Source organism: Vicia villosa, linkage group LG6 (genome assembly GCF_029867415.1).
Source record: "Vicia villosa cultivar HV-30 ecotype Madison, WI linkage group LG6, Vvil1.0, whole genome shotgun sequence".
NCBI lineage: Eukaryota > Viridiplantae > Streptophyta > Magnoliopsida > Fabales > Fabaceae > Vicia > Vicia villosa.
In genome coordinates this window covers 117,133,912-117,206,000 of record NC_081185.1, presented here as the reverse complement: position 1 = coordinate 117,206,000, position 72,089 = coordinate 117,133,912, and the positions used below count along the sequence as shown (strand labels likewise).

The 72,089-nt window shown below is 33.0% G+C and overlaps 3 protein-coding genes and 2 pseudogenes across 3 annotated transcripts; 2 read left to right on the top strand and 3 right to left on the bottom strand.

Moving 5' to 3' along the window:
- Positions 1-3,952: 3,952 nt before the first annotated feature.
- On the top strand, positions 3,953-5,959 carry LOC131612182 (tyrosine-protein phosphatase DSP3-like). The gene is made up of 5 exons (XM_058883989.1): positions 3,953-4,369; positions 4,535-4,628; positions 5,043-5,100; positions 5,234-5,277; positions 5,389-5,959. The coding sequence occupies exons 1-5, from the start codon at positions 4,212-4,214 to the stop codon at positions 5,644-5,646; spliced, it is 612 nt and encodes a 203-aa protein (XP_058739972.1). The 5' UTR covers positions 3,953-4,211; the 3' UTR covers positions 5,647-5,959.
- A 29,046-nt stretch (positions 5,960-35,005) lies between these two features.
- LOC131609701 (protein METHYLENE BLUE SENSITIVITY 1-like) lies at positions 35,006-35,827 on the top strand. Its single transcript, XM_058881483.1, has one exon. The coding sequence runs from the start codon at positions 35,169-35,171 to the stop codon at positions 35,487-35,489; it is 321 nt and encodes a 106-aa protein (XP_058737466.1). The 5' UTR covers positions 35,006-35,168; the 3' UTR covers positions 35,490-35,827.
- Positions 35,828-46,146: 10,319 nt separating this feature from the next.
- LOC131614486 (uncharacterized) lies at positions 46,147-49,602 on the bottom strand. The gene is made up of 12 exons (XM_058886059.1): positions 49,358-49,602; positions 49,010-49,277; positions 48,811-48,920; positions 48,619-48,691; positions 48,450-48,540; positions 48,199-48,370; positions 47,951-48,108; positions 47,726-47,846; positions 47,474-47,644; positions 47,298-47,372; positions 47,216-47,224; positions 46,147-46,332 (listed from the first exon to the last, which is right to left on the bottom strand). Exons 1-12 carry the CDS (start codon positions 49,493-49,495, stop codon positions 46,147-46,149), a joined length of 1,572 nt encoding a protein of 523 aa, XP_058742042.1. The 5' UTR covers positions 49,496-49,602.
- Positions 49,603-51,698: 2,096 nt separating this feature from the next.
- Positions 51,699-53,832, bottom strand: LOC131614485 (auxin response factor 18-like; annotated as a pseudogene).
- A 2,688-nt stretch (positions 53,833-56,520) lies between these two features.
- On the bottom strand, positions 56,521-66,535 carry LOC131614484 (uncharacterized; annotated as a pseudogene).
- Between the last annotated feature and the right edge of the window lie 5,554 nt (positions 66,536-72,089).

The following is a 72,089-nucleotide window of genomic DNA, read 5'->3' as shown; positions in this document are numbered from 1 at the left end:
ATACATTTATTTATATTGTATGATATCTCACCCCTTATGTTTGAATGTTACCCCTATGTTAGTAACGTGCAGGTAATCAAGAATGCAGACAAGTTACCTTCAAGTAGTTCGAGTCAGTGTTATCGCTTTGTTACGTAACACTCGGGGGGATGACCGCTATTTTGATTTATCGTTGAATTTTATTTGACTATTGAAGTACTTGTTTAATGTTAATGATTGCAGTTGTTGAACCAAGATGTTTTGTTGGTACATTTGAATCATGAATATTTTCCTATGCTTAATAAAATATGTTTTGAAGACTATTTAGTTGTTATCGGGTCATCCTAATTTTGGAAGTGTTATGTATCTGTTATCGTTATGAGCAATTGTTTATATTACGAAGAAAATGTGACATTATGATTTTGATGAATTATTTTGAATGGTGATTTTCATACTCTAATTTTTATTATTATTCGACGGGGTAAATTGGGGTGTTACAAAAACTATCGAAAGGACAAAGAAGATAAGAAAGGTATGTAGTGTTATAATGGTGAAAAATGGGGTCATTTTACTAAACATTGTTGGTACAGAAAAGAAAATGGATCGACAAAAGGCAAGGACGAATGAGCGAACCTTGCACGCCAATATTCAGATGATTCTGAAAGTGGTATGGTAGTTATGACTGCAATCCCAAATAACCATGTCGAATCAAGATGTGGTTCCTTGACTCATGCTGCTCAAATCACATGGCTATTTAAACATGGAGTGGAAGGCAAAGTCGATGTAACTTTGTTTAAACAAATAGTTGAATCTCTGAGGTATATGTGAAACACTCGACCTGATATAGATTTCGTAGTCACATTATTAAGTAGATACATGAGTAAACCAAGGGTGTCACACATGAAGGCTGCAAGATGAATCCTAAGATACTTAAAAGGATCAATAAACTGTGGAATCTTATTTCGACAAGACTCTGAGAGCAAAGAAGCTACTATTACTTGATACTCAAATGCTGATTGATGTGGAGATAAGGAAGATTAAAGAAGCACAACTCGATATTTCTTTCAAGCATCTGGTGCCCCAATTTCATGGTGTTCAAATAAACAACTTGTGGTGGCATTATCATCGTGTGAAGCTGAATATATAGCAAGAGCCCATGCTGCATGTCAAGTAATTTGGATCAGATCAGTACTTGAAGAAATGGAGGTCAAAGTGAAGAAACCTCTTATGTTGCAAATTGACAACGAGTCAACTATAAACCTAGCGAAGAATCTAGTTCTGCATGGAAAAGTAAACATATCGAGGCTAGATTTCACTTCTTGAAGGAAAAGATAAATCGATGTAAACTTGAAGTAAGGCATTGCTCAAGCAAAACACAATTGGGTGACATTTACACCAAATGATTGAAGATCGACAGATTCTTAAATTTGAGAAAGAAATTAGGAATAGTTCATATCGATTATGATTAGCGTACGATCAAGAACTTGGATTATAGGGGGAGTATGTTGAGATATTATTGAGATTGATATATCAGTGAGATATTAGATATAATATCAAATATAATCTAATATAATAATATCAAATATAATCCAAGTTGTTTAAGCTCAAACCCAATTAGAGTTGTATATAAATAAATAGTCATAGTTTGTATCATTATTTGTACACACTATTACAATTCAAGTGGATATAAATTCGTATTTCTTTATTTTCTCTTTTTCTCTCCTATTATTAAAAGTCTCACACTAATAAATTGGTATATTTGTTATGGCTAAATAGCTTCCGAGTTTGTTTAAAGGTATTGTTTTCTTTCTCAGCAAGTTTAATGAAATTGATCTTATCTTCATTGTTGGGAATTTGAAATATAAACTCTTATTAGTTAATTTAGTGCCATCACAATGTATACGTATTTCATGAGAGACAAACAAGAAATAAAACACTCACTTCACTAAAGCATGTATGTGAACTTAATGACGTAGACAAACATGAACTCCACCGTAACAACAATAAAGCATCTAAAGTTGATTTATGGAACTTTTAAAAATCAGAGCATAACTAGTAAGTAGGGGTGGAAATATGACAAGTCAATAAAGAGGGTTTGTGGTTTAGTTACACATTTCTAAGTTAAGTCAGATTTTTTTTCAAATAAAAAAAAATTTAAACTTTTTATAGACCTATTTAACTACAAAGATTTAAACTTTTTATAGACCTATTTAACTACAAAGATTTAAACTTTTTATAGACCTATTTAACTACAAAGATTGCGCCACATACAGTTAAAAAAAGACTTTTAAATCTATCAAGTCAATTTATTTAAGTAAATATGAATAAATTTATTGTAATTATGTTATTATTTGTAATTTAAATTAAAATATAAAAATAAAACTTGATTATTTTTGAAAAAATTTATAAAAATAAATTGAAACTTTTTATGAACAATATTATAAGGAATTGTATTAAATTATTTTCATAAATTCTCTAAAACAAACAATATCACAATATTTATGCTAATAAGTAAATTCAAATGAATTAATAAAAATAAATATTTAGTCTCATTGATCTTTTAATTTGATGTTTGAATTAATTATTTACTAATGATCAAATAAAAGGTTGTGATTAAAATATGATTAAATATAATTAAAAAAATTAAATATAATTAAATATAATAAAATCATATTTAAACTTTCAACACATATTAAATACACGTGTTCCAAAAAAATATTTCTATAAATAGTTTACCTAATTTGTGCCCCATGTTAGATTTTTCATTAAAATATTTATAATAATTTCTCTTTCCTCTTAAAAGAGTCTAATTTATTTTATCTTTCCTCCAAAATTGCACGTGTAACTTGGATTTTGGGTACATAATTGTACTTTAATCTCAACTATTTATTTTTAATCTATTCTCATATATCTTACTAATTATATATATAGTCGATCAAACGGTCATATAAATAGGCTATTTTAAAAAAAAATAGACTATATATATTTTTATTATTTTATTTTATTTAATATCACCGTTGGATCAATTCTTTTAACGGTTGAAATTTATTGTCAAATTAAACTTTGACACCTTATCATTTAATTTATTCAATATAAATAATACTAAATGGTAAATATAAGATATTAATTAGAGCATCTTTAACGAGTAACATCCTAACTAAGTTTTATAAATTAAAAAACCATTTTGATAAAATAAAACTTATTTGAGATTTATAACATAAACGTTTAAATTAACGCTTACAAAAAATTAAAAAAATCAGTAAGCGGATAAGATTGCACAATCTAATTTTATATATAAAAAAAGGAAATGAAAATAAATCATTTTTATAAATGTTATAAATTATTTTAATAATTTATTTTAAAAAATGACATAAATTATTTTATTTAAATTGTGTCATAAAACTTATAATATTAAATAAACTCAAGTAAATTAGTTCATTTCAGATTTTATGCTATGGTTATTCTTTTCAAGGAAGTATGCTTATATATGATAGATAGAGTTACATAAAAATTTTAAAAAAATGTATCGTATGAATTTAAAATTAATTTGATACTTTGAATCAAATTATCAAAGATTCCAAAATTAACTTATACAGGTTTATGTTTTCAAATACTGACGTGTCAAAATTAAAATGACGACATTACTCTTGTTTTGGAAAAGTAAGTATTTTAGGTAGTTTGCATAACAAACATATCCGATAAAAGTTTGAAAGAGATTTTTTTTTTTAACAATTAAGGACAAAAATAATTGCTGACAGCCTAACATGAGTCATTTAATTTCTATATACAAAATAACAAAAATGCACGAATTATTTAATGATACAAAAAATCATTTCCATTAAATAATATAAAAAAAATCATTTCCATTAAATAACAAATGAGCGAACAAATAGAAGAGGAGTTCTAGAAAATTCACAATTAATTAAACAAAAAAACAGAATTGATGATTAATTAATTAATCGCAATATTCGCTCCGCTTTCCGCGCACCCGCCAATAGCAATCTAGATGTAAACGGTTTTTAGATTCAGAAAAACAAGCCAAACTCACAATTCATATTCAAAACGACGCTGTTTTCACAATCCTTATTCTTCTTCTTCTTCTTTTTCTCTTCTTCTTATAAGAAGAAGATGGAATTTCCATTGAACAATTTATCATAGCAGAATCTCAATTACCACTATATAGATACCGATTCTGAATCCTCTTTCTCCAAAAGAGAGATTCAGTTATAACAATGGGAATGATTGTAGAAGTTGAAACCGTCGATGAAGACGGCGACGTTTTGGTTGCACCGCCTAATTTCTCCATGGTCGAAGATTGCATTTACCGTTCTAGCCTTCCTCAGCCTCCCAATTTTCCGTTTCTTCAAACGCTAAACCTTCGCTCCATCATGTAGGTTTTCTTTTTTTTCTCTTTCAAGATTCGTATCTCTTTTTTCTTTTTTGTTCATGATTCCTGAAAATTCTATGTTCTTTTTTCATTCTTTATTGTTAATTATGATTAAAAAGACTTTTTTTTTAATTGAAATTGATGTTATGTATATGCGAATTGATGCAGATACTTGTGTCCTGAACCCTATCCGGAAGAGAATTTGGAGTTTCTGAAGTCACAGAATATTCGCTTATTTCAATTTGGAATTGAGGGGAAAACGGTAATTTTTCATATTCATTATCATCACACACGTATTATGTAATTTCAATTTCAATAAAATTGGTGTTTTGAATTGGATTTTGATAATTGTTAAAAAGTTTGTGATTTTTTGAATTATCTTGATTCTGAATTTTTTTAATGAAAATTTTATTGGAATCATGAAATGTTTATGGATATTACCCTAAAGTTTAAATTTTTTCTTTGATTGTTTTATTTTTGAAGATTATTAAATTAGGGTTTTATGATTAATTGTATAATGAGGGGAAAAGGGAATTTAGGGTTTATCATATATATGGGTTTTTGTTTGTTAGACTACTGATCATGAAATTTGACCTATGTGGATTGTTGATTTATTTTTGGTTTTGTTTTTCTCTTTTTTATTTGAGAGTTAATGAATCTTTGTGTTTTTCTGCAGGAAGTTTCTTTACCTATTCTTAGGGATTCTATTATGGAGGCTTTGAAAGTTTTACTTGGTAATAAACTTGATTCTTGAAACAAGCTTATTCAACTTTGACATGCCGATTTTTATTTTGTATAGCTTTGTTGTTACTTTGGTGTTTCTCTTGTTTGTTAGATGTCTAATTCCTTAATTTTATCTGGTTTCAGATGTGAGAAATCACCCTGTTTTGATTCATTGCAAACGAGGAAAGGTATAAGATTGATTGAAACTTACAAGTTTATCTTCTCAATTCTCGATTTATCTATGGTTTTTAATTCCTAATTTTGTTTATTCTAATGATGATTTTTCTTCTGTAATGCAGCATAGAACAGGTTGCGTAGTTGGTTGCTTCAGAAAGTTGCAGAATTGGTGTTTGTCTTCTGTGTTCGAGGAGTATCAGCGATATGCTGGAGCTAAATCCCGGACAGCAGATTTAACATTTATAGAGATGTTTGACATCATATCTCTTAGGCAGTGCCTCTACAGCATCATCTACCAGTACCAAGGTGCTTCAAAGAAGCGCAGATTGATGTATCAAGGCGAGCCTACGCAGAAACCACCCCGTTTGACATCATTTTAGCTCTGCTGCACAGGCTATAAACTCCATTGTTGGATTTGGTAGAAATTATACTTCAAAGTAATTTTTTGGAGTCATTGAACATATATTCTTAGGGTTTTTAAAGATCTTTTGAGTACTGCTATTGACATGCATATTCTGTCTTTCGCTTCCGAGTTTAGTTGTTTTAAACATCACACTAATACAGTGGTGCAAACAGTTTTTTTTTTTCTTTTAGTGAATGAGTTTTGAGATTAATTGTAGGCTTATGAAGCCACATATCTTGAACTTTTTCTTTTTATACTTGAACAAATTTAACCAATTTTATTAACGAGAATAGCAGCATCTTTGGAGTATGAATAACCATATTCACTTGTCTTCAAATAACTGAAAAAACAAAGCAGACTATGTTACAGCATCTTGGAGAATCAAATCCACATGAGGAGGCACATGTTCCACCAAAGTACATGAACAAGATCCAAAATGTCTTATCTCATGTTATTAACAGTTAGCAATTATTAGCTATAATGTTTTTCAATAGTCTAACTTGTAATGCATGAATGAAACGTCACGGATCAATGAATAGATAAAGAGCCTATAGAAAATCATTCTATTATAATCAATATTGAAGTGGGTTGAATATAAATTTCTTTGTTTTAAAGTACACATTGAATGAGTTGCCAAACAACTTTTAATGTTAAAACCACATTTGAATTCTTAACTTTGAATTATATTAATTGTGCTGTGAATACAAAATCAAATCTCTTTAAAAACAGTCAAACATATCAAAACAAATTTTCTATAATAAAATCAATAGTAGACATACATGAATAATGAAGTGGCGATTGCTTTTATAAAGGAAAGGGTAGGACTTGTTTTTCTTTTATAAATTAAGAAAACTATAAAATGCTTCTAAAAATAAATAAAGTGCGATTGAGTATTATATAATATAATAATGTATTAAGATATTCTTTTGATAAAATTATAAGCTCAAATGAATATTAAAATATAGATCTAAATCTAAAAAATCCTCTAATACAAAATTCCTCAAAACCCCTGTCAAACCAATCTTGAATTTTTACGGCTTAGATGGTAAAACAATGATGAAACTAGTAGGTAACAAATGCAGTTTAATCGTTGCAAAACACATTTATTTGAGAGAGACGAAGAGTTTTAATCCAAGTACTATGAAAGAATTTAGGCCCATCTCACTGTGTAATGTGATTTACAAGATTGTTTCGAAAGCCTTGGCTAATAGACTCAAAAAAGTGTTGGATAAGTGTGTGTCTGAAGAACAATCGGCTTTTGTGGAAGGTAGATCCATTTTACATAATGTGATGATTGCTTCTGAAATCATCCATCATCTCAAGAGGAAGACAAATGGTTGGAAAGCGTCGTTGGCTCTAAAGATTGATATTAGTAAGGCTTATGATAGGGTGGATTGGGGTTTCTTGAAGGGGATGTTGATGAGATTGGGTTTTGCGGATAAATGGATCCACTGGATCATGATGTGCGTTACTTCGGTGAACTATTATGTGCTTGTTAATTCTGACAGTGTTGGACCTATAGAACCAGAAAGAGGCTTGAGGCAAGGAGACCCACTGTCTCCTTATCTCTTTATTATTTTATCAGAAGGTCTTACTACCCATATTAAGAGCTCCGTGGCCAGGGGCGATATCCATGGCATCCAAGTTTGCAGAGAGGCACCGAGTGTGTCCCATCTGCTTTTTGCTGACGATTGTTTTTTATTTTGCAGGGTCAATCTATCTGAAGTTCATCACATTATGAAGATTCTTGATTTATATGCTAAGGCGGCTGGTCAGGAGATTAATCTGACAAAGTCGGAGGTGTTCTTTAGTCGTAACATGAGCATTCCCGCGCAAGAGGATCTTGCTAAGGTTATGGGTGTTCGTCATGTGTTAGGCACCGGAAACTATCTGGGGCTGCCTTCTTTGATAGGTAGGAGTAAAAAAGCAACATTTTCTTTCATTAAGGACCGCATCTGGAAACGTATTAATTCTTGGCGAGGAAGGTCTTTGTCCAGAACTGGTAAAGAAACTATGATAAAGTCGGTTCTCCAGGCAATTCCAACCTATATTATGAGTATCTTTCTTATTCCGGATGGTGTAATCAACGACATTGAGAGAATGATTAATTCCTTCTGGTGGGGAGGTGGTTCGAATAGTAAGGGGATCAGGTGGATGGCGTGGGACAAGCTGACATGTCCTAAGGCAGAAGGTGGATTTGGATTCCGGGACTTTAAAGCTTTTAATATGGCTATGGTGGCCAAACAGGGCTGGTTCCTCATGTCTAACCCTGCAGCTCTTGTGTCCAGAATATTCAAAGCAAGGTACTTTCCGAGAACGTCTTTTTTTGATGCTAACCTTGGTTACAATCCTAGCTTTGTCTGGAGAAGTGTTTGGTAGGCTCGAGAGGTCCTATCTTTAGGTTGCAGATGGAGTATTGGGGATGGGAACAACATAAAAGTCATGAATGAACTGTGGATCCGTGGTGCTCGTGAGGGGTGCTTGAGTGGACCTCAAAAGCACGAAGTCTATACCATTACTGTTAAAGATTTGTTGTTGCCTAATGTTAAACAGTGGAATATGAGGGTCCTTCAGGAGGTCTTTGATCCTCCTGTCATTAAAGATATTTTGCAAGTCCCTCTTTTGGAAGATGTTATGATGGACCTTTTGGTTTGGAAGGAGGAACAACATGGGTCTTATAGTGTCAGATCGGGATATCGTATATGGGCAAAGGCGAGGAATAGAAATGGTAGGGTGACCGAAAATGATAATTGGAACAACTTATGGGGTATTGTGGCTCCGGCTAGAGTTAAACATCTTCTTTGGAGAATTTGTAGGGATTGCCTTCCGACGAGAGTGCGTCTCTGTATTCATCATGTTCCTTGTGTTCCTAATTGTCCGTCTTGTGATAGTAATTACGAAGACGATTGGCATGCTTTTTTTGGGTGCCCGGATGTGATTTCTTCTTGGCAGGCAGCAGGTTTGTTTAACGTTATATCTCCCCGTCTCCACTCTTTTCAGGATGCTAAATCTATAATCTTTGATATTTGCTGCAAGGAAGACAAAAATACTGCAGGTAGAGTTGCGGTTATGATAGAGGGATTGTGGAAGAATAGGAATGATTGGTTATGGAACAAGGAAAAAGAAGATGCTACAAAGCTTGGTTGGCTTGCCTTTCACAAATGGCAAGAATGGTTTTCAGCCCAACAAGTTCGTCAGACTACCGTTACTCCTGAGAACTCGTTACATTGGAGCCCACCTCCTAGTGGAACCTTTAAGTGTAATGTGGATGCGGGTTTTAATCGGATTTTAGGAACAACGAACTGTGGTTGGTGTCTTCGTGACGATCATGGGGACTTTGTTGTTGCCGGTACGGCTTGGGACGGTGGAACGCTTTCTATCATTGAAGCGGAGGCCTTTGCCCTCAAGGAAGCTATTCAAGGGGTTATAAACTTGCATTATTCGCATGTTATTTTTTAGAGTGATTCTCAGCTGCTTGTTCATGGTCTTAAGTCAAGTCATTGTGGTAATTCTGAGTTTTATATTATTATTAACTCTATTAAGTTGTTACTATTAGATTTTCCCAACTTTGAGGTTAAGTTTGTAAAGCGTCAAGCGAATTTGGTTGCCCACACCTTAGCTAAGGCGGTCAATTCCTGGACTCGACGCATGTTGTTTGATGTAATTCCTCTTTGTATCTCCTCTTATTTGATTAATGAAAGTTAAGTTTGCCTTTGTCAAAAAAAAAAAAAGCAAGGTGAGATGAACATCTAATATCTTTAAGCCTTTATGATCATAAACCTGAAATATGAATGTATGTCTCCTTTAATATAAATTTTGTTTTAGGTTTATGATCATAAAGGCTTAAAGAACATCTAATATCTTTAAGTCCATATTACACAATTTCGTTTTACTTTTTCAAATTTGATGGATGTACACCTCAACAACAGTTTTCTGATATGCAATAGTGATATGGCATACAATATTTGTCGGATAAATTCAATTAAAGTAGATTTTGGAGAATAGTTTGGGTGACTTGTGTAAATGTTTTTTTTATGAGAAATAATTTTTCATTAAGAAACAACAACATAAGCAAAGGAGACATTTCTACAGCTGGGAAAACCTCCGATCCAAATTTTAGAAACATACAATTGTAGTAAACCAATCAAGTGGTGAGATCCACATTAAACAATCTGCTCCAAAACAGAACTGAAGTATCTTTAAAGCTACTTAAAAGTTGTCTACAATCTAGAGCAATAGCCAATAGGATCAAGAACAACAAGAGATTGAATTGAGTTAATACAGTCCACTAAATTGACTATATCATACTGTACGAGGATTCTGTCAAGGTTCGATTTCTCCTCGAGAAGCATACTCTATCTGATGCCTAAGACTTTAGCAACACACGATTCGACGGAGATGTGCTCCTTCCTGCTAGAGGCAATAATAACCTGCCTGACATGGTTTTTTATAATACAACCAAAAGTTACAAAACCTTCACTGAAAACTCCTGAATCAACCTGCACCACAAAAACACTTGGAATACGATAACTCATCGAGGAAGAGAAGCAAGTCAGCTTTGCAAAATTACATTGCATAAAGAGGATTTGTGCAAATGTTAGGGTAGTATTAATGAAAACATTAAATTACAATTAAGAAACATTAGAGTTTTTTTAGAAGAATTTTTATGAAGTTGAGCATGCACGCTAGTCCGTTTTATGAGAAAATGCATGGTTTAATATCAGGAGCTGCTTTGGGGTGTATTGTTGTTGAGTTTCAAAGAGCTGAGTATGGGAAAACCAACACTTTGATATGTAGGTATAGTCTTAGAAAATCACATGGGTTGCTTTGTACTTGTTACATAGAAAGATATACATAGAGTGTTGAATCGATACTAATCAATTTTGTTAAATATCCATTAGAGATAACTAAATATGGAAGGTATACAAGAAATAGGCACAAATGTTGGATCAAAGTTGGACATGATTAATGGAATTGAAGCATTGTAGAAAAGGTTTAGGTCATTGGTTGTTGTAGGGAAAAAAACATTAAGTGGGCGTGTGAAATTTCTTAACCCACTATAAATTCAATATGTCCATCACCAAAGAAAAATAAAAACCAAATGAGAACTGAAGAAATGGAAGACACCAAATGAATATGATGTGTATCGAGACCCTTTATATCATCAGCATCTTAACTAAACACTCTCTTTGTCTCAAAATAAATGTCACATTTATAAAAATTATTTGTCCCAAAATAAGTGTCACCCAGGGCCGGCCCGATACATATCGAGGCCTAAGGCGAATTTTAAGTGAAATTTATTATAAAATTTTTAAATTAATTTTTTAAGAGAAAAAAGAAAATGCATTGACAAAAAATATAAAATTTTTAAATTAATTTTTACACTAACTAATGAGGAACATGCGTCACAATAAATCTCAATTTTATTTTTAAAATACCGAAATAACATGAAAAATGTAAAAGTTTTTATTAGTCGTATGTGTAAAATTGTTTTACACTCACATACAGTCCACTATTTTTAAACTCTTTTTCTAAATTTTAAAACTTTAAATTATTTATTAAATTCTTTTAATCGACTTTATTTAATATGTTTTTTATAGATTGTAAAAAAACTCCATTCAATATTTATTTATACGAGTTCATAATAAAACTAATTAATTTTAATGCAATAATTATTATTATTATCATTGATATTTATTATTATTATTATTATTATTATTATTAATGAGCGTTTATGACATAAAATGATAAAATAAAAATAATTAAATATTTTTACAGCTAAAAGTATATTCATATTATGTAAAAAAATATATATTAAATTTACAAACATTATTATTGTTATTAATAATAGGGTTAAATATGTTAGGGGTCCCTATAAATATTGCAACTTTCAATTTTAGTCCCTACAAAATTTTCCTTCAAACAATGGTCCTCGCAATATTTTCCGTCTCTATTTTTGGTCCCTACCGTTAAATTCCACTAACGGAGACTTACATGGCGTGCCATGTGTCATGCCACGTCAGTTCAGGTCAACTCTAAAGAAAAAGTGACATATTGCGGGGGTTTTAAACCCCCTTAAAATAACTTAAAAAAACAATCACATATAAAAAACTGTAAAAAGAACCGTAGCTTTTTTTTAATCTTCTTATTTTGAAAATTTGATCTAAATACAAATGTGATATATAATAATCAAATATTCGTTTCACCTTTTACTCAGATAAGATAAATTTTATCTTTCTCCATTCATTATCCTTCCAAATAATTTACAAAATCATCTATTAATAGTCTATTTCCTTTTTATATAAGAAATGTAACTTAGAATTTGATAGGTACTTTCCTTCAATCTTTTCCTGAATACCTAAAAATATTTGCAACAAGCTCTTCAACAGTAGAGTTTTAAAACTAATTTTACTTTTTGATAAACATTATTTTTTTGTAAGTTACATATCTTTTGACATTATTGATCTTACTTTAAAATCTCTTAGTTTGGCTATATGTAAGGGATAAATTTTTTATAAATGTATAATATGATATGAACTTTCATTTAATGGTACTAATTAAGTTTGTCAAATGTTAGTAATTGATCTAATTCATGTATACTAATTAAATTTGTCAAATGTTATGACAAAACAATTTTATCTGCATTTTATTGTTGAATGATTGTGCTTCAGTGACCAAATGCTACAGGTTGTGAGGTGTACATTAAGCCATCTGTGAGAACTCTTAAATTTCTCTGGTAAGGTCTTACATACTGCTTGTGCATCTCCTGAAGTGTCAGAAAATGAGGTACACATATTCTCTTTGTCAAGATTACAAAGTTTTCACAATGGTAGGAAGATCAACGAACATATACTTAACATGTCCCTGAGAGTATGTGTTTAGGGCTTCATTTTTGCAATGGCAGTATCAAATTAATATAAATGCAGGGGATGGATATAGAAAGAAGCAAATAGGTAGCTTCTAAATTCATATTCATATAATAAATATATGTAATAAAATTTTAATCTCTGGTGGAGGGCTTACATATTTTATTATTTGGCTGAATATTTAAATTTTGTTGAGTATCTATCTAGTATGGGTAAACAAGTAGATATATGTTGGTTGCTTTGGACTTCCATTAAACATGTTTGACTCTAGGAATTTCATAATCGTGATAGCTAGGCATGTGTGCACATGTATGTGATTTTTCCTGGTTGACTTCTCTAAGACAACAATCTTTGTGTTGTGTTTTGTGTTATTTAGATCCTAATTAAGGTACATTCAAAGTTCTACTATTGTATTTTTTTTATTATTATGAGAATTTTAAGTTGTAAATTGTTGTCTAGTCATTGATTATATTTAATTTAATTTAGTGAATGTTAAGGGATGGACTGTTTGCCACTTGGTCGACCTTAGTACAGGGCCGGCCCAATGAGTTCGGAGGCCCTGTTCTAATTTATAAAATAAGATTAGCTTTCAAAAAATACAATTTTAAAAATTATAATTTTATATATATAGTAAAAAATTATATGTGATATTAAATTTTTGAAAACAAATTATAATTTTACATATGTTTTTGAAAAAACAAATGTAAAATCTATTGCTTTTGTAATTGAAAAAAATTTGAATTATGTTTTATATAAAATGATGACAAATAGACAAATTAAATCTATTTGATTTTTTTAATTAATGTATTATTAGGTTGGAATCAAAATGATGAAAAATTGCTTTAAAATAAAACAAAACTTAGTCCTAAGATAAAAAAGGTGTAATTATAAAATTTAAATATAGAGAAATCTTTTCATTTCTATTTAAATTATTTTAAGAGGAAGAAATAATGTCTCACTCTAAAACTTTAGAGTTTAAAGAATATGTACTAATTAATTTATATTTATTTCACTCTAAACACTAACTTATCTTTAAATCATTGAATCAAATTAAACTGCATTTACTTTTTGTCTTAAAACAAATAGTTACTATTTGAATACACAACATTTAATTCAAAATTGATGTATTTAATTCATTACCAAATGTTATTACTTTTGATGGTGCACTCAAACATTTAACATCCTTTAATTTATTATTAAAGCATTCAATGTTAATAATATTTATAAAAAATTCGGTATTATTGAAAATAATAAACAATTGAAAACTGAAAAGCTACTAAGTCAAAAGCATGAAAAATTAAAAAAGGAAAATAAAAAAAGTGATTGAAAATGATGTGGCCCCCAAGATATGGGGCCCAGCGCTGCAGCACTTGCTGCACCTGGGGATGGCCGGCCCTGCCTTAGTATTTAGGGGGCATCTGATTTGGTTATGAACCTTTTTAGAACTCACTTTATGTATTTTAAGGTGGTACTGGTGATGTAAATACAAATACATTATGAATCCATTAAATGAGCCTCTAAAGTTGTAATATGCTGACCTGTCTTTTGCCATCCTGTTTAGGCTATGGTTGCAAGAGGAGATCTTGGTGCAGAACTCCCTATTGAGGAGGTTACGCTTTTGTAGGTAAGGTTGTTTTTAAACAAATTTTAGATGATAAATGGTAAATGTAATTATTGAGTATCTCTTCCATAACTGGACATTAGTTTTTGCATATCTCAACATAAATAATAATGTTTGCTAATATAGGAAGAGATAATTAGGATATGTCGTAGCATGGAAACGTTGTTATTGTGGCTTTTTACGTTATTTAGAGGGGGTTTAAAACCCCCGCAATCTATCTATTTTTAATCAATATTGACTTTAATTGACGTGGCGCTACACGTGGCATGCCACGTAAGCCTCCGTTAGTGAAATTTAACGGGAGGGACTAAAAATAGGGACGGAAAATATTGCGAGGACCATTGTTTGAAGAAAATTTTTGCAGGGACTAAAATTGAAAGTTGTCATATTTATAGGGACTAAAAACTTATTTAACCCTTAATAATATTTGAAAAAATATGTGTGTATTTATGTCGGTTTTGTGGCAGTTGTTATTACTATTCATTGCAGGATCTTTTATTGTTTCCCTTTCAAAATTAAATGCAATACTGAAATAATTTAAGCTATCAATGTAATACTAACCCAGTACTGATACTAATGCACAATAAAGAAAAAATTAGAGGCCCAAGGCAGTGGCCTAGGTGGCCTACCCCTTGGGCCGGGCCTGGTGTCACTTTTAGTTCTCAATACAATTTTAGTTTTTATCTTCCAATTGTACTCTCTATTTAATACTTTTCATTTATTATTTCTCTCACATTACATCTATATTACATCTATAATATAAGAAAATTAATGGTTGTGAAAAAGTCTACAGTACCCTTATTTGATTTTTTGTAATCACATTAAAATTGTCTTTATTTGGTCTTTACACAATAAAGTTCTTAATTTAATTATTAAAATAAGGGTCTTGCTAACCAGTGCCCTCATGGCAATGGTTAAGCATTCCAATTTTTTTTTTTTATAGAAAATGTAATATTTCGATTTTCAAGACATTAAATATGCAGATTACCGAGATAAATTTACTATTTTAAAGTCTTAACCATTGTCCTGAGGGCACTAGTTAGCATTTCCCTTAAAATAATACAACCCTCATATTTTATCAAACTTACCCAATCTCTCTCAATTCTCTATTTTTTTTCCCTTTCATCATTTTCTCACTTCTTTCTTCCAAAAAAAATCTATTATTGATCTATATATTTTTGTATATGAAAAATGATATTTATGATTCAAATATTTTTTATTCAAAAATGATATATAAGAAAAATTTATAATTAGTAAAGTGTGAAATGTGTGAACTGTAATTGGTTAAACAAATAATTAGTAATGGTATACAGGAAAAATTAATCCAAAAAATTATAATTAGTAATGTGTGAAATGTAATTAGTTAAGCAAATAATCATACTTAATTGTCAATTATATTATAGTTAATGTCAATTATAAATAATTAATATGCATTCCAACTTATTAAAACATTATTTTTTGGATATTAATTAATTATAATTGACATTAATTATAATATAATTAACAATTAAGTATGATTATTTGTTTAACCAATTACATTTCACACATTATTGATTATAATATATTTGCAAACAAATAAAGATTTAATCTAAAAGAAAAATCATAAAATAAAAACAATGCACCATACATTAATACAAAATATAATTTTTTTTTCAATAAATAGTTATTCATAGATAAACCTCAAAATTGGTTACAAGAAGTAATTTAATTTAGAGCCGACAAAAGAAAAACCTCATCTCTTTATACCAAATCAAACCACCAACAACAAACAACAACAATAAACAACAACAACAACAAACGCAACCAAATTAAACACAGTTTTAAGATATTGAAAGAGGGGTTTTCTCAGTACCAATCTCATCAGGTCTTTCTCCTCCTTTTTTAAGTCTTTCACTACTTCTGGTGGGAACCTTTACTCCTTCTTTGCTCTTCTAAACACAGTTGAAACTTAATGACAAAGGTGTTCGTGAAATACAAGGAAAAGTTCAATGTAAAGTAAATAGACCAACTTCATCGAAATATCATGGGTAGAATTCGTATATTTGTTTAATGATACTCATAAACAACATGTTAGTTAATATAATCATTTTTTTAAAGTAGGAAACCGAAGAGGGCCCCACCATATCCTTTAAATTAACCTCACAAACATCCAAAACTGCATCAACCTGTTAGTAAATAGTAACATTATCCGCTGGGCATTCCATAGAAATAGGAGAAAAAGACAAAGTAGATAACACATCAACGGCTAGCAATTGCTTATTGGTGAAACAAACAGAATTCAAAACAACACTCTGCTTCGACTCATTAAAAACAAAGGATAAGTTCATGTACCTAAAATGAAGAATAAAAATACTTCGTCATTTTTCTCCATTATTTTAAATTTGAGATCTTCATCAGCTTAACATAACCTCCATCTACGAAACTGATGAGAATTGAATTTATTTTTATGAGTTTATGATTATTATTCAAATTATGGTTTTTATTCTTCCCACTCTTGATTTATTGAATGAATTTGGAATGCATTGAGTTTAATATCCCTTTATTTAAAAGATGATCCATTTATCATCCTCCTCTTTTCATTAAAAAAATTGTAGTTATTATTATTTAATATTTAATATAGTCATTTATATACTTACTTTTAAATAGTTTGATGAATTATATTAATTAGATCTAATAATATTGAAAAGGATATTAATTATAATAAAATATAATTTAACATTTTATAAAAATACTCATTATGTCATATGTATAAACTATAATGTACCTATTAATTTATCATTGTCTCTAAATATTTTGTCTAGATTCATCTAGGAAAATCAAATATTATATATATATATATATATATATATATATATATATATATATATATATATATATATATATATATATATATATCCACACCATAATATTCTTGGTTGATCGCGACTTTACGTGTCTATTAATCTGATGATTGCAAATGCACAGTCGTGTCGTGTAGTTTTAAAAGATATCGAATCCACAGGGACTATGAATCGACCTACCGTTATCTAAGGTTACTATGTAAAGTTAAGGCTAAGGATACTTTGGTTGTTTCTAAAGGGAAAATTAAAAACTTAATTCTAAGAATATAATAATAAACGGATATCAGTATGTATTTCGTCTAACTTAGGTGATCCGAAGTTCCATCGGCTATGGTTCCCATTTAATTAAAAATCTCTATTAACTATGTCATTTAAAAGTTCTCCTCTCAAACTCTCGCTCTGTTGATTTAGACTACTATCGTAACTCATAATGTACGCTCTCGACATCCCATTAGATTTAGAAAAGCTTTTTGAAAACATCACAGTTGATAAAATGCTCATTTATGAAGAGGTTATTTACTTAAATCTCCTAGTCTCAAACTCTCGCTCTGTTGACTCGGATCATGCTAGTATTCCCTAACGTACGCTCTCGCTGTCCCGCGTCGGGTTTAAAAATACTTTTTGAAAATAAATAAATTCTAATTGGTTTTAATACGCCTTCGCTGTCCTTAAAACTAATGTTCTATGTCTACTATCCAGTTAAAGATCTCAAACTCTCGCTCTATTGATTTTAACCTTTATAAGTTCTAAAATCTCAAACTCCCGCTCTATTGATTTTATAACTTTAGCATATTCAATTAGACACAAAACCAGAAACGAGTGATTTCTAACAAAAACATATTTAAGCCAACTTATTTCGGATCCCTACGGTTAAATTACTCTACATACCAATATCTTAATTAAATTAGCCAGACATATTGATACGGTTAAACATGCATAAATAAATTCGGTTCATAATATTAGGCATATTAATTGGCATACAATATATCATGCAATAATAAAAATTAAAGCGGTAAATAGAAACCTGAATAATGTAAATCTGAATTAAATAAAACTTGAAATCTTCGAGTGCTTGAACTTCCACCATAGGTCGGTTGGACCGTTCTTCAGAAATTATTTGGTCAAATAATAAAAACAAGGAATTAAAACTAAATCTAACGTAAGGTTAGATCTATTGAAGGTTCACAATAATTTCCGGTGTAGAAATTGTTGTGAGAAAAGAACAAGGAAATAAAAATTGGTGGAAAGTAAATTAATGGAAAGCAATGAAAGCAAGAAATTAATTCTGGTGCAAACACTCGGACCCTGATAATGAATTATCAGTTCCCTTTTATAGCTGAGTAGTAACGTCCATTTTTTCCAACGCTGTGCCTTTTTTCCGGATTTCACGTACCCTATTTTTGACTGAGTTGGAGACGTGCGTTTCAACTCTTTGAAGTTGACTTGGCACACACTTGGAGACGTGCGTCTCAAGTGGAGAAACTCTAGGGGCATGGAGACGAGCGTCTCCCTTTGGTGACGTGGCAAGAGCCCCTTGGAGACGGGCATCTCCCTTTGACTAGAGGGAGTTTCAGCTCCCACGTGGGCTGGGCTTCCACTATGTCTTTTGGGCCTTGTATATTTGCACCTCCAAATCTCTTTTGCACCTCTTTTCACTTCTCTTTAATAAAAACGGATCAATTTTGCTCTGTTTCTTCTTCTTTTCACAAATATGCTCGCGCAGACACATTATCTGAAACAAAGGAAAATACCCGCATAATACCATAATAAAATAACATAATTAAATGAAAATGCTAATAATATTTATGGAAATTAAGCTAAATATATCATATAAATTCATGTTATCATTGGTCACCCGACGAAAGTGTATCTCCAGAAACAATTTTATTTAACCAACGTAAAAATATATTCCGTAGATGCATCTACAGATCAATTCAACATTTTTCAATGTGCTTTCGGAAATACACCTTCGGAAGCAAGGGGATATATTTGGAAACTCACATAATGCATGAGAATCCTAATGGGTGAGATGAGAGATTTCATATATATATATATATATATATATATATATATATATATATATATATATATATATATATATATATATATATATATATATATATATATGAAAATTAATGGTTGTGGAAAAGTCTACAATACACTTATTTGATATTTTGCCCTTAATTTAATTATTAAAATAATACAACTCTCATATTTTATCAAACTTATCCAATCTCTCTCTATTCTCTATTTTTTTACTCTTTCATCACTTTCTCACTTCTTTCTTCCAAAAAAAAATCTATTATTGATCTATATATTTTTGCAGTGTTTTAAAAATCGGACCGGACCGGACGGTCGGACCGGTTGAACCGGGAACCGGCTAGGTAACCAGTCTGGTTCGATTGTTGGATCGGATATGTCATTAAACCGGTGTGAACCGGTCAAAACCGGTGTAAACCGGTAAAATCGGCGGTTTTTCAGAATCGGCGGTTTAATTTTTTTTTTATTTTAAAAACTTAAAACATCATTATTTTAATGAAAAATTAAAATAAAAAAGAAGAAATAAAATAATAAAAAATAAAAAATAAAATTTAAATAAAAAATAAAATGTTTTGGATGCGGTTAATTTTGGTACAGATGATTTTGATATTGAAGAAGGAGATACCAACATTGAAATAATTTTTTCTTTGAAATTAAATTTAGTAGACAACGAAGTTACTTTATTATAATTTATTCAATTAGATTATTTTGCGATACCAACATTGTAAATATATACTTTGTAATTTTGAACTATTTTATTATGTGTGATACCTATGTTTAAAATTTGAATTTAAATTATGAACTTGTGAATTTATTTAGGATATGGTATTTTAAAAAATTTAAGTGTCAGTTATATATTGTAGAGATCGAATCATCATGTTCGACATGTTTAATATCTATATAGTTTTGTTATAACGACCGGTCTATTCAACCGAGTTATCCGATTTAATCCGGTTTAATCATGCGGTTCGACCAGTGACCCAGTGGTTCGACCAATAAACCAGTGACCCAGTACCCTCACCGGTTTAATGTCCGGTTCAGTTTTTAAAACACTGTATTTTTGTATATAAAAAATGATATTTATGATCCAAACATTTTTTATTCAAAAATGATATACAGGAAAAATTTAAAATTAGTAAAGTGTGAAATGTGTGAATTGTAATTGGTTAAACAAATAATTAGTAATGGTATGCAGGAAAAATTTATCAAAAAAAATTATAATTAGTAATGTGTGAAATATAATTGGTTAAACAAATAATCATACTTAATTGTCAATTATATTATAATTAATGTCAATTATAAATAATTAATATGCATTCGAACTTATTAAAACATTATTTTTTGGATATTAATTAATTATAATTGACATTAATTATAATATAATTGACAATTAAGTATGATTATTTGTTGGGTTTTTCTAACCTATACAACATTGCATAGGATAAGGGCAATTAATACATTATTTCCTTCCATATAAATTATTATATTAATTATTTTTCTTTTGAAAAGTAATCTTTTATATTTTCTCTCTCCCACTCAATTAATGGATCAACATAAATAATAATCAATATGGTAATTTATAATTAAAAAAGTGGTGTATTAATTGTCTCTTATCCTATGCAATGTTGCATAGGTTAGAAAAACCCTTATTTGTTTAACCATTTACATTTCACACATTACTAATTATAATATATTTGCAAACATAATAAATATTCAATCTAAAAGAAAATTCATAAAATAAAAACAATGCATGATACATTAATACAAAATATAATTTTTTTTCAATAAATAGTGATTCATAGATAAACCTCAAAATTTGTTACAAGAAGTACTTTAATTTAGAGCCAACCAAAAAAAACCTCACCTCTTTATACCAAATCAAACCAACAACAAACGCAATCAAATTAAACATAATTTTAAGGGGTTAATAGGCATTTACACCCCTGTATTGTTAGCGAATTTTGCTTTTCCCCCCTCCGTTGGCAAAGGCAGGTTTTGGCAACGATTTTTCAAAAAAATCGTTGCCAAAACCTGCCTTTGGCAACGGAGGGGGGAAAAGCAAAATTCGCTAACATTACAGGGGTGTAAATGCCTATTAACCCTAATTTTAAGATATTGAAAGAGGGGTTTTCTCAGTACCAACCTCATCAGGTATTTCTCCTCCTTTTTTTAAGTCTTTCACTGCTTCTGGTGGGAACTTTTACTCATTCTTTGCTCTTCTGAACACAGTTGAAACTTAATGACAAAGGGGGTTCGTGAAATACAAGAAAAAGTTCAATGTAAAGTAAATAGACCAACCTCATCAAAGTGTTCCTCTTTTTTTTTTTAAAGTCTTTTACTGCTTCTGGTGGGAACTTTTACTCATTCTTCTTTTCTCTTCTGAACACAGTTGAAACTTATTGACAGAGGGTTTCGTGAAATATAAGGAAAAGTTCAATATAAAGAAAATAGGCCAACCTCATCGAAGTCTTCTTCCTTTTCTCTCTTGTTGCTTATGGGATTTTTAGGTAATGTATTCATTTGTTGGGTTGGAGAGAGAGAGAGAGAGAGAGAGAGAGAGAGAGAGAGAGAGAGAGAGAGAGAGAGAGAGAGAGAGAGAGTAACTTGCTTCAGGTAATGTTGCTCCTTTTCTCTTCACTTGTTGGGTTGAAGAGAGAGAGGGTAACAGTGGGATGAACAGTGTGTAGTGTTTTTTTTGTTTAGTTTTCAATTTACTTTAAAAACACGTGGCACTTTTTAAATCATGTGATTGATATGATGATTGGTAATAGTTGAAAGTTAACCTTACTTTGGCCCTTTAAAGTTAGGGAATTCGTTGCCCTTTCTACTTATATGTGTTCAGAATCTCCAAATATCATGTGTAGAATTTGTATATTTGTTTAATGATACACATGAACAACATGTTAGTTAATATAATCATTTTTTTAAAGTAGGAAACCGAAGAGGGCCTCACCATATCCTTTAAATTAACCTCACAAACATCCAAAACTGCATCAACCTGTTCGTAAATAGCAACATTATTCGCTGGGCATTCCATAGAAATAGGATAAAAAGACAAAGTAGGCATCACATCAACGACTAGCAATTCCTTATTAGTGAAACAAACAGAATTCAAAATAACATCCTGCTTTGACTCAGCAAAAACAAAGGATAAGTTCATGTACCTAAAATGAAGAATAAAAATACTTCGTTATTTTTTCCCCATTATTTTAAATTTGAGATCTTCATCGGCTTTTACGTAACCTCCATCTATGGAACTGATGAGAATTGAATTTATTTTTATGAGTTTATGATTATTATTCTAATTATGATTTTTATTCTTCCCACTCTTGATTTATTGAATGAATTTGAAATACATTGAATTTTATGTCCCTTTATTTAGAAGATATTCCATTTATCATCCTCCTCTTTTTATTAAAAAAATTGTTGTTATTATTATTTAATATTTAATATAGTCATTTATATACTTATTTTTAAATAGTTTGATGAATTATATTAATTAGATCTAATAATAATGAAAAGGATATTGTTTAATGCATTTAACAATATAGTTCTTGCTTTATGGTGATTTTTGTACTCTTTCTTTTGATCATCACTAATAGCCTGTCTAGTGAGCTTGACTCCTTGAGTAGATACAGGATGTTTGTAACCATCCAACACTAGATCCCATAAATCATCATCTCGGCATAGAAAGTAACTTTCAAGTCTATCTTTCCAATATTCAAAGTTCTCACCATGAAAGACTGGTGGTCTATTGAATCCATTAAAACTACTACTTCCATTGTTGTTCTGCTCAGTAGGAGTTGGAGTTGCTAGATCAACCATTTTGTGTTTTTCTCCTGAATATTTTCTCTAACACGGTTAAGTGTTTGCACCTAGAACCGGCGCTCTGATACCAATTGAAGGAGTGAAAAACACTTAGAAGGGGGGGGGGATTGAATAAGGGTTGTTTCTAAAAATGGTAGATAAAAAATAATCACACAGTTATTTTTATCCTGGTTCGTTGTTAACCAAGCTACTCCAGTCCACCCCTGACAGAGTGATTTACCTCAACTGAGGATTTAATCCACTAATAAATCTTGATTACAATGGTTCTCCACTTAGACAACTTTTAAGCCTTCTAGAGTATACAGATCACAACTTGATCACTCTAGGAAATTCCTTTTACAAAGATGTAAATAAATATTACAAGAGTTTAAGTTGCTTCTTAATAAGCTATAATCACCAAGTGATTTTTCTCTTAAGTTTAAGTTCTAAACACTCACTAAGATATTGCAATGTTGTGAGGTTGAAGATGAAGTTTCTTGTTGTTTTTGTGTGGCAGCGTTTTGGTACTTAGAGTGAGCGTTGTTAGCTGCTTCAGCATCAGAACTTCTTTATATAGGCAGTGAGAAAATGTGACTGTTGAGAGCATTTAATGCTTTGCGTGAATAGTACACTGCTGCATTTAATGTTTCACTCTTTTGTCAACTACCTCGAGCCATGCTTCAACTGTTTTTGCTGACTTTGCCTTTTGTAGCTTCTAACGTTCCTTTTGTCAGACAGACAGATTTGACGTTATAGCCTTTTCATCTTGTACTTGCTTCTGGACTCAGACTATTAGAATAACGTTTGAATATCAGAGTCTTCAGCGTTGGTGCAAATACAACTTCTGTCCTCAGAGTTTGGAAGTGCTTGGGAGCGTGATACCATCAGATCTTCAGAGCCTTGCTTCTGACTACCATCTTCTGATGCTTTCCAGATCATGTTTTGTTTTTCTCAAGATCATCTTCTGATGTCTGCCAGACCATGTTCTGATGAAGCCATCCAGATCTTCTGGGTCAGAGCTTCTGAATGCTGATTTTGTGCATACTCTTTTAGACTTTTCCTGAAATGGAAAACGTGAATAATTAGAGTACCACGTTGTCTTATACAAAATTCATATATAATGTTATCATCAAAACTAAGAATATTGATCAGAACATTTCATGTTCTAACAGTATGAATCTGTTAATAGTAGTACATAGCAGAAAATAGTAGTAATTTTAACAGAAAATCACTTAACCGAATATAGTCGAATTGTCCAAATAATTATGCAGAATGTTTGCAAATAATTCGGTTGAGACTGTGGATTGTATAAGTTGCTGTAATGTGGATATCAAACTTGTGAACTTGCAGGTGGTGATGAATTGTCGTGTTACCTCTATTGACCGGAAACACAAAGTTGTAGGCTTATGCCAATGTCAAATTGTTGTTGTTGTTGTTTGTTGTAGGCTTATGCCAGCATTGAATAGTTGTCGTTGTTGTTGTTGTTTGTTGTAGGCTTATGCTGGTTAAAAATTGTTGTCGTTGTTATTGTTGCATTCATAATGTTGTCACATACATCGCATAAAAGTTGGGAGCTTATACACTGTAAGTTGGCCTGGACTCTCAAAAGATTAAAGTTGAAGGCTTATGCCTTGTTGATACCTCTACTAATTGACATAATTAAGTTGGGAGCTTATGCTCTGTTGGTACCACATGCATGTGTATCGTAACGAGTCGCATTCTAAGTTGCATTTTTTGAGTTGTTGTGATGATAAAATAATTGTTATATTATGTTGATGAGTTTATTGTGATAAATGTTGTTTAAAAAGTTGTGAAGCGGTGATTTTGCATGAACTTATTCTAGTATAGTATTTATCATACATCTGATTATATTGTTCGATATCTCACCCCTTCTGTTTGAATGTTAACCCTATATTGGTAACGTACATGTAATCCAGAATGAAGGTTGTCTACCTTCATTAGTTCGAGTCGGTGTCATTGCTCTGATATGTAACACTCGGGTGGATGAACACTTTTGTTGCTTTATTGTTGCTATTACTTTAGTTGCTGAATTTTAAGTTGATTTCACTAAGTACTTTGTTGTTTTGAAGTTGTTTTCAGTTGGACAAGACGTTATGTCATTTAAGTTGAATTTGTGATTGTGCTGCTTAAATATTGAAAGTTGCTTTGTTTTCAAAGACTAAATCTTGTTGCTATCGGTTCATTCGAGTTTTAAGTGTTATGTATCTGTTTTACATGCGATTAAATTTCGTTGTTTAATTTTAAGAAGTAAATGTAGCATCCTATTTATGTGTTGAAAATTTTATAACCCTGATTTTAATATTATTCGCCGGGTAAAATGGGGTGTTACATCTTTATCTCGATTTAGGTCTAATCCCTTCCAGTAAAATTTATTTATATTTAATAAATTAATATAAATTAATTATTTAAAAAAAAATATAACAAAATTTATTATTTTAAAAAATCTTTTAAATATTAGTATATTAATATAAATAACTTGTTAATTATTATAAATTAATAATTTTTAAAAAATATTATAAGATTTATAAGTATAAGAAAATCTTTTAAAATATTTTAAAATCTCAATCTACTAGACCCTAAATTAATTATTATAATTTTAAGATAATTAATAATACTTTGTATTCATGTAAAATCTAATTTTTTTTTACTATTATAAGATTTTTTTTCTTACTCTACTTTTTTTGAATATATATTGTTTCTAAAATCATTTAAATTTAATTCGACTTTAAATAATTTTAGCTAAATTACAATTTTACTTCCTCAATTTTATCCAATTTACAAAATTAATTTTCTATTTTAAATTTAAAATGTTTTTCGTCCCTTTCTTATGTTTTTCATAGAAAATTGATGAGATATTTATTTTTTTTATTATTTTCATTTATAAAGTTCATAATATATATATATATATATATATATATATATATATATATATATATATATTGATTTTTCATAATTCACAAAAAATTTATTATTTAAAAAATAAAAACATTGTAAATTTTAAGTGTAAAAATATGAGAGGGAGAGTAAAATTTTAAGAGTTTAAAGATAGTGCACTGACAGTGTAAACTAACTTTACACATACAACCAATCAAAATCCTTATACTTGTAATGTCATATCAATTTTTTTTAATTAAAATGGTATTTTAATTGAATACATGGTTGTGATTGGTTGACAGTGTAAAAATACTTTACACTGTCAGTGCATATCCTTTTTTCTCAAATTTTAAACTTAAAATAAGAAGATCAATTTGGTGAATGAGGTATAATAAGAGATCAAAGCCCTAATTAAATCAATAATTCTTTTCATAAAAACCATTTTAAAAATATATCTTTAAAAAGATTTGTGATTTTGACTATGATTTTCGTATATTTATGTTACTAGATGTCAAAATTAATTTTTAATTTATAAAAAATATAATTAAAAAATATTTTATTATCTTATAAAAAAATTATTTATTTTTAAATATAAAAAAGTTTATTTTTTTTAAAAGTAAAACAAATTTCGAATTTTTTTTTTCAATATCCATTTTTTTTAAAAAAATTCCAAAAATAACTAGGTTTTCAAAAAAATTACATAAATGTCACTTTTTTGCTAAAAAATACACGTTGTCGCCAGGGGGGGGTGGCGACAACAATGGGCCTGGAGAGCTGTCGCCATTGGGCCTGGCGCCCATGTGTTTTTTTTAGGTGTTGTCGCCACCCCCCCTGGCGACAACACCCCCCCTTTATTTTTTTTTTCTTTTTTTTTTTGTATTTTTTTTTCTTTAACATTATTTTCTCTTAAATTTTTTTTATGTTATACTTTTCAATTATTATTTCAAAATGGATTTTTTAAATAATTATTTTTTTCATGGTATTATATTTTCGGTAATTTTTTACTTTCAATATTAATGTTTTCGGTACTATTTTCTCTTAAATCTTTGTAAATTTTATTGGTTCCAAATATTTTTTCCATGGTAATATTTGGTAATTTCTTTCAATATGTATCATGAACTTTTTTTTATTTAGTAATTTTTTTTGTGTTGTAACCCATAAAATTTATAAAAAAAAAGTTCATTCCATTGAAAAAGTAAATTACAAATATCATCGAAACTAAAAACTATGTTGTGGAGCTAGATCCACGATTGGGACATTTGGTCCTATTATGTCCTACCTCACGACATATACTACACTTCCTCTGCATTTTTTCAGTTACGTCCATCTCGGTTCTAATACGCCTGCTGTTTGGTCGACCGCTTTTATTCCGACGCATTAAATCGTTATGCCAAACTGTTTCCCCCTCGTACACAGGCCAATATGCTTCCATTGCTACCACCGGAAAGTAATTGTCGTATACGTTGAGCAACGTTGATACCTTGTAAATTTCTGATACCAAAGATAATGCATCAAAGTGAGTATGTGAACATGCTGCAAGGACATGGGAGCAAGGCATGCGATATGCTTGAAATTGGCCACAGTCGCACCAACGATCTGGGATATTGACGCGATACTGTTGTCGTGGAAGTCCCTGGTTGTGGTCAATTGTTTCCTTTACACTGAAGGTGTGGCCATGACGGTCGAACTCGGTCACTCGGTGAGTGTTACCCTTGGCAGATTCCTGTTGTATATATTTCATACACACATCGCTGTAGACCTGTTGTGTTTGTAACACTGAATTCCACCGCTTACCTCTTGTGGCGAACAGAGTTGCCATCCGAAAATACGTAGCACTAACCAAGGCAGTTACGGGTAGGTTTCGAATGCCTTTGAAAACCTCGTTCATTGATTCCACAAGATTTGTAGTCATGTGACCCCACCTAGCCCCATCGTCGTATGACCTAGTCCATCTCGCTCTGTCAATGTTGTCAATCCACCTCCCTGCATCTGGATTTGTCAACGCTATTTCTCGGCGGTAGTATTGAAATCCAGGTTGGTTTAAGGCATACCCCGCGTTCACCAAGTGGTTCTTCAAAAATTTATCCTTGATCTCTCTCATAAAATTCTGTGCTATATGCCTAATACAGTAGACATGCTTAGAGGGAGGGTTGTGCCAACCATTTGCCGGATTGTTGTATGCGCTGTCAATAGAAGCGTGCCTGTCAGAAATCAAACAAAGATTAGGTTGTGGAGCGACTCTAGCTCGGAGATTCTTCAGAAAGAAACCCCAAGCAGCAGCTGTTTCCCCTTCTACCAAAGCAAAGACTATTGGAAAAATGTTGCTATTTCCATCCTGCGCGACCGCCATCAACAAAGTTCCCTTGTATTTCCCATACAGCCACGTTCCATCAATTTGAATAATCGGCTTGCAAAAACCAAAACTGACGATGCATGGTCGAAACGCCCAGAATAGTCTATGGAAGATTCCATTACCTTCGAGAGGGGTTCCGTCCTGGGACTGTGCCGGCAGTGTCTCCAATATACTAACAGTCCCAGGTGAATACAATTGCAGTGCAGCCAGGTAGCGAGGAAGTTGTTGGTACGATTCCTCCCAGTTGCCGTAGACTCTTTCAATTGCTTTCTGTTTCGCCAACCAAGCCTTTCTGTACGAAGGTCTGTATTTGAACACAGAAACGCAATGAGAAATAATTGTCTTCACCTTCAGGGATGGGTCAGTTTCGACCAGAGGAATGATGGTATGACATATCATGTCATGACTGAGTTTTCGATGATCTTGCGCCATGTTAGTGGTGACGCAGGTGTGGGCTTGAGATATCGAACGTATCACCCACGCGTTAAACTTCTTTCTGAACGATGCCTTCAGCATGTATCCACATTCCGGGTTTTTGCATGCAATAGTGACTCTCTCTGGATTTGATCGATCCGCTTTAAAATCAACACAATTTGCTAAGTGCCAATTTTTTATAGCCAACAGACAATCATCCTTCGAACGAAACGTGTCACCCTCTTTTAACTCCTCGCTTGACCTCATATATGGATTGTAGAACATATCGGACGATGGCTCGTCCTCTCCTAAATTAAGCGTTGTGAAATGTGCCGGAGGTGAATATGCATGTGTATCCGGTACTCGATCCGGTACTGGAACTTCTTCGTCACCTTCATCTTCGGATTCACGATTCACCAACTCATCAACAACATCTTCTATATCAGTTTCTTCGTCAATGACATGCTCGGGTTGTTGTTCGTCATCAACAACAGGATCAATAACTTGTGACTGAATATTTTGCGAAGGAGCATTTTGTTCAACCACTATGTACAGTTCCAGATAATCATAACCAAAATGCTCATGGGTGAGGAACATGTTTTGAACCTCTAAGTCAGTTGTTATCTGTGATTGACAAAATATGACTGAGTTGTTAGGTTGAAGAAGGGGTTGTCGGTAAAATATCTGAGACACTTGTTCTCTTATTTTGGATTCGATTTTCCTTTTTAGATAAGAGAAATCTGATTGTCTATTTAGAGCAAAACGTGTTGAGTTTGTGTTTCTAAATAGAAAACCGTTTGTGTCGCAGTGGCATGTCTCACCATTCATATGAACACGAACTTTGAACTGCGAGGTGGATGCCATAATTTTGATATGTGTTTGTGAAAGAAGAAATGTGAGAATTGTGTTGTGTTGTAAAAGGAAGAAATGTTTGGGAAAGTTGTGATGGTTGTAAAAAATAGTATGTGAAGTAGTTCCTATATATCATGCAAGAAATCTTACACAAGGGTAATGCATGCAAGAAATGAAGCAATAATTCTGCACAAGATAGTAACGTTGACATGACTAATGCATGCCACAAGAGAATCTCGTCCCCACCTCTTACACAAGGGTAATGCATGCAAGAAATGAAGCAATAATTCTGCACAAGATAGTAACTTTGACATGACTAATGCTGCCACAAAAGATAGGGCTGCATGCATGAAGATAGGGGGAATCGTTGCAGGAATCTATCAGGAATCGCTTCAGGAATCATTACAGGCGCATGCTAGGGTACAGGAACTCGTTTCGGACGCATGCTAGGGACAGAAAACAGATGGGAACCATGTGGGGCCCTAATTTTTATTCTTCAAAATTATTGTTTATGTTTTTCCCTTGTAAATGAAACCCTAATTGTCCCTCTATAAATTAGGGTTTCTTGTGTGCATCAGTACACACACGAAAAAATGAGATCTCGAATAAGGCCAGATAGCACGCACCGGACTACTGAGCCTCCACCACCTGTAAGGCGTTTGGACTATCAACCTCCCATTGTTCGAAGGAACGGATACGTTATTTTCTCTGCCGTCAAACCTCCCATGCAGGTAATGTTTTGGAACATTCAATCCATGGACCAGCTTAAGAGAACCCTTCTCAGGTTTTTGGAGGGAGAGTGGAGTCAAGGCGAACAAATCAGATCTATCAAGAGACTTAGAACAAGGGGAGGTGCTTTTCTTGAAAGACAGCGTTGGTGGGAGACAATGGAGGACGACATTCAATGCACTCGAATGATGGAGGACAGAGAAGACATTGTCCTAACCGTTGTAATATCCTAGATGTTGCAGTTTCTTTATCATTTCAGCTACTTCTGTACCGTCCAATTAAATGCTCTGAGCATATATTAATGAAATGTTTTTTTAACATTACAAAGTTTCCAATTAGTATTTAAGTTATTAATAATTAGCAAAATTATTTTCCGCGGTATTTCACCCACTATAATTAAAGGTGTGTGTGTGTGGAGTTGAAGTACCAACTCTTTCTTCATTCTTACTACAAACACAAAAAATGAACTCAGTTTGGGCTGTCGTTTTTTTTGAGGAAGGTAGTCACATGCGTGTCTGCCTTAACCCCCATTGGAATTTCCAGAGAATTGTTAGAGCCATCAACACTGGGTTTCGTCAACTAGATGGTCCGACCAGAAAAGTTAAACAGATAGATTACCGTTGTCCATACATTACGTTGACGGATAATAATCCAGAAGGCACCTACATGTATTACTGGGACCGTGTGAAAGACGATGTGGACGTGGATCTAATGTTTTGGACACACAGTGGAGAGGTTAACGGAGGCGTTGAAAATCCACTTGTTCTTGCAGTGATACTCGAGTAGTTTAGATTAAGTGTTGTTGTGTTTGTTGCAATGATCGAGCGTGTACTACAAGTTGTTATGTGTTATTTTCTTAGATGTTTTGGTTTCTGTGTTGGTTATTGTCAATGTACCTTTTTAATTAATGAATGAATTAATGTTTTCCATAATATATATATCTGCGCTAGTTTAATATAAAAGTCTCAAAATCTATTATAATTGTATGTTTTAAATGAATTAAAAATTATGATAATGCATGTCACAAATTATGATAATGAATTAAAATCTATTATAATATAAAATTCTCAACATCTAAATAAAAAATAAAAGTATATGATAAATCGGTGCATGCAATGGTTTAACATAATTTAGCATGACAAGAATGCATGCCTCTATAGCAATCTAGTCCCCCCACCACAGACATGACAAGACAAGACAATGCAAGGAATCTCGTCCCCACCACAGACATGACGGGACAAGACACTGCAGGGAATCTCGTCCCCACCACAGACTTGACGGGACAAGACACTGCAGGGAATCTCGTCCCCACCACAGACATGACGGGACAAGACACTGCAGGGAATCTCGTCCCCACCACAGACTTGACGGGACAAGACACTGCAGGGAATCTCGTAATAACCTATGCATTTTGGCTATAAATATGTTCCCAAACTTGTTCATTTTCTTCATCACCTCTTATACTTTCATCAGAGCAACTTATCATCAGAGCAACTTTGTGTTTCATCATCAACAAACATGTCTCTCCTAACTATGGGTCAAGAGCATCGAGGCACCATTGCAAACATTGCCACTTATGTAAGTTTGAGTAAACACTTAATTTTTTTTACTTAAATTTACTAATTTCAAATACTTATGGGAGGTGTTTTTTTATAGGATGTCACGAGATTTAGGATCCGTGCTGGTAAGATGAATGCTCCTGACCCTTTGATTGTGGACTACGTTAAACGTGCGGGATTTGGTGAGGTAATGAACTTAACACATACCTCAGTTGATATGAAGTTTATATTAGCATTGTGTGAGCGTTGGAGGCCTGAGACTCATACTTTTCACCTTCCAATGGGTGAATGTACCGTCACTCTAGAGGACGTGTACATGTTGTTGGGTCTCAAAACAAATGGAAAGGCAGTGTATGGAAATGTCCAACAACCAAACGCCCTATGCGTCGAATTGTTGGGTGTGGATTTAATAGAGGGTGAGGGGCAACAAAGGGGTAGGGGCCAAGGTATAAAGCTTGCTGGCCTTCAGGAAGCTTATGCTGGGCTTCAATTGGATCAGTTTTCTGACGAAGAAACTATACTGCAGAAAACTAGGATGTATATTATGTTGTTGTTTGGTAGGTTTCTATTTCCCGAAGGCACGGGAAATAGTGTTAATTTTATGTACTTGTGTTTACTTGGGGACATTGATGCAATAAAGACATATAGTTGGGGTTCGGCTGTGTTGGCATACCTATATAGTTCCTTGTGCAAATGTGCAAAAAAGGATAGTTGTACATTTAGTGGATGTGCATTCTTGCTACAAGCATGGGCATGGTGGAGGATGCCGGTATTGGCCCCTGCAAATCCAAACAGTTACGCCTTCCCTTACGCTTCAAGGTAACTTTTGGATCTTATTTTAATTATTGCTTTTTATTCTATTATTATTTGTAACTATATTGATTTATATCTTTTAATGTGTTTAGGTTCAATGCACTCGGAATGGATTGGTCCAAAACGCCTGATTCCAAAATCATTTTCTACCGCCAGCTATTAGATCGACTAGGACCCCAAGAAGTAATACCTCTAAAAATGTCCATTTTCTAAATATATTTTTAAAAATAACTATCTTCTATATTCTGAAATTAATATTATTTGCTTTGCAGTTTATTTGGCGTCCTTACTTGGAATTGGACCACGTTCCCGACCTTGACGAGGCGGCTATTTGGACAGCAAAATCACCCATCATACGGTTCACCACTGTGGAGATGCACCCGAGTGACCGTGTGAAGCTCCAATTCGGCATGCATCAAGGTATCCCTGACCCACCTGAGCCTGACTGTTTGGGACGTTGGCATCTTGCGAAGGTTAGCGAACAGTGGTACGTAAAAAATTACAAGTCCTTTGCCATAGATCAGCGTAAAATATGGGCTCGTCGATCAAAAACGGTTCTAGAATTTCCTGTGGCGCCGGGAGAAATGAAGCCAACTGTTGACTATGTAAACTGGTACAGATCCGTCACAAATCCTGAAATGATTGTGTCTGCCCCTTTCTATTTAGTTGACCCGCGAGCACAACCTCCATATTTTGGAGGACAACAACAACCACCACCAAATTACCACCAACAACAACAACAACCACCGCCACCAAATTACCAACAACAACAACAACCACCACCAAATTACCAACAACAACATTACCCACAACAACACCACCAACAACAACAACAAAGTTACCACCAACAACCAATGCAACCATAAACACCTTTTTACCAACAACATTCCCAACAACTCCACCAGTTTTTTCCATCCCAAACTCAACCACAAAATCAAGAATTCCATGCAGGGAGCTCTTCTAGATCATATTTCCAGGAATTCCATGCGGGGGGCTCTTCAAGATCACCACCAATGACCCCCGACATGGGCATAGAAGAAGAATACCCGCAATACACCACATTCGACCAACACACATCACAGTACCCCAGCCAACAATTTGACTTCAACACACCGCCACAACCATTGTATTTTAACCAAACCGGATCCACCACCAACTTCCAAAACTTCCAGGCTGCACCCACTAGGAGAAATTTTAACCCGCCTAGACACAGCTTCGACAGCGCCGCGGGCACCCGCCTATCCTATGGAGGGAATTCTATAGGTCAAGATGTTGAAGACCCAGGTTTCATTCAGGGACCGTCGACTATGGCACAAGACGAACCAAATAGAGGGGGGCGTCGTCGCGGAAATAGGGGGGCATTACCAACTCGTGACCCGTCTACACGACCCATTCGGCAACCTCAATGTGGATCGTACCATGGTCCACGTGGTGCGCAATAAGATTTTTATTTGTATCGTGAATGTATTTTGTAATGTTTTTAATTATAATGTATTTGTATCGTTAATGTATTTTAATGTCTTTAATTTTAATGTATTTGTATTTTAATATATAAATATTTTAAAGAATGCTCAACTTTCAAAATAATGAATCCACCACCAACTTCCAAAAATAATTTTAACAAGATAGATAAAATAAAACAATATAAGAGAAATTATTGTTAAAAATTGTAGTTATTAAAAAAATTGTAGCTATTAAAAAAATTGTTGTTAAAAATTGTAGTTAATAAAAAAACAATATAAGAGAAATTATTGTTAAAAATTGTTGTTAAAAAAAAAATACTAAAAAAAAAATACGAAAAAATAATATTAAAAAAATGTAGTTATTAAAAAAAATACTGAAAATATTTTAAGAGAAATTATGTTAAAGAAAAAAAATAACAAAAAAAAAAGAAAAAAAAAATAAGGGGGGGTGTTGTCGCTAGGGGGGGTGGCGACAACACCTAAATATTGCATGTAGGCACCAATGGGCCTGGCGACGACGTTATGGGCCAAGTGTTGTCGCCACCCCCCTGGCGACAACGTGTTGCAGATAGCAAAAAAGTGACATTTGGGGAATTATTTTGAAAAGTTGGTTATTTCAGAAATTTTTTTTAAAAAATTTGTTATTCAAAAAAAAAATTCACAAATTTCCCTTAATATCACACGCTTTATTTTTATTAAAATCATTTTAAAATATTTTGAATTCTCAATCTAATACACCTTTAATTTAAAATATTTAGAACTCTAAAAAAAAGCTTATTATTTTTTTTGAAATCTTTATTCAAAATAAAAGCTTTATTTTTATTTAAAATATTTATTTATAATATTTTGAAATCTTTATTAAAGAAAAGCTTTATTTTGATTTAAAGTTATTTAAAAATATTTTGAATTCTCAATCTAATACACCTTTAGTTTAATCATTATAATTTTAAAATAATTAATTATAATTTTTATTCATATAAAATCTAAATAAAAACAGATTTAAAAAAAATCGATGTATTTAGTTGTAATTTTGCACTAAATAGGGAATATGGGCGAGTCCTTATCTCATCCCTTTTCCTATTAATAAATATCGAAGTTTATCGCTCCCAACCCCAAACACGCTTTCTTCTCTCTTCTCCGTTAGGGTTTCTCAGGGTTAGGGTTATATTCTCCCTTTTCCTTTCAAAAACCATAAATTTCTCTCTTTTCTCACCCAATCAATCAGCCAAAGCGAAACCAAATCGACGATGACGGGAAAGGCGAAGCCAAAGAAGCACACGGCGAAGGAGATCCAAGCCAAGGTGGACGCGGCGCTGACCAACCGCGGCGGAGGAAAAGCCGGTTTGCTTGATCGGATCGGTGTTGAGAAAGGAGGACACGCAAAGTGGGAGTGCCCTCACTGCAAAACAACGGTTCCTGATGTGAAATCGATGCAGATTCATCATGATGCTCGTCATCCAAAGATCCCCTTTGAGGAAGACAAACTCGTGAATCGTCACGCGACTGCGGCTGCTGTTCCGGAATCTTCCAAGCCTCGCCCTGGTGTTCGTGGTAGCCTCAAAAAGTGATCGTGATCGGAATCGTCGTCGTTGAATCGCAGCGTTTCATTCATGGCTTTTTACTATATTTTCTATTTTGTACTTTTTCTGTTTAAGTTTTCGTTTTTAGGGTGTTATTGAATAATTCGTGTCATGGGTATGTTTAGTTATTTTATGTTTTTTTTTTTTAATATCAAGATGATGAATTTAAGGTATGAATGTTGTGCTTGAAGTGTTGCGATGAAAGGTTTTTGATGGGAATGGGATTGAGTTGTGCTGTTATTATTAATTTGGCCCTTCTTAAGCCTTGAATGTAACATATTGTTCCCTTGATGCCAGTTAATATGATCTTGCTACTACTTACTATATGTTGTTCTGATATATTGTTCTGTGTCTGATATTTTATGTTCTTCTGTTTTATGATAATTGTTCTGTGTCTGTTATGATATGTTGTTCTGTGTTCAAATAATTTATTCTGTGTTCTGATAATAATCTTGTTGGAGTTGTTGGTATAGCTTATTTTGTGATGAATATGTGGAATTGGGGTCAGGTTTAATCTCCCTGTTGCGATGTCTTTTATAAAAGTTTAGGGTTAATTATGGTTTGTGGCGGATTTGTGTATCTCATGCCCTAGTCCTGAGGCGCCTGTCTCGTTATTTTTTCCTATGCGCCTCAATGAATCCTTATTGAAAAAGGAGTGACGGTTTAACATGAGCAGGAAATATAGAAATCCGATGTGGGAAGCTCCAATCCCACGCCACAATGCGGTTGGCCACAACAGGTAGATTAAACCCGCGCCACAATGCGGTTGGCCACAACAGGTAGATTAAACCCACGCCACTATGCGGTTGGCCACAACAGGTAGATTAAACCCACGCCACTATGCGGTTGGCCACAGTTTCGACTGCGTGTGTGCTATTTTGTTTCTTAATCTTCATTGGAATCTAGACCTCTTAATATAACTGATTTTCAATTTGTTGATTAACTTGTGAATGGTTGATGCAATTTTTGTCCTACATATATTAGTTCAGAAGGATTTGTGGATGTTTTCTAGATCGGTAGCACAATGTCTTGCTAGAATCATGGTAAAACCCTGAAATTAAGGAAAATTGGAAAATCCACCTTTATCCATGGCATATACATCAAAACCAAACTCCTAGCCTTGTGAATGGGAGTATCTTTTGTACTTTTAAATGGGAGTATCTTTAGCTCCTACAATTTGAATCTCTATTCTGGAGAAATTTAGCTATGGATTAGGATAAGATGTGTATCTTTGTCATATTGTCTGTGTTGGGCTTCTTTTTGGGCAGACTCACGAAGGCTGTACAATATATAGGATTTGTTGAGAGAACATTTCTTATTCGAAGATGCTTTTGTAACAACTAATATTTTAAGTTTCTTTTAAAATCCAATTTATTGAGTTTTCAAAGCACCAGAATGACTTATATTCGATGTTGCGCTTTTAAAATAAAATTAATCGGTTTTAGAGCACCGGTATTCAGTTTTTATTCAATGGTTTTGACAATGTGTGGTATTGTGGATAATATTCCTAGGTGCTACTCAAATGGTGTTCATAAATTAATTTGTGGGACGTATTATGCCAACTCAACTTTAAGAATATTTGCAGCTTTTATCTTCCATGTTAAAAAGAAAAAGAATCTAAACTGGACCCATCTACTTGATTTTAACTTCAAAGTTTAGGACTACACGTTATCACATGCTTTTGTGTTAGGGTTGGTAAATAGACATTTTGTCCCGTCAAAGTCCGAAAAAAATAAGACGGAGTCGAGCAAATATAGTTGAGGACGCGGGCGAGTTCTCTGGCATTGAATCTTTGATAAGCTTAAAAATGAAAATGTCCGTGCCCGCAAATGTTTGAAAAAAATATGACAGATGTATTGGAGGGTGTGAGTTTATAACTTTAGTTTGCTCTGTAAAATATACGGAAGTTTGCTTTGTAAAATATACGGCAAAACGGGAAGATCATGTCGAGTCTATTTTGCCAATTGGTGTTCTGGCATGGTAACTGTCCTCCATGGGGGCAAAAAATTAAATGTGCTCCAACGCTTCAAAATGTGATTTATATGTTCTGAAATTTGTAGAACCAGGCATCGGAGATGTTCTTATATATGGGTCCAAACGTGTGAGAAGAAAATTTAAAAACTTTTTCTTTTCGTTCCAATGCAAAGAGCTTCAATTTTGTTCTTAGCTTGTTTTAAGTGGACCCTATAGTTCATCGACAAGAGCTAATGGCTAAACATTTTATTGCTAATGAATTGTTGTCCATTGCGGTTTCCACATCATATTCCTCCAATAGCACCTCAACTCAATAATTGAAAGTGTTGTTGTCCGTTCTTAAAATGAATAAAAAAATACACACCATTGGACATGCATTTAAAATGTTACTCCCCGTTTTCATTTATAAATAAATTTTAAATTTTTAAGTTTATTAACATGTAATCCAAATATATTATTTATTCAATGAATTAAAAAAGTTAAAATTTGTTTATAAATAAAAATGGAGGGAGTAGCTTTTGAATAGGTATTGAAAAAAACAATAAGACTGTTACGATTTTGAATATTAGGGAGACCAATAATACCCTCGTTCTAGACCAGAAGCAATAATATTGATTTGAATGTCACATGGTGGTATAAAATCTTAGCTGCATAAATTAAATTAGAGAGGAAGAAGAAAATGGAATAATGGTAATGTGATATTCATGAGTTTTCAACGGCTATAAATAACCTAATTGGTGGTTACAAGCCAATCAATCAAAAACCATAAAATTTTAATTTGTTATGTGTTAGCAAATCTAGTGGATCTGATAGCTCACACGAAATGACAATTTGGAGGAAAAAAAAAAAGATAAATTACTTGAAACTATCGTAATACCCTCCCCTTAACACCACACATGTCTTCATGGGTGAAACTTAGGAAATTCCATTAGTAAATAATAATAGAACTCCCATGTTGCTTTGTCTATAGATAAGTCCTTCCACTGCACTAACACTTTCGTGGTAGCTAGACGCCTCCGCTTGACCATTTTCCTGTCGAGGATTGCAATGGGAATCTTATTAACCTAAGCCAATGATGCAAGTTGATGCTGAACACTTTGTCCTTGAGGGTTTGGGCAGAGTTTGAGTTGTGAAACTTGAAAAACATTGTGTATGGTTGCAGATGGAGGAAGTTGCAATTGATAGGTAATTGCACCATTGCGATCCTCAATGAGAAAAGGACCATAAAACTTTAGCAGCAGTTTATGAATGGTATAAGCTTTCATAGAAACTTGTCTATAAGGTTGTAGCTTGAGGTACCCATAATCACCAATAGCAAAAACATTGTCACTTATGTGTTTGTTGGCTTGTTGATTCATGCTATTTTGTGCTCGAAAAAGATGAATTTTGAGGAATTTAATTGTTTCTTCCCTTGCAGTTAAAGACCTCTCCGTAGTGAGGTTGAGAGATACGCCAGATAAGTAAGGAAGATGGATATGATGAGGTTGTCCATACACTATTTCAAAAGGAGTGATATGAATATACGAGTGATAATTTGTGTTATACCACTATTCACCCAAGATAGGCACTTGAACCATTAGTTTGGTTGATCAGAACACATACATCTCAGGTAGGTTTTCAAGCATTTGTTCACCACTCCAGTTTGTCCATCAAATTAAGGGTGGTAGGCAATAGATTTATGTAAGGATATAAATTTATCTAATATGAGCAATGAGAAACAAGTGATATTGTAGCCCTGTACTGAAGATGAAAGGGCCAACATGGTGGTGTCCTCTGATCCTAAGGGAGAGTTTTTCTCTATGTACCATCTAATAATTTATGACCTAGGGTATTAATTTATCTCATTGTGTTTGAAATCAAGGTCCATAGGACCATGAATTTTTCCATCCAAGATATCTTTGAAAAGTGGGCTTTTGTCAGGGAATTCGAGATCATTTATAGGTGTTTAAGGTCACTCAAACAGTAGGCCTATTTTTCTCTTTTTATGGAATAAAAAATGTAAGTATGGGTGGTTGGGTGACTATAGGCTCCCTTTCTAAGAGAGTTCTTTTCACCCCACATTCCACCAACTACAAGAACAAGAAAGACAAATACTCAATGACGATGTTCAAGAAAACCAATTAGCATTGATTTCTATTAAATTGGACAGACGAACCAACATCAATAAATGGCTTATATCATGAATATGTGAGGGAGATGGAACAGGCTGTCAAGCTCTTAGATGAGTTTTACATCATGAATGCAAGGGAAATGGTAGAGTACAACTAGAGTGATGTTGGTGATGGTGAGATCAATAATTATTGTGTAAGTTTTATGTGCAATTGAGCTTCGTGTCTTGATGTGATTATTTTTTCTCATCTTTCTTTTTGTTCTTGCATGGAGGATGGCTCCAATGACCATTGTTGAGAGGAAATCCCTTCACACTTGGAAAAGGCTCAAAGAGGCACTACGTGGTCAACTGATCCCAAAAAGTGATCCTGCTGGTATATGATACTTGGGGGGGGGGGGAGAGGAAGGCAACCGAAGAGGGGAACATAATCTTTTCCATGCCTCTAAATTATAAAACATGGGGGAAATTGAAGGAACATTCTCTCTAGTCTGAGTTCAAAAACATAAATCTCCCCAAGAGAAAGAACTCCATCACAGAGAAACATTTCCCTGAATCCTAATGTAACCTCATCGCTTTAGAACAAGGGTTTTTACGCAAGGAGCTTTATGCATGATCACATTGACTTCCCCACATACTTCTCTAATGATAAAATTTAGGGGCTGAGTGGATGTCCAATTTGATTGAGGCTCATCTTTTAAAGGTGCTCATACTGCAATGAGTGATGTTCAACACTTTGTTAGTCTGGATTTTTTGACCACGATGACTTAAATGTATGAAAGAGAGGTTACAAAAAAACTAAGTAACATTTGGAGAATCCAAGGAGCATTTCGATACAATCCTTTCAGCTCAAGAACTTTAAGTTTGAAGTATATGGTAGAAGTTGGGACTTAGCATTTTCTTCAAGAGTAATTGTCCAAGGATTTCGACGATGAACGATGTAGTCAAGATTTCAACGGAAAAGTTGGCATATGTCTTCGAACGCACTGGATTGGCGCGGAGAAGAGGAACACAACTATTTTTTTGGTCTTATCCAAAAGTATAGGTGGAAACAAATTCAAGGGTGAAATGTATGCAGCGAAGACGTGTCGAATCTTAAGGAGAAAGTCGCTGAAGACAATTAATCTTGTATTAGTATAAATAAGAGTTCTAGTGTTAGAATTCGGGGTGTCAAAATCATTACAAAAACTCACAGACTAAAAGTATCCAAGTGTCAAGCGAGAAAGGAGTCAGTTGAATGAAATGTATGATCCAGAACACCATGTTATTTACATTTCAAGAAAAATTTCTTTATTTTAACTTGCCTTTTTCTGTACTTTGTTTCTACTTTTCCGCCTTACTTTTTACACAGATTTCAACCAAGTCGAAATCCTTCATTTTCTGCTAATTTTACATTTTTACTTAATAGAAGCCAAAATAGATTTCATTTCACACCAAGCAATCAAATAAAGTCACAAGTATTTATGCACATATGTCCTAGGATCAACTAGTCAATCTTGCAAGTAACAATTTTGGAAGACTAGCACTTGTTTACTAAATTTCACGGTAAACACACTTATAGCTAAATGAACACAAATGTTGCATATCTTAAGACAAGGTTGAACACCATGAAGGAGAGCTCATTCAGACTGGACATTGTTGAAGTCTACCACTGAAAAGCATGATGAGGCGAAACTATCTTTAAGCAAGATGAAGGAAGCGCAAAAAAAAAATGACGAGAATATAAAAAATTGAAAGAGTCATATAAACTGCTTGGCGAGGCTTTTGACCTGAAAGCTAAAATCCAAACGTTGACATAGTCGACCCAAAAGGAGGCATTCCATAAGAAAAATCTAGAAGAGGACCTACCCGATACCAAAGATGAGGTAGTTGACGCCACTAACAAGGTGGAAAATCCACATACTAATCAATATTTTAAAAATTAGATCAGACCGGTCGATCAAACTGAGAATCAGAGGAATTACCAGTCTGGTTTGTTTGTTGGATCAGGAAAGCTATTGAACTAGTGAGAACAGGCGTTAACCGGTCAAAACCAGAGAACTGATGTGTTAATTGCTTGTTTTTTTCTCACACAAAATGACTTCGTTTTGATAATTTTTCTTAAAAAAAAACCTTGCTCAAAACTTATTTGAAACACCTTTTTCTCGAATATAATTTTTAGACAGTGAAGTTATTTTGTTATTCAAGTTTATTTTATTTAGATTTGTATTTACTATTTTGTTTTGTGATGATTATGTTTAGAATTTGAATTTAAAGAATGAACTTGTGAAATTATAATATTTTATAATTTTCTAGGTGTCGTGATTTCTTTAGGCTATGTTTGCATATCATGAAATAAACGGAGTGGAATGGAGCGGAGCGGAGTGGGATGAAGCGGAATGGAGCAGAGTGAAACAAAGATACCATTCCATTGTTTGGAAATTTTAGGACCGAATAAGGTAAGTGGTTCATTTCGCCCAAATAAAAGGGGAAGGAATATGGTGGTAAGTGATGCAATGAAATGGAATCCATACCACTCCATTCGGTTCCGCTCCATCCGTTTTTAAATTATTCAAACAATGGAATATCATTTTATTTTAACTCATTCCGCTTTGCTCCATCCGATTTCATTAATCCAAACAAAGCCTTAGAGACTAAGTCATTCAGTTTGACCTATTTAATAACTATATATTTTTGTTATAGGGATCAATTTATTCAATCGAGTTATCCAATTTCGTCATGCGATTCGATCAATTAACTCATAACCCAATACCTTTACCGTTTTAATGACTGATTCGGTTTTTAAAACACTAATATCTACTTAATATAAATCTAAGGTTGTCATGATGACAACCTTAGACACAACCCTAATCCTAATTCTTACGTGGCATTATATTAGAATCCTAATGCTTATGTGGCATCATATTAAAACTAGTGCGATACCCGTGCATGCGCACGGGTACGTGTTGGTGCCGTGTCATTTGGGTCAACTAATAGTTATTTGTCTACCTTAAATTTTTGTAAATATTTTTGATGTTTTGATAAATATTTATTTGAATATATTTGGATTATGCATACCACGGGTACCCGTCGGTCTTGCGCATTGGGTTTTAGGGCACTTAAATAAAATAGGGAAAATGAATATATATGTGTAAGTTAATATAATAAGGTAAAATAATTTAAATAGGTTAAAAATATATGTTGGGCCTTATAGTTTGTTAATATATGTAAGTTAATAGGACATTAAAGTTTATTGGGCCTTAGATGGTTAGCCTTGGTACAGAATACCTAATTTAATTGTTAGACCTAATATGTTAATAGGCCCACAAAAGAATCCTATTATTGTTATTGTTACATAACGTCGACATTTAAAATTAAAGAAACGTTGGATTTCATAACTCTTCAACGTGTTGGCAATCAAAGGTTGTGTCTTCTTAAGTCTGTGTTTGGAATTGTTGCTGTAAGAAACGCAGGGTCCGGTGATACGTTTGAAGAACAAAATGTCACAACCAAGAAGGTATTCTCTTCGAATGAGGTATGTGCATGTGTTACTGTTTATGTTGTTTGCAGAGTTTATTAGAAGATATTCATCCATTTAGAGGTCGCAATGTTGTTTTGATTTTAGTTCACCCGATCGGTTGGAGTTGCAAACACCATGGGAGCGGCTCACAGTTGAGAGGATACTGAGTGGGTCACATGAGAATGAGGATGTTATGGAGGAATGGAAGAAACAACATGAAAGATTGAATCTTGTCGAAGAGGCTGCCAGTGTTGTCGAAAATAAACGGTAATCTTATAGTTTTATTTTATTTTTTGCATTGAATTCCATTTAACCTCCACAAAATTGAATGTGTTTCCCGAATAATATGTTATTGTGTTGAAGGAATGATGGAGATGGGATAGGAAGTTCTGTGGGATTATCAGATACTGCTGATTTGAATGAATACATAATGATATCTTCTGATAGTGAGAGGTAAAGTTTATTTATAAGTGATAGGGAATATATTATAGTTATAGGTATACTGATGTTGTTGTGTTGGAATTTTGTTGTAAATGTGGTGTTAATTTCAGGGAAATGAGTCCTATACAGGAGGAGCTGGAAGAAGCATACTGGACTCGTGAAGTTCATGATGTAAAGAAGTTTTGCTCAAATGTTATGGTAAGCAGTGTTCAAAGTCTATAGTTGTTGGCACAATGGTGTTACACACAGAAGTAATGTAACTGATATTGTCTGTCAATGAGTGCAGCATATTCCTGCAGAAATAGTAGACAAATGTGGACTTGCTGGAATGGCAGAGATTACCCTCAATGATGTGGACAACGGGTACCCATATGAGTGCAATGTGAAGAAGAGGCCAAAAAAAATGAAACATATTTGTATGGAGAATGGTTTGATTATGTAAGGGCAGCTGAATTGAAATAAGGAGATAAAGTGCACTTTGTGATTTATTACCCGCCAGTGTTAGATATTATGGTTACAGTGGAGCGCAGTGGTGATCGTTGATAGAGCTGTTGGTTAGGCAATGTTTGTGGTGGATGTATAGGACTGTTTGTTGGCAGTTTGGTTTGTATGGGAATTTTCGTTTTGTTTTTTTGTTGTAATGGTGGATGTGAACAAAGATTAACAATTATGGTACTATGTATGGTTTTAAATTAAATATTATCAAATTTGGTTTTAATCTGCCATGGTTTTATATGCAAAATTGATTACCAATCTGTTTTTAAATTAAGTATTGCTTATTATAAGTATTGAACAGGATTTCTATTAAAATTGATCAGAATAGGGTTCCTAATTTCATTATTGTTGGTATAAGTAGGGGTATGGGTCCTGTAAATGGTAGGCTATTAAATCTAAATGGTGAACATACAACAATGGACTTATGAATAGTTGAAAATCCAATTTAATAGGAGTATATGTTAAAGAGTAGTATGGTAATATTAAATGGTTATAAAATAGCTGTAATGTGTTATATTATATTGGGATGTGAAAGATCAATTGAGTTATGGGCAGTTAATGTTTTTCGTGAGGAATATAAATAAAATGAAAACTGTTTTGAAGTGATGTAAATGCAAAGAAGACTAATTGAACAATTGCATTGAATTCTATTGGACTGTGGAAAAGTTGCAGGTATGTGAAGAGTCCATTTAGAGTGTTATATAAGTAATGTGTAGGAAGTTTGAAAGCACTAAAAACTGAAGCAGTCATCATTACTCTGCAACCAATAGTGTAAGCCGCGAACTTCTGAAAAGATGGAAGGAAGTGTTGATCAAGCAATGAGAGGTAAAGGTAAACATATCATTTGAATGGTTGTTCTGTTACATTTTGAATTTAAAAGTTATATATGGTTGCATGCAGGTGAAGAAAACTCGGTGAACCAAATGGCTATGGAGAAAGCTGTCACTTGTGATAACTCTGTGTATGTTTGAATTAGCTTATGTTGAGTATTCGTTTTTATGCTTGAATTTAGAATGTTTGATAACACATTTATTTATTCACCATGTTGTTTGTTTCTATTATGTTTCAGATGCCATGAACCGGATGGTGAGGATGTTAGTTGCCATGCAGAGCAGCCTGCTAAGTTACGATATTGTATCTGGAAGCAAGATGTGGCTAATGGGAAGATGGCTCAGTCATGTCTTCTTGTAAGTTATTATTCGTTTTAAGCTTATTGTCTTTCCCTATCAGTTAATGGGATAATGTAATGTTGTTTTATATTAATATTGCAGGAAATTCCTGAGCATATTGTGGCAAGTCGCTGGCTCAATGGAGCAAGGTTTGTAGATTTGGTTGACTGGGAAAGAGAAGTCAGGTATGAATGTGAAGTTCATCATACCGAAAAGGGTCAGATGTTCTTAGGGCGTGGTTGGTACAAATTTGCCAAGGAAAGGTGCCTGCTTGATGGAGACTCTATGGGTTTCAGCATTAAGGATCCCGTCAGCAAGGAGATACTTGTAACAATGTTGAAAAATTGAAAAATGATGTAAAAGTTTGTTATAAGTATCTATCTATTAAACATTTTGTAATTCCCTGGTGGACTTAGCTCCACCTTTATATTAATATATATGATTTTGGTATTTAGATGTTATGCTATAAATATATTACTTCTGTTACTTGCATTACTAATATGCTGTTAGTAATATATATTACTGCTGTTACTTGCATTACTAATATGCTGTTAGTAATATATATTACTGCTGTTACAGATTTACCGTGATTAATTTTTAAAACTTAGACATTGTTAAAAACCTCTTTATACACAACATTTGTAGTTTTCCCCCTGAATTTCTTTTCTTCATCATGTATCAGTATTTTGATTCCCTTTTTTGTTGTTACTCTTGACAATGCGTCATAAATCTGGCCATGTGTGAATACATCTTTTGGTAAGTACAAACCAACGTTATCCAATGACTGTCCCTGTGATTTGTTGATGGTCATAGAATAGGAAACTATAATAGGGAACTGTCTCCTATTCAGTTTGAATGGCCATGTTTCTTGTCAATGTTAATACCTCAACTGAATGCCATATGTAAGATGCATTTATGGCACAGTGTACAATATCTGCCTCTGGGGACGACAGGTAAAATCTATCTGAAATCGCTACCGAAAACAACAACCTTTCCACCAAATACATCAGTTGAATTTTTGTTTGCACTCATAAAATCTTTCAAAGTTCTGGTAAGCGATTCTATTGCATACTTATGCGCCATTGGTGGCTCATCCCATATTATAAGCTTTGTCTGTCGTAACATGTCTGCAACATCATCGTTGAACTGAAATATTATTACACATATATATTGTTACCTCCTGGAAGTAACAATATCAATTCCAATTACAATATTAAACTGTATGAAATCTACAATATAAAACTGTATGAATTCACATTACTCTTGTGATAACAGCTGTTATGAAATAAACAGATATAATATTAATGGGGTATGTTGGAAAGTTGATTGGGATGAGGCAATAAGTGAAGCATTATCTGCTATATACTTTATACAATGCAAATGGAAGGTCTTGTCATTATAATTTCAAAACGTTATGCACAATCTTTATATTACCTATTATAACAGTCCTTATTAATGAGAACATGAATGGACATTAACATATTTCTAACTCTCATGTGTACCTTTATTTAACTCAGTAGGTGATCCCATTCAATCCAATTGCAACAGGTGCTCAGATAAATGTCAATAATTTGAAGAGAATACATACAATGTCATATGCGCAGCTATATTAATTTTGATTATTTATAACATTCAACAGAGCATTTTGTCGGTGCATGCTAGTTGTGTGGACTTCTCAGTAAAAAGGCAAGTTCATAGCAGTTGAATAGATGATTAAGGAAAAACAGAAAAGTCTTATATTAAGATAACAGAATCAGACTTACAAGTCTGATTTGTTTATGATACATAAGTGAGATAAAACAAAAAACAAATAAAGTGGAAAGGAAATAAAACAAAAACACACCCAAACATACTTAAAATTATGCAGGAACTACTAATCTATCTTCTCTATTTTTATAATTTTATTTAACTTGTTTGATGAAAGTTCTCCATCACACGTGGCATCCGAGGTTGTTGACTCGCTTGATGCGCCTGGAAAGTGTCTTTTTCCAGTAGGAGTAAGTGGATCTGTGCTGTGCGTTGAACTCACATCAAGATCCTGTTACATAAGTGAAAAAACATCACACAATTAATATTCAACAGTACATTAAAAGTGGAGTACATTTGAGTACAGTAAACGTCCTTACGACGACAAAATTAGGTTCGGATCGAACAGTGGTCATTGCTTCGACAGCAGGCTGTTTCATCTACAAATCATTCAAAACATAGTACAAAATCATAATATGCGCAAAGTCAGTTTACAATGATTTTAATTTGCATAACACATGCAAAGATTAAATTCAAATACCTCATCTGGGTCAAACTGATCAGCAAGCTCTTTCACAAAAGGGTCATTCTTCAATAGCATAACGACAGAGGCATTCTTCCAACGTGGTTGCCACTTAACTTTGAAAGCCATCTTGCAATCCAACATCTGATCTAATGCCAGTGGGAATTCCAAGGGATCATGAATGCCAGCCTGTAGGAGATTGCAAGACAAAGATCAGTTAACTCTGGCATAATTGTCTATGTTTTTCCAACGGTATGTAAACGGAAATACCTTAATCATTGTATGACGCAGCTGAGAAGCAGACAATCCCAAAAGTAACTCACACTCTCGGTCCCAAAATAAAAAGTTACAGCTATTCCCGGCATGAGTAACCTCAATCTCAATCTTATACCTACATTCGCAGTATACATAGAGCACTCAAAAAGGTCATGTTCAGTACCTTGACAATCACACATATAAATGAAATAACATAAAACATGTGACAAGGATGTTAACCTAAAAATCTCTGCCTCAGTGAAATGTCCAGCCTCACACTCAAATGGAGCTCTGTCACCACGCGCAATACATGAGCAAGCATGACAACCACGATAATACCAGCCATACGGAGAGGCAACCAGCATTTTAGTTTCTCCCACAGTCGCACAAAATGTAATCTGCAATTATGGAACCAAAAGATAATACGATACACAGTCAAATGCAACGGAAAAATGGAAATATATACTAAATCAGAATAAACGGCCAACAACTTCCAAACATTCAGTTCTGAGTTTTATAATATCCCCAATAGGCATTACAACAGCCTTTGAAAGCAATTTTTGTACAGGAGTCATCTGTTGATTTTCAGAGTTCTGTGCTGAAAGCTGTGAATTGGAACCCTCCTGGCCAGACAACGTAATCATGGAATCCTTCGGAAAACTGGCAAAGGAAGACAGTAATGTAACAATCACATTGCATAAAAATTAAAACCACACAAAAGCAAATCCAGGGAGCATACCTTTCTATAAACTCTTTCATCGGCAATAAATCAGTATTCAGACCAAGGACGGTAACATTAAACGTGTTTGTCACGGACAGTGGAAACTTACCTATTCAAATAGAATGTTACATAACCATCTGTATCAAAATACAAGGATATCTAACACCAAACTTGATCAATTACTAACCCTGTTCCTTGACTTTAGCATATTGAATCATGACAAAAATAGGACCAGAATCATCTCCGCGCTCCTGCTTGAACTTCATGAATTATTCAGCATAGGATTCCCAAAGCGTGCAATTGATAGTATTCTCACTGAAGAAATAATACAAACCATGTCATCTACATAGTCACATAAGATATGTTCGATAAATTATACAATAAATATGAAAACAAACCCCCCGTCACGCAGCATCATGTTAATCTGCTGCTTCCGGGCACCTGATGTGGTCTGTGAATACCCAATACTTTCCACCATACCAATGACATCTAAAACACATACAGCCAAAAAAACCTTAAAATGAAACAACACATAAAAAACAAATCCAGTCAAACAGAATAGAGATAAAATATTCTACCTATTAGCACATCCTTGTTAAAGTTGCCGTTTATTATATCAGTAAATTTAGTAAACACCAACGACTTTGGAGGTATTTCAGCGTTGTTATCATCCGTAACCGTAGTGCCAGCAGTAAACTTCAACATAAACTTATGAGACGAAGGTCTGAAAGCCGCAACATTAGCCTGAACCTTAAAATTGGAAACAGTGTAACTATGATCCAAGACCATTTTTTCAAAAAAAAGAGATACATGCGGTGCAGGAACAACAACATGTATGTCACCACCCTGGAAAAAACATTAAAATCAAACATACAACAAACCAGAAACAATATATGTAAAAACAACCGAACAATTCACTTCATTACCGATACATCAACAAAAATCATCTCAAAATGCTCCCTCTTGTTCGAAACAACTGTCCATTTGTGGTGCACACGAACAGAAACTTTCCAAAGTTCTTTGCTGTCATTGATGTCACATATTTTTGCTAATGGTCTTGCCATATTGAACACTGGTATGATACTGCAGAAAAGTGTAGCCAACCAATACCATAAATAACCAAACCATGTAGGAGTTACAAACTCTTCATTCCACTCTTCATTACATAACCATAACCGATGCTGAAGCTGAATGGAAAGAAGGATATAAAGTCCTCATTAAGCATAGAAGCTGCATGGACAAACCGAACTTAATGCCAATTATATGAGACATCAATGGTGGAATATGGAACAACATACGTTCATTAATCATCAAAATTACACATGGCGCATCAAGAAGAAACAAATTCTGCTGTAAGACTAAGCCACTTGGCAGCACCACATAGAAAGTTCAAAAAGATAGAACTTTCTTATATTATAGATTTAGAATTTTTATCACTCTTATTTTAATTCTTCACACCAACTCCAATTCAATACCACAATTAATAATAATATTAAAATAAACAATAATAATATTAATAATAATATAATAATAATTAATTCTTCTAATTATTATTATTTTTTTAGTTTATAGAGGTCTTTTTTTTAGTACATTCTAATGTAAAATATTCTACCACATGTTTTTGCTTTTTTCAATAAAGAAGCGAAAAATTAAGATTTAAATATACTATGACAAAAGATTTAAATATACTATGACAAAGACTTTTATAAATTTATAATATTTTTATAATATAATTTCATAGCTAAATTTTGATATTATCATATAAAATTTATATTTATCTATATGCCATAAAAAAATATCTCTCAAGTAAATAATAGGATAAAAAAATATGATTATTAAAAATCTCCTATATTTCTTAATTCCATTTGTTGTAACTTCTCACATTTATCATTGAATTGTCCGTTTCAAACTTCCTACATTTTTGTAACTTCTCACATTTATAATTCCATTTATTCTACTTATTATTTTTAACTTTTATTTATATAGGTTAAACTTTTAGCATCTTTTTATGTAAAGTATTCTACCATTTGTTGTTTGTTTTTGTCAATGAATATAAGCGAAAAGTTAAGATTAAAAGATATTATGACAAGGACTCTTATAAATTTATGAAACTTTTACATTAAAGTTTTTATAGCTAAATTTAGATAGTATAATATAAAGTTTATATTCATCTATACCCCATCAAAAAATATCTCTTGAGTAAAAAATAGGATAAAAAATATTTTTTGAAAAAAAAATATCTCTTCTATCTCTTAATTGACATTCACTATTTTATTTTTTTCTTTAACTATTCATTTAATTGTCCGTTTCAAATTTTATAACTTTAATTCTCACAAAATATTCAGTTTAATTTCTCATATCATAAATAGAAAATGATAGGTCATAACATTAATGATAATATAATAAAACACTAATAAAATGCCATGTCTCTTTGCATTCCTCCACACATATATAATTTCACTTAATCTCATATTCATATGCATTGTCATCTACCCATTTCACAAACTCACCACTTTATATGATTTTTTTATCATGTATGCTACTGATACAACTTCAACAAGTTATTTTTTTGTTTTTCTCCTAATGTTTTTTAAATTAGTGTGTTTTAAAGGTAAGTTTGTAAGTAAGTTTATCTTATTATTAAATCTCATATTCAATTATTATATTTTCATGTAAAATATATTATATGTTTTTGTTGATCAGATGTAAGTGAGTTTATTATTAAAGTAAATCTAATTGAGAAGACCATACATACAAATGTTGATATCAAGTCCTTCAATATTTAAAGAACCAAAGACACATAGATTAAAGATAACTATTTCTTCCTATTAATTTCTTTAATACTTATATGAATGAACTATGTATCACGTTAATAAAAATTATATCAAATACTAACACTATTTAGCTTCAAATTGTGTAAGATAAAATAATATTTGTCTACTTTTTATTCGGATGCAACTCTTTTTCCAAATCGACTATTGGAGATCCAAGTGATGTTATGGGAGATTTAGATCATCAACAAGTAAAGAATTGATGACAAAAGAAGAAGGATATTTTGTATATTAATAATTTCTATTATACTATAGTAAATTAATAGTAGTAAACATGCTTATATTATTAAATTATTTGAGAAATTTTTATTCACTTTTTAAATTGATGTTATTGAACATGTGTCATATATTATGAAATTGTATTAAAAAACCTTTTACTCTAAATTATGAATATTTTGAAAATATTAATTCAATATTACATTATTTTTAAAAAATATTAATTAAAAAAATCACAATCTGTATTGTTTTTCTTCTCAGCATTTTCATTTCCTGTGTCAATTTGTATTGTTTTTCCTAAAAGCACAATCTGTTTTGGCTTCGCATGATCCTGTTTCTCTGACGGTTGTGTAGACATTGATATCAAGCACGAAGCATTCTCACTGGCGCTCTCCTTTTGCAATGTCAGGTTATTAGAGACAGTCATCGATGTTGTAGCATCGCGATTAAATGGAACTGATTTGGAGTGACTAAAATGATCATGCCTGGCTGCCTGCATGCCTGCAGGACTAGTTTCTGGTAAATACATCATTGGATCATTTGGAGTTTGAATGTTTGGAAAAGCTGGCATTGATAATTGGCCGTCAATAGGCAAAGTTGGCACGTCTGATAGTATTTCGACTTGCCACGAATTCAGCATTTTCATATTTGTGAGTACAAAAGGATTATCCCATTTAACCTAAAAGTATTATTATATCAAAAGATTACTCAAAGAAAATTTAAAAGTGCAATTAATTATATTTGCTTTTAACTGAATCCAAAAGGAGAATGTCTATACCTGCAGAAGTCTCCAAAGAGAGTCGGGCCATGCTGGATCAGCAGCCTGAAGAGAAGTAATTGTTCCCATAAGCCAATAAATCTCTGTTGAGTCTTCAGTTTCACTGGCCATCTGGAACCTCATTCCACTATACCACCGAGTCTGAAGTGCTGTTCTAATTAAAGAGGTTCTCACAAAAAATTCAGGAGTACCAACCCGAGGATAGTAAACCACATCAAACGGTTGCATGTTGACAGCAAGTCTTACTGCTTCCAGAACATCTTCAGCCTTCACTTTTCCCCTATCCATTTTCGTTTAGTATTTTAGACCTTCGAATTCCAATATGAAGATCACCATTTTCAGCTCTCAAAAACACAAGTGAATCCCCCGAAACAAGTAGCTTGTCGGTTACAAAATCGCTCCATTTGATTGTTAACTGATGTCGCGTCGGCGAGCCCTTGTAAACATGTTTGAATTCCCACGTTTTGCCATGAACATCAGTGGGACAAATGTTCTGACAAGGAGGGGTACCTGAATAGTCTAATGGGGGAAAAATTGTTTCTGCACAACTCTTAGGACAAAAAAATACCTTAGAACCAATGTTTGTATCAGAATGTGTCAAAGTTTTCGTATAAGATTGATATTTATTCTTAGTTGCAGACATATCATTGATGCCACCAACAGCGTCATCATCACTACTAACCTCGTTATTATTAAGAGGAACAAGCCTGAGTTTTGCATACACCTCATCTGTGTCAGGATCAGCCCTGTAACGGGTAGCTTCAACTCTACATATAATTTGGGATGGAATTTTGAAGTCAGCAGGAAAATTGACAGGTTCAGATGCGTGCTCGGCATGACCTTGAGGGAAGTAGAAGATGTTAGAGTTAACTTGTGGAATTTAAACCATTACTCCAGCAAAAGCATGCCATAGCTGAGGATCCACGTCTTTGTTTTTCTTTGACTCTCTATTGCAATCTTTTTCTTTTCCTTTCCCAGATGTTGCCATTTTAAAATCGAGTTCTGCATAAAGAAGTCAAACTATAAAAAGATAGTTTTGAAATGTATACTCAGTTGCACACACACCAAATTTATTAAAAAGGAAAGTTGTGATATGACTTAGACAGAAATTACAGAAAGAATGATTGGACGGAAATACAAATTGCACTTATTTTGTTGAATCAATGGTCATAAGTCATAACCATTACATGTGAAATTATCTAAATCTAGATGAATCAAATACATTGCATAGCAACTTTGTATCAAACACAAGAATTTCAATGAGATGAATCTAAATCACTCCCAGTATGACAAAGTTGCAGCGGATTCTTCCCCTTCCAAAGTTCATAAACATATCAAGAAGCAATAAAAAACAAGATTGAAATAGAAAAAGCAAGAGGAGTAGAAGAAAGAACAAAAAGAAAGATAAAGAAGAAAAGAAAAGGAAAGTACCTTCGCTGATTGCTTGATTCTGCAATCCCTAAGAGAGAGAGAGATGTAAAATTGTTCTTGAGAGTCTGTAGTAGTTTGAAAGAGTTGATGTAAAAATAACTGCTTTGAAACGGTTATAACAGATTGAACCACCACAAAGCAAACTGTTATGAACCCAACAACAATGCAAATTCACCAATAGAAGAGCTTATAGTATTCTTTATAAAAAAATAAAAATTATTTTTACAAATTCTCATGCATAACTGAGAGTAATTTATGACACATGTAAAATAATTAAATTTTTTTTAGAAGAATAGCTTATGCAATTTTTATTAATAAATGTTTATTTTGATAAGCACTTGTGTTATAAAACTCCAACTAAACCAATTATCCAAAAATGCCCTAAATTAAACAAATAAGTACAAAGAGATTAGAGAGAAAAAGACCATCTCTAGCACGACCACCACATGCAAGCTGCAGACAAAAAGATCAGACCATCCAAATTTCTCACATTGACCAACACAGACTAGCTAACAACAATCTCAGCTGAAACGCAAACCACCCACCCTAGCTGCTACCACTTCCTCACCACTGCCAAACCCTCTCACAAACAAAAATAACTATGCAGCCATCGAGCATACAGTTAGACTTTCCATCCCAAACAAGCCTTTGGATCTGAAATCCACGGATCGAGCGAGAAGATAAACCCTGAATTATACATCTCATACTCCATCCCGAGCTGAAGAAGTTTACTCCGAAGGCTCGGCTAGGTTGGACAACAGATTTAGCCTTCTATATTTGTTTCCATCACAGCTCAATTTCGCATGTCAACGCATGCCATAGGATTTTGACTAAAATTATCATGCCTGGTTCCATGCATGCCTCTGATACTATTAATTGGAATATTTGGAATTGGAATTACGGAAAATTATTCGAAATTGAATTACCCGAAATTCCCGCACTATATACAAGAGAGAGTTATATTACTTGCAAAGCAAGTAACTACCATAACTGATAACTAACTTCTAACCAACCTTCTATTAGTAACCAACTAATACAATGACTAACAAATGTCTCACCAAAAAAAATTAATTCTGTGTAATATAAATTGTGCTCACATTTGTTTAATCGATTCATCATATCTTCATACTGCAGAGTCACTTAATTTTGTGCAGAATAAATTTAAAGTGATAGAAAGCAAATTACAACCAAAGTTTATGATGAAGTCTTAAATACTTTAGAGTTATAATCAAGTATCATTTCAATAGTTTAAGTTGGGATGTGTTGAATGAAAATTGACAACTTTGTCACCACATATATTAGAGTACATTGAAATTTGTGATGCTCTATATGGTTGAAAGTCAATTGTAAAGATATTATGTTATGTTTATTTTAATAAATGTGATTTTTATTTTTCTTTGACGTATAATTTGAAAAGGATAGAGTATAATATTAAGCCTAAATTAATTTGTCAAGTCACTTGAGTCAAAACTTTTTTTGTCATGTGACTGAAATTGGAATCTATTTATCTCAACATAAATGGTGGGTTTTGAACTTCTGTTATCCATAGCTCTACCAAAAAAATCAACATAGAAGAAAAACTTTATCTAATCTTTGGTCTTTGCAGGTTCCGTCTCATGCTAAAATGTTCGGTTGGAGACTATTGTTGGACAGGCTCCCTACTAGGGAGGAGTTGGGGAAACGAGGCATCATAGTGAATGATAGGGAGAAGTGTTGTGTTTTTTGTTTTAGGGAGGAGGATTCCAGAAATCACTTGTTCAATAAGTGCGTCATAACTAGAAGGATCTGGGATAAGGTGATTGCGGACTTGATATATTTTCCCTTCAGCTTTGACAAGGTTAAAGATAGAGACGAAAGACTAACAGTTGGGTTGGTATGACTGGCAAGAGTGTGGAATTTATGGTTAGTGCAAAAAGATATCTTGTTCAATGGTAAAATTTTTAGTTTCGTAGAATGCATGTAAGCTATAGTTGTGATGTCTTGAAACTCTTCTCTATTTATGAAGAGAGGTTAGATTGAGTTATATTTGCCGGATTGGTGTACTCCTCATAACCCATCTTTAGTTTTCATTAAATCATTGGTTATTGAAGAAAAAAACTCACTTTTGTTTCAAATTATTTAAAAAAATTATTTTTTTCTCAAATAATATTATTTTCAAGATAAAGTTAAATGTAAATTTTATTTAATTTGTCCTCTTTCATCCTTTGAGAAAAAATAACCGATAAAAATTGTTTTTTATATATATATTTTTCTATAAAATTTATTTTAAAGATGAAAAAGAAAAACAAAAAACGGTACTCTAAATTACTATGCCGTGAGTTTCTTAACAAATTATTTTTATTTTTACTTTTTGCATAGAATTTAAGAAAGGAGTGTTTCAATGAAAACTAAACAAAGTTTACTTTCTTATTGATAGAAAAAAAGTCACTTAAGAAAGTGCAGTATTGAATTTGATGTCATCTAGAGATAATTTTTTCAGGTTGAAGAATACTTCTGACCTCCACAAAAGTATGGATTTTTAATTAATCAATGAAAAAACAAATCCTCAGTAATAATTTTAATTATAAAAAATAATGTAAAAAAATTGAGAATTGAAAATAAATCCTCCATTTGCATACTCTTGTCCACAATTAAAATGGTAAAATAATTATTGAAAAAAACTTTATGCAAGATGAATCAGACTTCTTCCTTCCATTGCTAATAGAATTGTCACGCTGCCTCTTTTGATGAACTCACTGAAACAGTATCAAAATTATTATCAATTTTTCTGAGATGAACCGGTATTTACAATACATAAAAGGATACTACATTTTATTCATTTCTAATTCTTACCTCAATCTTCAATCTCCATTGTTTCTCCTTCCAATGTATCATTTTTGCATCGGTTCTCTAGATTACATTCCAGCCTCTCACTAGAGGAGTCTTGTAGAGGAGAATCAGAAGAATATTTTGTGATTTTCTCCTCACCATTTTCATATCCCGAGTTAATGTGTATTTTTTGGCCAAAAAGCACCAACTGTTTTGGCTTCGTATACACTATTTGGCCAAAAAGCACGATCTCCTTCGGCTTCTCATGATTCAGTTTCTCTAATGGTTGTGTAGAAATTGACATCGAGCCTGAAACATTTTCACTGGAAACATTCTCACTACTGCTGTCCTTTTGCAATGTCGGGCTATTAGGGACAGTCCTCGATGTTGAGGCATCTTGATCAAAGGATTGCCGGAAATAAGGCCAAAAGAGACCTAGTGGAATTTTCTCGACACGATAGTGTGAATTAGAGTGACTAAAATGATCATGCCTGGCTCCCTGCATGCCTGCATTTGGAAAAGTTGGCATTGATAATTGGCCATCATTGGAGAAAGTTGGGTGTTGAGCCAATCTCAGTTTCTTACTTGATGGCAAGAAAGGGGGAGAAGGCATTTCCGATACTATTTGGACTTGCCACAGATTCAGCATTTTTGTATTTGTAACTAAATCAGGTTCGTCCCATGTAACCTACAAGATTAATCAAACAAATTTTAAAAATACAATTAATTACAAATCTGAGTTCAAAAAGAGTATATAATGAACACGTCTATACCTGCAGAAGTCTCCAAAGTGAGTCGGCCCATGCTGGATCAGCAGCCTGAATAGAAGCAATTGTTCCCATAAACCAATTTATCTTTGACGAGTCTTCAGTTTCAAAGGCCATCTTAAACCTCATTCCACGATGCCACCTAATCTGAAGTGCTGTTCTTATTAAAGAGGTTTTCACAAAATATTCCGGTGTACCAGCCCGAGGATAGTAAACCACATCAAACGGTTGCATATTGACACCAAGTTTTACCGCTTCAATAACATCTTCAGCCTTCACTTTCCCAATTCCCATCACCTTATCACTTATTCTCAACTCTCCTAAAGATGAAGTAAGTCTACCGTATGATGGTCCAAGACAAATTCCAGTTTCACTACCAAGTTTCCTCTTTGATGAAAAGTTAAATATACTGTCGTTTCGTTTTTTAGACCTTCGAATTCCAACATGAAGATCATTGTATTCATCTTTGACAAACACAAGTGAATCCCCCGAAACAAGTAGCTTGGCGGTCACAAAATCACTCCACCCAGTTGTGAACAGATGCCGCTTTGGCGCGCCCCTGTAGGCATGTCTGAATGTCCATGTTTCTCCATGCACATCCTTGGGAGAAATTTCCTGAGAAGGAAACATATCTGAATAGTCTAATGGAGGAAAAAGTGTTTCGGCACAATATTTAGGACAAGAGAATCCACCACCATTGTTTGCATCAGACTGTGTCAATATTTTCGTGTAAGATTGATATTTATTTTTAGTTTCAGACATATTATCCATGTCAGCATCATCGTCAGCATCCATACTAACTTCGCTACTATGCAGAGGAACAAGCCTGAGTTTTGCATACACTTCATCTGTGGCAGGATCGGCCCTATAATGGATAGCCGCAACTCTACATGGAATTTTGGATGGAATTTTGAAGTCAGTAGGAAAATTGACAGGTTGATATGCATGCTCCGCATGACCTTGAGGGAAGTAGAATATCTTAGAGTTAAGTTCTGGAATTTGAACCATTCCTCCAGCAACAGCATGCCATAGTTGAGGATCCACATCTCTGTTCCCATCAATCAACTTCTTCCTTGACTCCTTTTCCTTCTTCTTATTAGAAGGACGAGTTTGATTGCTACCGTTTGTTCTTGCTTTCATGGATTTCGCCATTTTAAAATTGTTTTCTGCATGAAAATATGAAAAAAAAAAAAAAAGAAGGTATTATTGTATTGGATTTCTTGCCTAATATATGATTATAGAAAAATAATAACCTGCCATGATATACTAAACAACAGGAAAATATGAAAATAAGAACCTGTGTCAAAAAATGTAGCGTTAGAAGAAATAAGGTTCCGTGTGAGTGAGATCAATGGCATGAAAAAATTAAGCACATTAAGTATATATACAAAAAAAAAACAGTTTACAGACTCATTAATAACTCCTGAAAATTAGTTGACCTAAGTACCTCACTATTCCCAAAAACATGGGTGGAGTGTTGATAAAAAATAGGGATTCTTAGTTTAAAAACATAACTGAACAAATTGAATCCATAATTATAGGAATGTCTAACAAAACAGTTGTAAATATTAAGAGAAGTTGTTGTTCAAACTAATTTACTTAAATTTGACTAAAAGATCGGCTACTTTTACGTATTGACCGATATATAATTATTAATATCATATAACAAAATATAAATTATTTACCAAAATTAGAAATTGTTTTAAATAAAAAATAAACAATTAAACGATACTTTTTCCTTTGCTAATAATAAAATAAAACTTCTATGATCATAGAAATAAAACAAAACACTAATCAGGGTTACTTATTTGAGAGAAATTATAAGCGCATAACCAGGGTTTTATAAAATGGGAGGCGATCACGAAAACGGATGCGACAAAACAGTTTTGGTAGATACCGATACCGTTATAACCGTTTTTTATATTGAAAAACAAATTCTGATTAATTCACACCGCGACAACCACGATCAGTGTTGTGGCACCTGTATCGATCGAAATCGGAAAATTTTTTACGCGACCGTGACGCGACGACGACAGTTTTTTAAAACCTTGATCAAAGCAATTCAAAATTGAGAGTTTTTTTACTATAGCATTAACGTTGTTTGGTGTCAATTTTGATAACACAAAAGATATTAACACACCATGATTAACTTGTTGTTTGTAATACTAATTTAAAAACTAAAATTACTAACAATACACATGAAGTAATTGAAACTACAAAAGAGAGTAAAGAAAGATTGAATAGAAAAATAGTGAAAATAAAAACCTGCTGTTAAAGTATTGAAGAAGGGAGTTCTAAGAATGCAGGAGAGAAAATAAATATGAGAATGTATATATATAAAGAAAAACCCTTGAGAGTTTAATATGGCGAAGAATAATAAAACAAGACAGGGTTTAGTATATTCTAGTTAAAATACAGAATCTTATAACAGTATGTCAAAAAATAACACAGAATACTCACCTGTTTTTGAATAAGATTAAGCCAAGTGTCCAACTCTAGTGGAAGACAATAAAAACACGCGATTCTTCACTTTATGAAATTTTGGTCTGTTTTAACTGTTCCGGATCCTATGATGAATAGTTGGATTTTGGAGGCAAATAAGTTTCACTGGATTTTATAATATTTTAATAAATATCATCGTTTAACTCTTATAAAAATATAATTAATTATTTTGATTTAATCATTTTTTTTAAAAACAGAACAATATATTTAAATAAAACATTTTAAAATATTATTAATAATCTATTTTAATTTGTTCTAAAGACTTAAATTAAAAGATAAATTATTTTACTTAATTATTTTTAATCAAATTTTTTATTTATTAATATGAATCAATTGGTTTTTTTAACTCTTTTGAATATTTTATATATTTTATTTTAAAATATTTTATTTTTTATTAAATATGTTGTTGTTTTTTAAAAAATAATATTGATTAAATAAAAAAAGTGATTATATGTTTTATAAGGGTGAAACATGTAAATAATTTGTCTACAAATCCAATTGCCCAAGTTACCGTTTCCCTTGATTCGAATTCGTTTCAACTCTCTTCAGTTTCTTTCGAGGTGAAGCAACAGCATTTTTACAACATTCTCATTTTTCACCGTTAGATTAGGTTCTTTAAGCTCATCGTGAAATTTTAATAGTTATTATTATTATTTTATATTAAAATTAATATTATAAAAAAATTTAAATCATTTTATTTTGATATTTAGTTCACAACTTAAAACTTACCTTTTTATTTAATTTTCATTTTACGATAATCTAAAAACTTAAAATCGACCATTTATTAGTTTAAAAACTCAATACATGTAAAATTTGAGATATATCAAAATTCAATATAATTATAAAAATTAAATGTGAGTTCCGTTTCACTAAAAATTGTCTTTGGATTGATAAGGGGACCAAAATTTTCAAAAAAACTAAAATAAAGTGACTAAAATTTCGGATTTAAAAATAAGGGGATCAAAATCCAAAAAAAAAAAATAGGAGACCGAAATTACAATTAAATCTAATTATATTTTTATGTATCTTTTTAAATTATTATGATTATATTATTTTTTAAATTTAGACTCTTTTAGAAATTAAAATGGGTCTCTGTATTGATTGGACCGGCACGTTGAAACGCTAACATTTATAATAAAAAAATATATATAATCATGCGTATGATTCCTTTGGGGATAGTGTTGATACGTGTCACATACAGGTATATATGGGTACTTTAACCATAAGGATAAACCGAATACTTGTGCCATGATTAAGTATCTTTATAACTTAATCTATAATGAGAATTTGTGTTAGGACTTTATGATACAAGCTACTCAGGCAATAAATTTACATGGGCTAATAACCGTTAGGGTAACAATTACATTCAAGCTAGGCTAGATACATATATGGCTTCCTCTAATTGGCTTGGATAATACTGTAATTATGATAATACCAATTTCTTCGTTATAGCTTTGACCACTACCATATTAAGCTTGTTTTTAGTACTGACATTGTTCACAGGTCCAAGTATAACAGGATACACAATATAATCAGATTTGAGAATATATGGAAATCAGAAAATCAGAGGCACACAACTATAACAATGTGAAGAATACTTGAGATAATTTAATAGGCTACTATGTTACAACGCTCAAAGATACTCTTCAAGCCCTTGACCAAATGGGTCGGAACATGTTTGGAGACATCACTAAAGAGAGAAAACTTGTCCAAGATAATCACAACAAATTAGGGAAGGCTACCCCCAACAAAGAGAACTTCCAAAGGATATTGGGGGCGGAAAGTGGTCTTGACAGAGCTCTTCGGAACGATAAAATTTGGTGGAGTTAACGAGTCAAAATTTATTTTCTCAAAGAGGGTGATAGGATTCTAAATATTTCCATCTTAAAGCTAGTCAGGAAAAAAAGAAAAATCACATCCAAAATATTTTAGGGGAGGACGAAACTTTCTACAAAGAGAATAAGGATACTGAAAGCATATTTTTAGGCCATTTTACTAAGATGCTTACAACTTCTAATAATGCCAATCCCAACAATGATAACATCTTCAAATATGGTGCTAATAGAGTGTGAACTCTAGCACCAAATAAGACTTACGGCTCCCTATACCGAGGAATATGTGAGAAAAGCATGAAAGGTAACACTCCAATTATAGGTAGAGGCTCGTGTATTAAAATTGGTTTATGTTTGAATATATTCTCAACAAAAATAATTTGTGTAAAAAATGTTGTTTGTATATTTTTATTAAAATTGCTTTTGAATGTATAAATGAAAAGGACAAAAAAAAAACATGATGAGAATTATTTTTTATATTTTAATTGCCAAAGATATCATTAAAGAGAGTATAAGGGATACTCCAAACCACAACAAAACAGAGCGAAAACCTCTACTTCCTAAAACAAATGAGAGGTAGAGTATTCTAATAATAAAAGTTACAAAGGTCACTTTTTTACAACATGAGAAAAGCCACTTCCACGACCTCAAAACGATAGCCGACACACAATCCTCAAAGTTAAATACCTCATTCTTAAAAATGATGGCGTTACGAGTAAGCCAAATAGACCACACCGTATCTATCCAAATTGAAATTCTGGTGACAAAAGACTCAGATGTCATGTAAGGATGTCTTGACATCTGATCTGACATTATAAAACAGACAAGGTAGGAGTACAAAAACCAGTGCAGGAAAGCATCAAAAAACACAACAGAATTGTTAACCCAGTTCGGTCTAACTACCTACTCTGGGGGCTACCAAGCCAGGAAGAAGATTCCACTATCAGTAGTACTATTTTATATAAACAACCTTTGGTTTACAGATAAATAACCTCTGGTTTACCTAGTTACTACCCAATGCAACATTTATCTTAGAACTCCATCTAAGACAAGAGAACCTCTGCTCACTCCCTAGTGATACCTAACTGTTACAACCTTGTAACAGCTATTTAAACAACAACAAAGAGAAACTTACTTGATCTTGCTTAAAAGCTTCAATCAAGAAACAAAACACTTAACTATTACCTACAGTTTTCGAGTGAGAACATGGCAGCCATCCCACAACTCGGGTGGTCTACCTTGACAAACCCTAAAGTCTACATCTTTTCAATACACGGCTTGCACACTAAACTAGGTTACAAAGCTTTCTATTTATAACCTATTCCCAACTGGACTTGGGCCTACAATCACAGCTTTATTTGCTGTTACAAATCAGCAGAAAATCTTCTGCTAAAAGAAAGGTTTTAATCACAAATTTCCTAAATTGTCTCCATAATTAGAAACTACACCATCTTCAATATTCTGACTTGATTCTTTTGACCTTTAAATTTGCGCCACATAGGATTGCATAATATTCCATAAAATATTCTGCATCTGTTAATTACATATTGAATCTTCACATTTCCGCTTCAGCAGGCGCAATATCACATAAGACATGATGTCACATAACATGTCTTAACATTCCATAGAACATCTTGCTGTTGTACCTGTTTTGTATTTGTTTATATTTGCAAGTTCTATAGATCCTATTACATATTGCTGCTATTACGTTTTAGCCAAACATAAATGCCAATCACATAACTCAAGGCATTAACACAAATAACCGCCATAATATTCCTTTTAGAACCACAATTCACCTTCTCGCAATTGATGAAGAAATCCACAAAATCACCCAAAGTAAAATAATCCTCTATACCCATCCACTCATAATTTCATAGTTTTCTTTAAAAACTAAAAATATACTTGATCAATTATGTCACTATAAGGTTATTTCCATACTTATCATTTATACTTGATCAATTATGTCATTATCATGGTTTTAAATTACGGACCGCATCACCTAATGCGGCCGTAATATTGCGGTTGTGGTAGTGACCGCATCCACATCAGGCCGCAATTGCGGTGTGAATGCAAATCACAATAAAAACCGCATCATAACACTGCAGCAGCCACATTATAACACCGCATCAAGCCGCATCAGACCGCATCAAGCCGCAAGAGATTGTACAATGCTCGCAAAAATTATTTGGTCTTCCATTTTTTTAATTATGCTATAGATTTAAGATATATTTTAAAAGGATTAATGATATTCAAAATGATGATGAATTGTTAATGATATATATATATATATATATATATATATATATATATATATATATATATATATATATATATGAAAATTTAGAGAGGAAATGGAAGAAATGTGAAATCGAAAATAAATAAAATTAAATATTTTATGTTCATAAGTATGAATTCACGCCACAACGACCGCATTCTGCATCACAACAACTGCAATAGTCGCAACCGCATCCGCAACCACAATTTAAAACCATGGTAATTATAAACTTTATACTACTATTACTTGCTCAGTTAATAAGAGAGAAGTGTTATGATTAACAACAGAGTACAGCAAAACTTAAACTCCCCTTTTCCTTTAATATCAGTGCTTGGAAGTTTGAACTAATTAGACTTTCACCAAACTTAAACTTTTTCTATCTTTCTTCACTTTTATGGAAACTAGCACAATTCTTGGCATTCCGCACCAATTTTAAGTGACAAGATATAAAATTTCAGCCTTAGAATGCGCATAATGCAAGAATCAGAACTGAAATCAAATGTGTAATTGTTGGAATACATATATAACTTCTTATAAAGCAATCATGTTTATAGGAAATTATGGCTATAGGATCCACTCACATTTATTTAGTTTTTTTTTTAAATCAAGAAAAAATCCAACATAAGCCTCATATGTTCCTACTACAGAAAAGGGAAAATAATTTAAAATTGTTCATTAAGCACTACAAATTGAACTGATGTTTTTTGGCTGTAAACTCCTTCGCCGCGCATCTAATGGACTCAATTAAGAACTTCCACCTCCTACCTCTTTCGATGAAGTCGCTAAAAGAGCAAGAAAAGGATCATTAACATATATCATGAATCAATTTATAGGAGATGAACCAATAACTGCAATACAAAAAAAATCATTAATTCATTCCTAATTCCTACCTGAATGTTCAATCTCCTTTGTTTCTCCTGTCAAAGTATCTTTGTTGCGTTGGTTCTTGGGATTACATTCGAGTCTCTCACCAGAGGATTGTCTTGGCGGATCTCGCAGAAGATTAGAAAAATTAGTAGTGATTTTATTCACATCATTTTCATTTCCCGCGTCAATCCGTATGATTTTGCCAAAAAGCACAATCTGGGCCGACTTTGCATGAATATGTTTCTCTGATGGTAAGCACGAAACAATATTTTCACGGTCGTTCGCCTTTTGCAATACAAAGTTACTTGGGACCGTCTTCGATGTTGATGCATCATGATCGTGTGGTTGTTGGAAATTAGGTTTAAAGAGGCCTAATGGATACTTATTGATGGGAAGGTCTGATAAAGAGAGACCAAAAGGATCATGCCTGGCTCCCTGCATATCAGCAGGACTAGTTTCTGGTAAATGAAAAATTGGAATATTTGGAGTTTGGAAGTAGTTTGGAAACGTTGGCATTGAAAATTGGCCATCAATGGGGAAATTTGGGCATTGAGACAATCTCAGTTTATTCCTTGATGGTGGCAAGAAAGAGGAAAAAGGGATTGAAGGCATGTTCAGTACTATTTCCACTTGCCACGGATTCACCCTTTTTGTATTTTTAAGTAAATCAGGTTCATCCCATGTAACCTAAAATTTATGATATCAAAAGATTATTTAAAGCCGAAACAAAGTTGAAAATGCAATTAGTTAGATTTGATTATAAACATGTCTATACCTGCAGAAGTCTCCAAAGAGAGTCGGGCCAAGCTGGATCAACAGCCTGAACAGAAGTAATTGTTCCGATAAACCAACTTATCCTTGACGAGTCTTCCGTTTCAATGGCCATCTTGAACCTCATTCCACAACACCACCTAACCTGAAACTCTATTCTAATTAAAGAGGTTTTCACAAAAAACTCGGGAGTACCAACTCGAGGATAGTAAACAACATCAAACGGTTGCATATTGACACAAGTCTTACTGCTTCAAGAACATCTTCAGCCTTCACTTTTCCCTTACCCATAATCTTATCATTAATTCTCAATCCATTTTCTTTATCATTTTTTGGAAGTTCATTATCTTTCTCCCCCGAAGACGAGGGAAGTCCAAATAATGGTCCAATGTGAATTCCAACTTCACTACCAGGTTTCCTCTTGAATGAAAGGATAAATTCAATGTCATTTCTTCTTTTAGACCTCCGAATTCCAATATGAAGATCACCATTTTCAGCTCTCAAAAACACAAGTAAATCCCACGAAACAAGTAGCTTGTCTGTTACAAAATTACTCCAATTGGTTGTTAACAGATGCCGCTTCGGCGTTCCCCTATAAACATGTTTAAACTCCCATGTTTCCCCATAAACATCCATGGGATAAATGTACTGAGAAGGAGGGGTACCTGAATAGTCTAATGGAGGAAAAAGTTTTTCTGCATAATACCTAGGACAAGAAAATCCACCGTCGTTGTTTGCATCAGATTGTGTCAAAGTTTTCGTATAAGATTGATATTTATTCTTATTTTCTGACATATTATCAACGCCACCAACACCGTCATCATCTAAACTAACCTCGCTTATATGCAAAGGAACAAGCTGGAGTTTTGCATACACCTCATCCGTCTCAAGATCAACCATATAATCAATAGTTGCAACTCGACACGGAATGAAAGATGTAATTTTGAAGTCAGCAGGAAAATTGACAGGTTCATATGCATGCTCAGCGTGACCTTGAGGGAAGTAGAAGATCTTAGAGTTAGTCATTATTTTTTAAAACTTATAAATATATTTAAGTAAAACATTTTAAAACAGTATTGTGGCACCTGTATCAATCGAAATCGGGAAAACTTTTACGCGACCGTGACGCGAAGACGACAGTTTTTTAAAACCCTGAGCAAAGCAATTCAAAATTGAGAGTTTTTTTACTATAGCATTAATGTTGTTTGCTGTCAGTTTTGATAACACAAAAAATATTAACCCGCCATGATTAACTTGTTGTTTGTAATACTGATTTAGAAACTAAAATTACTAACAATACATATGAAGTAGTTGAAACTATAAAATAGAGTAAAGAAAGATTGAATAGAAAAATAATGAAAATAAGAACCTGTTATTAAAGTATTGAAGAAGGGAGTTCTAAGAAGGCATGAGAGAGAATAATAGACCAAAAAGAAATATGAGAAAGTATATATATATATATATATATATATATATATATATATATATATATATATATATATATATATATATATATATATATAAAAAGAAAAACCCTTGACAGTTTAATATGGCAAAGAATAATAAAACAAGACAGGGTTTAGTGTATTCTCATTAAAATACAGAATCTTATAACAATATGCCGAATAATAATACAGAAAACTCACCTGTTTTTGATTAACCTTTTAGATTAAGCCAAGTGTCTATTGAAGAGTAATTCAATATTCAGAAGATGAGCATCAGAAGTTCTGATGCGGGTTGATCTTCTAATGGTTACTCAGAAGTAGTGTTGACCAGAAGTTGTAGCTTCTGGGTCCTGGTAGCTTAGCTATTAGTTAGTAAGGGTACTTTAGTATTTCTTATTATTGTACTGTCTGTACCTTAAACTTGTTCACTAAGTTTAGTCTGTTAGGGCCTACGTGGCAAGATTTTCTTTTGTATAAATAGCCTTGTAATAGCTATCATTTATTAACAACAACAAATTTATTCTCTCTCATTAATCTTTGCTCCGTTATTCTCTTTGTCATCATCTTTATTCATTGTGCACCAACAATTGGTATCTATAGCTCCGGTTCCAAACACACGGAAACATGAGTGAACGTGAGTTTGTGTGACTGTGTGATTGATTTTATTTTTGGGAAACAAAGTTGTGTTGAATCACATTTTTCTTGGTTGTTTGTGGGTTGGGAAACACTGTGTGAGTGTGAGTGAAATCTATTTTTCTGCACAAGTCTAAAGATGAGTGGAAGCAACACCAAACTTCCAGTTCTTGATGGGAAAAACTGGAATAGATGGATGATTCAAATGCGTGTATTATTTGGTGTTCAAGATGTTCTAGATCTTGTCACTAGAGGATATGTTCCGGTTGCAGCGGATGCAACGGAAGAACAAAGAGAAGCGCAGAGATAGACGAAGAAGAGAGATCAAAAGGCGTTGTTCTTCATCCATCAGTGTGTGGATGTGAATGTGTTTGAGAAGATTGCTGATTCTATGACGTCAAAGGAGGCGTGGGATATACTGGTCAGGTGTTACGGTGGTGACGTATCAGTGAAGAAGGTGAAGCTTCAATCCCTGAGAAAGCAATATGAGAATCTCAACATGAAGAACAATGAGAAAGTCTCTGAGTATATCTCTAGAGTGATTGTGATCACTAATGAGATGAAGGCTTGTGGAGAAACCCTTTCTGAACAAGTAATCATAGAGAAGATATTGAGGTCACTTACTCCTTAATTTGATTATATTGTTGTATCTATTGAACATTCTAAAGATCTGGAAACCATGAGAATAGAAGAGTTGCAAAAGCACAAGAGTTGCGTCTGACTGAGAGAACTTCTGAGAGAGAAGTTGAGCAAGCTCTGAAGGCTTCTTTTGTCAAGAAGGACCAGAAGCATAGACGTGGTGATAGATTCCAGAAGGAAGCCTCAACTTCTGATGAGAAGAGATATCAGAAGGGAAAGGATAAGAAGAAAGTTCAATGTTACTGTTGCAAACAATTTGGTCATTTTGCTAGAGATTGTTTGGCAAACAAAGGAAGGAAATCAGAAGAAGCAAACATAGCCAGAGGTGATTCAGATAATGAACCTGTGCTATTGATGGCTTCAGAGTCTGAAGGAAGATATTTGTCAGAATGGTGGTATATGGACACTGGGTGTTCAAATCACTTGACTGGAAACAAACAATGGCTGATAGACTTTGACTCTGAAAGGAGGACAAAGATCAGATGTGCTGATGACAAGTACCTTTATGCAGAAGGAATGGGAAATGTAAAAGTCAAAGTGAAGAATGGGAAGAATGTTCTAATCAAAGATGTTTGGTATGTTCCTGGAATCAAAAGCAATCTAATGAGTGTGGGTCAGCTCATTGAGTAAGGTTTCTCAATTGTTATGAAGAACAACCTCTTGAAGTTGTATGATTCCAATCAGAAGTTGATTATGCAATCTGAACAGGGAAGCAATAGAACATTCAAGGTGAATGTAGAAACAGCTGAAATAGAGTGTCTGAGTGCTGAAGGCTTAGAAGGTGATAGTAAGTTGCGGCATAAGAGGTTGGGGCATCTGAACTATAGAAGTCTGGGACATCTAAGTTCTAAGAAGCTCGTACATGGCATTCCAAAGATTGTGAAGCTTGAGAAGTCATGTGAGGTATGCATGAAAGGCAAACAACCCAGATTGCCATTTGTATCAGAAGTTGCTCCAAGAGCAAAGCATGCTCTGGGAGTAGTGCACTCTGATGTGTGTGTGTTATACCCCAAAATTTGCCCACATATTTTTCAAGAAAACTCCAATCTGAAAATTAAGGGTCTCATATAATCATGGATTTTTATTTCAACAAATATCCTGACATATGAAATACTTAGTTTTTAGAATTTTTCTTATACAGTAATTTGGCTTGCAGTTGAATTTATTCTTACGCAAACACCAAATACTGTGTATTACTTCACACATGCTATTTATTTATTTACAGATAAATGGTACTGACACAATTGGTACAAAGTTAAATCTTTTTGCAGGCGCAGAATCAGGAAACTCAGACTGTACTGGTAACAAGTAGATTATTATTATCTTTTGTTTCCCACTAATTTTTGTACTATATTCCATTATTTGCAAAAATCTTTTCAAATCTCTTTTTCAAAAATCAAATCTCTCTTTTTTCCAACACTATCATCCACTTTCTTTCAAATCTTACTTCCACTCAAATTTTCCTTTTGTACGGAATCACATCATTCCCCAACGTCTCTTTCCTTCTTTCCATTCTATAAATACCTCTCATTTTCTTCCATAAAATCTCACATCAAATTCCAACTCATCTTTCAAATTCCTATCTCATATCTATTTTCTCTTCTTCCCTGACAAGAATGGCAAAGTGGATAGAGACACTGTTTCTTACAGTCATCACCATTGCTACGGTGATCATGACTTTCTTCTGCCTGCATAGTCCTGAAGAGTGTGGACCTGCAATGGTTGCACTCCCAATCATCTACATGTTATTGTTCATAGCATGGGTCATTAATCGTCATTCTTAAAATTTGCCGTATTTCTTATTTCTTAAATGTACCGTTTATTCGTCGTACTGTTCAATATAGTATGTGATATTTGTACTGTCAGTATTAAATGTTGTACTATTTGTCATAATATTGCTTAACTACTAAGATAATATTTTGTGTGTTTTCTGCCAGTCAAATATTCCTATTTCTGTGCATTAAATGATTTTCAGGGTTATTATCGGTAATTTTGCCCGCATACCGTAAATATTAGTTATTTATTATGTCTGTGTTTTTCTAACAAGTCATGTAAATAAACTTTCATTTTTCACATAAAACAAAAACAAAAAACAACAAAAAAGAAAATTAACTTTGACTGTTGATTTTTCACTCTAACTGCTACGTCAATACCTGAACAGTCAGTTGACAGCCAAACTGCTGGCAGTACAATTCTCAGTGTTTTGTACCATCAATCAAATCAATCTTTCACAATTCAAAATTCCAAGATTTTTGTTCTAGAAGTCTTCTGAATATCACGCGATTAGCAGAGACTCAACACTGCGCAAAAATCAGGTACGCTTAACTGTCTCCTACATAAACAGTCCCTGACTAGGGTTTTTCTTGTTTTTACAGGAGCAACAAGTTTTTGAGAGCTCAAATGGATTTCATACACATCCATATATCTCAAAGTACCATCATACAAATTTTCAAACTTCAATTCACTCAGACGCACCGTCAGCAGCTCAAACAGTCAACAGACGACCCGTTTGACCAAAAAAGTCAACAGACAGTCAAAAATGAAATTTTTTGTCAAAGTCCATATTTTGTCAAAGGATTCATCATTTGATCATTGGATGATCATAATTCATCAAGGAAAGATCAAAAATCAACAAAACCCTAAGATTCAAAATTAGGGTTTTTGCCTGAAAAGTCAACTCAACTTTGACTGATCATAACTCTCTCATCCTTCATCCAAAAAATTCAAACCAAAGCTTGTTTTGAAGGAAATTCAATTATCTTTCAAATGCCATTGATCCCATGGTCATTGGATTCACCATTTGAAAAATATGATCAAAGACATTACAGGTCATTTTCAAAATCAACAAAAAGACACTTTTTTCAAAAGGACACACAAGGAGCTTCAAAAATCATTTTGACATGAGACCAAAGGCATTGGTTAGAGGACTCTTTGAGGTTTCCAAAAAGTGCAAGATCTCCTTCATATGACAAAAATTGAAGGATTTACACCTTGTTGAAGTTGGCTAAATTTTGGGAAAATACATGAAATCAACATTGCTCAAAAATGTATTTTTTCCAAATGGGGCCAAGTTTTCAGCATTCAAACATCATTTCCATGATGTTATGGGCCTCCCACGACCAAGACTAAGCCCATACCTTTTTTATCCATTTTTTGCATGATTTTATCTTATTTTAAGATTAAAATTAAAAGGAAAATGCATGGATAAATGGTAGCTTACAATTCAAGCATGACTCATCAAAGAATCTCCATTTTTCTGCAGCCAAATGAAGTACAAGGCAAGTGCATTGAAGGAGAGCAAGACTTGGTCAAGTTTTCAAAGAATTTTAATATTTAAAAATCAAATTTTCAACAAAGCAATCAATGCTCTTAGCTTCACTTCCAAGCAGCCCTTGGCCTATAAAAGAAGTGGAATACATCAACAACAAGAGGAGCCACGAAATATAGCAAGAGTATAGCAAGAAAACTCATCAAATCTCTCAAAAATTCCATATACTTTGTAATTTTCAATTTCCATATTCCAATCAATATCAATACCAAACAATCATTCCAATCATCTTCTAAGATCATATAAAGTAAGAATAAACTCTTTGTGTGACCCCATGAGAGTCGTATCACATGCATAAGTGTTGTTCATATTCATACATGATCAACTTTCGTTTTCATATATTTAATTAACCTCAATATAAACTAATCATTCTAATAAGTTAATGAGGTCCTATAAGGCAGGTCTGGGCTTTAACATGTTGGTTTCCACGTGAATATTGCTTGATACCATTGATGAATGTTCATGCATGTTCAAACTTTAATCTCTTCGAATCCATAGCTACAGCGCTCAAATAGCCAAACTAACACCACCATCG

What these genes read in the sequence shown, in the direction of transcription:
- LOC131612182 (XM_058883989.1), top strand. Translation starts at nt 4,212, where the DNA reads ATGGGAATGATTGTAGAAGTTGAAACCGTCGATGAAGACGGCGACGTT. An exon ending in TTGGAATTGAGGGGAAAACG is followed by an intron (nt 4,629 to 5,042) that starts GTAATTTTTCAT and finishes GTTTTTCTGCAG; the next exon opens with GAAGTTTCTTTACCTATTCT. An exon ending in TTCATTGCAAACGAGGAAAG is followed by an intron (nt 5,278 to 5,388) that starts GTATAAGATTGA and finishes TCTGTAATGCAG; the next exon opens with CATAGAACAGGTTGCGTAGT.
- LOC131609701 (XM_058881483.1), top strand. Translation starts at nt 35,169, where the DNA reads ATGACGGGAAAGGCGAAGCCAAAGAAGCACACGGCGAAGGAGATCCAA.
- LOC131614486 (XM_058886059.1), bottom strand. Translation starts at nt 49,495, where the DNA reads ATGGCAAGACCATTAGCAAAAATATGTGACATCAATGACAGCAAAGAA. An exon ending in TAACAAGGATGTGCTAATAG is followed by an intron (nt 48,921 to 49,009) that starts GTAGAATATTTT and finishes TATGTGTTTTAG; the next exon opens with ATGTCATTGGTATGGTGGAA. An exon ending in TGCTAAAGTCAAGGAACAGG is followed by an intron (nt 48,541 to 48,618) that starts GTTAGTAATTGA and finishes CTATTTGAATAG; the next exon opens with GTAAGTTTCCACTGTCCGTG.